Source organism: Homalodisca vitripennis, chromosome 5, assembly GCF_021130785.1.
Source record: "Homalodisca vitripennis isolate AUS2020 chromosome 5, UT_GWSS_2.1, whole genome shotgun sequence".
NCBI lineage: Eukaryota > Metazoa > Arthropoda > Insecta > Hemiptera > Cicadellidae > Homalodisca > Homalodisca vitripennis.
Window position 1 is genome coordinate 33,668,869 of NC_060211.1, and position 72,089 is coordinate 33,740,957.

General features: G+C 32.0%; 1 protein-coding gene across 14 annotated transcripts; it reads left to right on the plus strand.

Annotated features, from left to right (window-relative positions):
* The first annotated feature begins 11,051 nt into the window (after positions 1-11,051).
* LOC124361960 (zinc finger C2HC domain-containing protein 1A-like) lies at positions 11,052-53,478 on the plus strand. 14 transcript variants are annotated; one of them, XM_046816064.1, is made up of 8 exons: positions 11,052-11,274; positions 16,700-16,932; positions 21,449-21,508; positions 26,364-26,609; positions 27,856-27,994; positions 36,472-36,586; positions 46,410-47,264; positions 50,625-50,961. In XM_046816064.1, exons 2-8 carry the CDS (start codon positions 16,807-16,809, stop codon positions 50,854-50,856), a joined length of 1,773 nt encoding a protein of 590 aa, XP_046672020.1. In that variant the 5' UTR covers positions 11,052-11,274; positions 16,700-16,806; the 3' UTR covers positions 50,857-50,961. The 14 variants fall into 14 exon arrangements, with proteins under 14 accessions (XP_046672020.1, XP_046672016.1, XP_046672022.1 ...); XM_046816060.1 differs by lacking the exon at positions 11,052-11,274 and adding an exon at positions 12,303-12,354 and having other exon boundaries at positions 50,625-50,960; XM_046816066.1 differs by lacking the exons at positions 11,052-11,274; positions 50,625-50,961 and adding exons at positions 12,303-12,354; positions 50,515-50,617 and having other exon boundaries at positions 47,181-47,264.
* The last annotated feature ends 18,611 nt before the right edge of the window (positions 53,479-72,089 follow it).

The following is a 72,089-nucleotide window of genomic DNA, read 5'->3' on the forward strand; positions in this document are numbered from 1 at the left end:
AGTTAGACAGTATATAGAATGTCGAGTGCGGAAGAGGTTGTACTTGCTGCGGCAGCGTGTGTTGTTCTAGGTAAATTGAGAAGACGGAGAAGATTCTGGGGTCATTGCAGACAAGAGCAAGGTATAGTGGCAGCGATCTATTGAATGACTTAAATAGAGATGATACAGATCCTTTGACGGGAGAATTGAGATGCGATGGCAGTATAAAACACTTTTTAAGAATGTCGAGCAAAGATTATGAATGTTTAATTGTTGGTATTGGACACATAATTAGCAAAAAGTATACTAACTACAGGAAAGCAATTCCAGTGCGTGAAAGGTTAGCTATAACTTTGCGATTTTTGGCAACTGGCGACTCTTATACAAGCATTGTTTAAAGTTTCAAAAAGTGCGATATCTCTCTTTGTGCCAGATGTTTGTGAGCCTTTGATATGTTTCCTGAAGGATAACATACAGGTGAGTAAATGTTAAATACCTATCGACCACGTGGAGCCGATAGGTGGGAGGGGGAGCGGGGTTAGTTGCAGACTCAAATCGCCGCTCAATTTGGCACTGCAACTCGTATTGCCGACCGAGGTTGGCAACCGCCTTTGATCTTTACCGACTTCAGTCGGAAAACCAAATTTTGGTTGCCAACTCGTAAAATCGGTCTGCAACTACAGTTGGCAATGCGAGTTGCAGTCGTTTTAAGGCGTTCGACTAAAAATTGCTGATAAAAGTCTGCAATAATTCTGTCTGCAACTCCGGTGTAAACGCGGCTTTAGCTGTGCTTGTAAGAAAGACACATCGTCGACCGGCTTGTTTTTTACGAGTTGTCGATGGAATGTACCGAGTAAAGCACGAGAACGGTGCCAAACACGTCACCTGCATGTCAATCAGATGCTGGCGTGCCTCGCATAGGAACTGTTGGTAAATTCGCTGATCCAGCTCTCACCCATGGAGGCTTAGCTGTGCTGGTAACAAAGACACATCGTCGACCGGCTTGTTTTGTATGAGTTGTCGATGGAATGTACCGAGTAAAGCACGAGAACGGTGCCAAACACGTCACCGGCATGTCAATCAGATGCCGGCGTGCCTCGCATAGGAACTGTTGGTAAATTCCGCGAATCCACCTCTTGCCCACGGAAGTGTAGCTGTGCTGGTAACAAAGACACATCGTCGACCGGCTTGTTTTGTATGAGTTGTCGATGGAATGCACCGAGTAAAGCACGAGAACGGTGCCAAACACGTCACCTGCATGTCAATCAGATGCCGGCGTGGTCTGCATAGGAACTGTAGGTAAATCCGCGAATCCACCTCTTGCCCACGGAAGTGTAGCTGTGCTGGTAACAAAGACACATCGTCGACCGGCTTGTTTTGTATGAGTTGTCGATGGAATGCACCGAGTAAAGCACGAGAACGGTGCCAAACACGTCACCTGCATGTCAATCAGATGCCGGCCTGGTCTGCATCACCCATGGAGGCTTAGCTGTGCTGGTAACAAAGACACATCGTCGACCGGCTTGTTTTGTATGAGTTGTCGATGGAATGCACCGAGTAAAGCACGAGAACAGTGCCAAACACGTCACCTGCATGTCAATCATATGCCGGCGTGGTCTGCATACGAACTGTAGGTAAATCCGTGAATCCACCTCTTGCCCGCGGAAGTGTAGCTGTGCTGGTAACAAAGACACAGCGGCGTTTTGAAGAATTTCGGATCGAACTTTTAAGTCAATTAAAACTATTAAGTCTGCGATTCTACTTATATTATTTATTAAATATTTATTAAAATCGTGATTAGATCTAAGATTACTCATCAATATGTCTTAGTTCTGCACACCTAATCAATCTTCCTCAGTCCTAAATCAGGAGTAGTATATCTACGAAATTAAAGCGTACGATTCAGCTGTTATGTAATTGTTTGAGTGTAAGCGAAGCTATCACTCTAGCAAAGTTTCTCTTCTATTCGTGCTTCTAATCTGTCTATCTGTCCGCAGGATACTTGGAGAGGGAATTTAGCTATAATTTTGATATTACGCATTAAATTTTATCTTTTCATGACAAAATCGATATCGATAATATCCCCACGAAAGACTTGGCTGTGCGTTAGTGAAGCTAACTTTCTGCAGGATACATCAAGAACAAATAATTTATCTATAGATTTGAAATTCTGAATATTTTCTATCGTTGAGGGAGTTAGCAAAATTCCTCTTCTACAAATCTGCTTATCTTCATTGTAAAAAAGGTTTAAATATGAAATTGTATTTATATAGCTTTATAGGCCTACACTTAAAACTGATCGTCACACGTATAAATAAGTTTTGTCATCATTAAACATTTATTTATCTATGTCCCTGAAGGTTGGTTTTCAAACATGCCAAGTTAAGAAAATTATGATCCCAAAAATAATCATTTTACATTTTAACCTTCTAGATACCCTTCTATTTCGATCTACTAAACCTAGCGCGGCCCACGATAAATTTCTTTTTTAGGAGGCATTTCTCTATAGAGTTCAAGAAACACCACGTTATGTGTTTGAGCAATGTAGACTGGCTCTAGGCACCTGGACTATCGTTAATACCTTACAGATCTTGGAGCGTTTCAGCTTTTCTAGTGGATACACTCTACATTTATAGACTATAACCTAAAAGGTTATCTTAACCGGAAAAAATGTCATGAACAAGTCAACCCCTTTTGCTTGATTTCCATAGAAGTCCATATTTTAGTGAGTAAATTACAGGAACACGACAAAACGATACAGATATTCTTGTTGGAGCCAAAAACGTAGTTGATTCATTGCCAAAACGCACTCACTATCGCTAATCAATTTCTTATCGAGCTTCTTGATAACACAGTGTCCCAAATAATACTGGAAATAAATATAAGAGGATGAACAAATAGAACTCTTGCCAATTCGACCGTTCACGTCTACACAAATTATGTAACTTCTGTTTTATGTTTCGTTCAAGTTTCTCGTGCTGATAATTCAGTCACGTGACAAGTCGGTTCGAATTACCTCCTGCGGTTAAATATAATATTACATTGAGTCGGACGTATTTTGCGTTATCATTTCAACCCGGTTTGAGAACTAAGATATTGGATTCTGGTAAAGAAAACATTATTTCCCATGATTATATGGATAATTTGTTTTTTTTTCATATTAGTACGCCTTATATGTTTACAGATTTAATCACTGAAAATATTGTACAGTTGGTAGCTTAAAATAATTATAATAAAATATCTAATGTGTTAGAACAATTATTTCACCACATTTATTATTATTAGATCACATTTTGAATATGTTTTATGTTTTACGTTGTATTCAATAAAGTCATTTTTCATTTCATTTCATTTTTTATCCTCAATTTCTTGACTAAATTAGAATCAATTATAATTCACTTGATTTTTAAACTATTAATTAAATTTTAGGGATCGCTTAACATGGAATGTTTTCACTATTGTAGAGAGTCAATGCAAACACTGATGTTTTATTTTAATTAATTTCCCAATTTACAATATTATGAAATCATATACCCTTTACTTGTGCAACTGGAAAACGATATTATGTAAGTTTGTTTACTACAAAGTTTGTCATGTTGTTCTTATGTTGATTATAAATTGTTTTAACAAATCCGATTTAGTTTATTTAGTATTAAATTATTTATATTTATTAGTCTGCTATTAATATGTTTTAATTTATAACAAACAGTGAATTAAATGACAAGTAGTGACAGCAGCATGTTGTTTTTATACTACCAATAATAGCAGTTTGTTGCTTCAGAAATCATACTTCAAACTTAAAGACCATATAATATTTATCTTGTATCACCTAGTACAGATTATTAAAAACAAATTGCATGATTTCGTTTCCTCAATCTTAAAATTCATCTTCAAATTAATTAAATCTGTACTACTCTCGACAACGTATACGTTTACGTCCAAATTTATTATATAAACGCCAATGGTATTGATTGTTTTTGTGACTAATATTTTTTCTGATTTAGAGATTTAGTTAGCCACTAGTTACTTTTAAACAAATTTCTACTTTGTATGATCTCTAGCAAAAACTATATTCCTAGTCATATGCGTTTGAACATAACATATCAGTTCGAATTGTGGATATATTTAGATCTTGTTAAGATTAAGATTATATAAAAACCTATTGAATAAAATTCTGAATACGACAACGATAAAACAAACATTTAGCAATATATTTTACTATTTTTAGGTTCAATTCTGTTTTTTCAAAAACTATGAATTCGAGGGCATATCTTAAAAAATTAAATTAATCGTCAGTTAATATGATATTTTTAATTTTCATTAGAATAGAAACTCACGTCTGGGGAAATGACGACAGCGTCACTAGCGGCGCAAGGAGGCATCCTGTGAGTAACTCGACACAAAACTCGCACAGTGAGAACTGGGGGTGACGACTGTAAGGGATGTGTTGTGTGTGTGGAGGTGCGCGGGCGAATAGCTGTGCAGCGAAGGTGACTGGAGAGTTCAGTCAGACCCCCGCCGCGCCGCCTTCACCTGCCACCCCACCTGGCGGCGCGAGCAACAACTACAGACGGCCGAGTCGAGTGGTCAGGTGCAATGCAAAATAGGACAAATATCTGTATCAGCGCCTGAACACTAGGAATCACAATCAGTAGTAGCGCTGATTCTAAACCAGAAAGCGTGCGGTGAAACGTTCTATGAGTTGGACGATAGAACCATTTACAATACAATACAATATAATGCAGATACTTGATGTGGTTCCTACAATATAAATGCAAAGGAAGAAACATTAACGCTGTTAATATTTTTCGAATAGTGCATAACCTAACGTTAGATATTGAAAACTACAAATATATCAATAATTTTCATTATGTAGAATATGAGAAGTATACAAGATGAGTCGCAACTCATTGACGTTAAGGAAATCTTATTCAGAAAGAGCGTCGTAAATTAATTATAGAAACACAATTAATTAGAAAAGCATTTGAGACTAAAAACACGTAGCTATAGTGGGAAGAATTGACTCAATGTGAATGTTGAGTCTAGCTCCGTATAACCTCCTTCATCTCCCTGATGAGAAAATGAGAATACGTTTTTACCTAGATTACACTACATTATTTTGTTGTCTAGGTGTCTCTGATGTCAAAACGATTACAACGAGTTCATTTTGAGCTTCTTCGTCGCTAATTTTTTTATCTCTCCAGACGAACATGATTTCATATTCCAGGAGTCATGTCTGTGACAGCGTCAGATACCAGACGCTGCACCTAGGGGAAGGTGAACTGAAGCTAAACTCAATATTCACATTTGAGGCAAAAACGAAGCCAGGAAATAATTTGGTTGAGGGGAGGAGTCAGGATGACTGATATTTTTCCGTAGTAAGGAAATTGCTCTTTCTCATTAATTTTGTTTCTTGCAAAGTTCTTGACCCGTTTCAATGTTGAAAACTATCTTTTAGCAGTACATGTCCAAAATAGTGAACGATTTAAATAATAATAATAATTTGTTAAAAACGTAATTGAAGGAAATGAAAATATGGGGGAGGGGTCCGGACCCCTTGGACTCCCTCGCTGGCTACGTCTTTTTTTATTCAAAGCAGTGATGGCTAGTTGGTCGGTATGGTGTTTATAATGATATAATATAATTCAGCCTAAATCTACACGATATGATATTAAAAAGATACTCTATATTTAAAACAAACAACTTGGAATAAGCTATTTTTATTATATTAGAAAAACTAAAATTATAAAATATAAACATATAACTGTAATCATAGTCAACAACGTATACGTTAAATAAATAATACGGCGTTACATTAGTTCTATAAGCACAATGAAACATAGTTGAATAGACGTTAGAAGCTACGACCACTGCAATTAGACAAAGGTTTCAATCCTCACAATAACGAGAAATAACGCGATCTGGTCCTGAAAGGATACTACTTCAGCAATGATTTAGTTACCCAATTATTTCTTCTTGGGGACACTGATAAAGTTCACCTAAGAGATGTGCAGATAAATTCTGAGAAGTTCTTGCTCGGAGTGAAATGTGAAGATCGACCAAGTTGAAAGAAAAAGGCAATCAATAGCATTGTACAGGAAGTAACTACAGATTATTCTTTATGAGAAGATCCTGTCTGGTTGGATGCTATTGCTTAATTCTAGAACTGGTGATTTTCCTATACTGGTACATAACGTTTTCGTCCTGTAATAAAGACTTTGTTTATACAAGAAAAGAAATTGTCTCAAGCAGAAAAACATACTTATTATAATTAGTTATTGTTATGAAATTATATTGTAAAACTGCAAAATTTGAGTTTTCTGGTCCTTAAGAAACATATTTTACGATTTACGAACATATAAAATTAAAATACGCTGTGAAAAAAACTTAAAAAAAACTTAAAATTGACAAAGTACACAATACTTTGTATCGGCTGATAGTAAATTACACATAACTTAGCTATGGTAGGTAGAGTTGATTGATTGAATTTTGAGTTTAGCTCCAGTTCACCTTCCTTTTATTGCAGCGTCTGGTGTTTGACGCTATCTCAGAATTGACTCCTGGAATCAGGAGTCATGTTCGTCTGAAGAGAAAAACTCGGTTGCTCCACCGTGCTTACGGATCGTGTCTGTCACATTGAAGTGCACTCAAATGTGTATCCGATGAGACAACGAGACTACCACTTCACCTATTTATAGTTTTGAGCTTCTTCGTCGTCGACTTTCTTTAGATCTCTTCAGATGAACATGACTCCAGATTCCAGGAGTCAAGTCTGAGACAGCGTCAGACACCAGACGCTGCAATAAAAGGGAGGTGAACTGGAGATAAACTCAAAATTCAACTATAGTAAATTGTTGTAATGTTGTAGATAAATTTGTTGTACACTAAAGTTTGTTACCATGAAAGTATTACGAATTTTACGTATTATTCTATGAATACAATGTTTTATTATGCCTTATAATACAATTTAAAAATGTATTGGCAATAACTTTTATGTTATCTTTTTACTAACATTTTACATTTTATTTCGATTTTAATTATCACTAAAATGTTTAAAATTTTCATTTTTACTAGTTTTAAAGTTGGAATCTATAAGGCGGTCAGCACCAACTACACAATGTGAAGTAATGAAATGATGAAATGAAATAATGAGTTTATTCCTCCACAAAAATACAGTTTAACAACAATCTACATTCTAGGAATATACACTGCCACTTCATCCAGTAGTGTGGCAGCGCAATAATAGGAAAAAAAATGTTTATTAGCTAGAGTCCAAACTCTACTTTATAGACTGCTCACTCCTTGCCGTCTGCTAATCACTTTACTTAATCTTATCAATACAAATTGCCTTATTTGACTAATGTACTTTCGATTGATTAGATATTAAAACTTTGTCTTGTTACTATATTAAAGAAACTAACATTAAACATTTAACAGCAACAAATATAAAAATAAATATAATACACATATACAAATAAATAATATATATTGAGGTAATAAATAAATACACATACTATCTACAGTTTAACAAAATAAATATAACGACGAGAAACCAATAAGTAAGCTGACAAACAATAAATAATTATACAAGAGTATTGTTTAAGAAACTGATATCACTATTTTCAAATAACCATTTTTTCAACTTAATACTAAACAATGTTTATGCTTTATTGAAATTGTGTACCAACATTTCTTAGAAATTAACGGGTTTTGATAATTTAAAATTCATTACAGTAGGGAAACGCAGGTAACATATTTAATGGAGTTAAAATTTAAATTGATAGTAAAATGCGCAGTAAAAACAAACAACATACTCGAGAAGATTGAAGTTGATAGCCCGTAGGAGTCATGCTTATAAACATTCAAAATCAGAAATGTGTTCTACACTGCCTATAGCGTAATAAGGCGATCTACAATTCTATAGAACAGTACTGTATACATAGTAGTAGAAGTGATAGGAACAATACAATAGTCGTAAATGTTGAAACTAGTTGGCCTAAATGTCGTATTTCGTTGGGACATGGTGGAAAAGTTACCCTCTAAGATTGCGTCACAACTCTAAGAATAGTTTCAAATCATCGGTAAAACAATAGACCCGCTTCTATTTTATTGATTACATTATTTACAAAAACTTCGCAAAGAAAACCCCAATTAAAGAATCCTGGAACACACTTAATGTAGTTAGAAATTTTTCGTCGAATAAGCCGGGTTTAATCCTGAAATGAACAAAGATGTCAAAGTACAGCCAAAATGTCTCTTAAAATTACATCTATACTGTATCCTGAACTCAATATCCTGTTTCTGAGCCATGGGAGTACTACTTGAAAAATCTATGTTCAATACATCACTTGTATTTAACATTTTTCTTATTGGTCTGAATCTTCAAAAAAGGTTAAAATAGATTTTGTATTTTTTGTATTAAATTACATGTATTATGTAAAATTAACGATGCATTAGGCTATTAATTGTCTCGATAACTGTTTAAACAGGGAATTAAATTAATTTATTCCCATGACTGTAATGTAGCGTATCTCAAAAATATTTACTGCCCATATAGGCTACATGGAGCTAAAATGTTGATTGAAAGATATGTCATTCATTTTATTCATTTAAACATCTTTAACGATGAAAATCTTATTTTAACTGTAACTTCAGTTGATAAAATGTAAATAATAAACGGTTAAATAATTCCGTAAAATAATTACAAGTTTTCATAATGTCTAAGAAGCCAGGTTTTTTATTTATTTTTTAATGTTTGGCTTCTATTAATAAATTAGTGATTTTTTTTAGCTAAAATGCTAATGATTCACGATCTTATATAACCCGTATACAAAATAGTCCATGTCACTGATTTACACTATTTTATTTGCTGCGCCTTTAAGAAACGAACGCTGGTTATTTACATCTATGTGCCAAACTGTAGCCTGTAGATTTTGAAGGCGCTAAATAGAAAAGGTGTTAAAGCCAAAGGAGAGTCGTAACATTTCTCAACAAAAAAGGGGCAATTAACTAATTATTTTCCAGTTATCAGTATACTTATACATTGACTAACGTAAAGCAGCATTTTTAACTTTATAATATACATATGTTTATTATTATCAATATTTTGAATAAATCTTACTACAAATCTTTACTCAATAACTAGACATTTCCAATTTTACTGGGATGTGTACAAACACACTTAATGCTAAAGAACAAAAGTACATTTGAAGGAATATATTGTTTTTTGATTAGTTAGACAAAAATAAACTAATGTTTCTGTTAAAAACATGTACGATGAATTGCACAATAAGAAAATAAACATTTAAAATAGACCGAAACAAGGAAGTACCAAAATAATTAATTATTCAATAGACGGACTGCCCTATAATATTTTGACACCAAAATCATTACAGTTCTTTCTTGAATCAACAGGATAGTTTCAAATCTCCAGGACTTTTATATTAATAGTTATCGGGCAGGCCTACAGACAATGACACGGTTATTATAAGGTCCTGCCGTGTCATTAATAATTAAGGAATTTGGTAAATAATTATTTGTTAGAAACTGAAAGTTATATCTGACAGAAACATTCTATCTACTGTTCTGCGTTATTTATTTTTTTTATTTTTTTTGTGTAAACTAATTATTTTGATTTATCAATAAATGATTAATTTATAACCTTAAATTATGCTAAATTATGCACAATTATTTTAATATTGAAATTAGTTTACATTATTATCTTAACCCTGGTTACTTTGTTAAGGGTAGTTTGTCTTCCTCATTATTACTCTTTTAATTTTGCTTCTTCTATTCATAAAATTGCAATGACTTGTAAATATAAGAAAATTCATAACTATCTGACTTATCTAATAGAAATCAAGTAGTTTTTAATTTATCGTTGTACTCGAAATTTAACTAAATGTTCCTATATCCCTTGATTTCCTCATTCGATAGTAGAAAATTATTATAAGGGTTAATTAATTTTATGTGCATCGATCTTGGAACTCTCATATTGGAAATTAACGTAGATATAAAACTGTATATTCATGGAGAGTCTGCATTTATGTATAATTCATATACAATGTATTAAAAGAAAATTTCATTTCACATCTTTTTTTAAATCTTCAATTAAATTACTGAGGAAGCTTCGTGACTAACGAGAGTGAGGGCTGTCAGAATAGCCGGTATATATTCTGCCCCACGTTATGGTGAGAGACACAATTGCACAATTTAATATTACACGAAGTGCAATCAGTGGCTAAACTTAGGACTGTCAGCTAAACCCTTGTAAGCTCAATCCACCTTGTAAGTAAAAGTTTAAGAAAAATCTGACAGTGTAGACGTTTTATCATCATTTAACGCAACTCATCTCCAAGGGATATAAATACTAGAAATGTGAATAAAGACAATGCGGAGAAAGTATGTTATAAAATCATTGATATTGAAACATTTGCTCTGCTTTCTTGTTTGTGTCTATGCGTAATATACATTGTTTGAGTCAATTCCAATTAATCTTTTTTATTTATCATCCATGATTTGTTTTATAGATTTTGTATGGATTTCTTATCAATATATTATTTATGTAGTGGTTCAATCCTTCTTCAAGGTTTTCCTTAACTATGTTAGTTTTATCTGATATGCATCCTTCATCGGGCTTTGCTTTTGGATGTTCCAATTTATTTCGCAATTATTGAGTTTCGATTTTGTCGTAAGTTCTTTTTCATTATTAAGTTTACACTTAGTTTTTTTGAAGATTGTATTATTATTTACTTATTTTTAAGTTTGTAAACATGTTATTATTACTGGTTTTATATTTTTTTATGTTTTTACTTTGTATCAATCTCTTGTATTTTTTTAATACTGTGAAATAAAATCTTTTTTAAATTAAATGAATTAATGAATGTTTGATAATGTGACTTGCAGTAAACACTCAGTAAGTAACCATTGACAAAGTGTCATTTTAATATTCATTCAGCTTAAATTAATGAACCAACAATCAAAAAGGTCTAGCACTCCAAATTTGTTGCTTCAATATCACAGTAATGTTAGCCTATAGTTTCTGTTTAATGATTTACGTGTTCATTTGAAAGCAATTGGTAGTGCTGCAGATGTTTGGGTTTATGGAGGGATTGACTGTTTCTGCTTGTATTCATCTGCTTCAGAAATAGAGCACGAGTTGTGAAATGAAGTATGTTTCTATTGAGTACAAATATTCTATTTACTAATTACTACAAACTGATATAAAATGTGTAAAACCACCATAAAAGTGATATGTGTTCTTAAGAAACAAAAGGTAGAGCTATAATACCAGAGGTAAGAACTATTCTAGCCTATTTTATTTTTTAGTTCCAAGATACAACTTTGTTCCTCATATTTGTTGTATTAGCTACTCTATGAATTTGATTTAATTTGCAAAGGGCTAATACCATTTGCTATGCATATGATTTGGCATAAGCCCAATTATTATGATCGTCATTTTTGTTTAACGAATGCAATGATATACAAAGAAAGAACGATTCAAATCAACTATCTGTATGAGATAACAGATACCTATCTTTCGTAGTAAAATTTTCCGATTCCTATCTATTCTTAATTTGACATTCATTCAATTCATACATGTCAATGAAGTAAAAGCTTACAAATATGAATTGGAACGAATGACAAACACACTGTCCTTAATTCCTGGCTTTGGGCCTTACGAATTAAAAGAACCACATTTCATCATGTTAATAAATTAATTATGCTTTAGGATAGTTTGCACTCAATTAATCATATCCTAGAGGGTACCGCCAGAATTTCTGTTGTATGTGACGTCTAGTAATTAAGTGGATTTAAGAAGTGAACCGTTTCTGAAAGCTTCACGCAGTCTTTAGAACTACTCGAACCGCACTCTGCAAATTCATTAAAAATAGAGCAGTATTTACATATTTCATTATATTAACAGTAACGCCATTTTTAAAAGATAATATAATGATGATGGCACTCAATTGGTTTACGGTACCTTTGTTGTTGTAAGGTGATCTACAAAGTGCAGTATTTAGCATATTTTACAATTAGTGAAACATTTTTATGGTTTCTCAAATAGATAATATCGGAAAATCGTAGTACCTGTTTTCAATTAAAAGCATAGCATTGTTTGATTAATGATGATCGAATTCACATTGCAACAAAAATTTAAAAAAAATGTAAATGATTTCTTATTGTGATATTTTTGTTCTATATATTTGTTCATGACTAAAATTGGATGACAGTGAATGACCAACACTATTATAGTATATGATGTGATAATTTCATAAAACTTTCGGATGGGCAAATGTCTAGAGCAAAATTGTGTGCGTAGTTGGCTAACCTGCCGGTTGCTAATAACAACAGAAATGGCTGACATACCAGAAGGTAGGGAGATTTTAACTGGCTAAATCGTGATTTATCAGTAAAACTACTCTAAAAATCTGTGTTAAAAATGAACAATTGTACGTATTATTTACCTATAAATAAGTATATTTTGAATCTTTGTTACTTGCATAAAGTTAGTCTATGTATTAATTCTGTATATTAGCAGTGTGGGTTGCTGGCCTCGATTGCACCAGTTTTTGTTTTTAAATTTAAACATTGATTTAAGTATAATTTAATTAATTGTGTTAAATAATATTTTAAGTATTACCATATAATGAAATTTTTGTTTTTAATATTATGATTGTTAAAAAAAGAAGTAAATGCCTAAACTGTCTGTGGGTGAAATAAAGTGGGAAGATGAAGTTTCCAACCTACTCAAACTGACACATAACATTAACCTCTTAAAAAGGAAACTTGGCTCTAGACCTTTCATAATATCATAGCCTTGTAACAGCAGAAGGCTGAAAACTATGATTGGAATTGTATTTGTTTCATCCTTTGAGCTTTTTAAAAACAGAATTCCTTGGTTTGATTATGTAAAAGTTATTTAAAGCAATACAAATTACTTTAAGAAATAGATAAGCTTAATTTATATTCATTCTTTATTATTGTTAAATATATTGACTATAAATTTTTAATTTCATAACGAACATAAAATAATTTCTGTTCAAAATTTCAAACCATAAGGTTTTTAAAATGTGGAAAAAGTAAGAATAGAACATTTTGTAAGTTGCAGTAGTCCCATGTAATTTATAACATCAAAAATGTAGTAATTTGATATAATGTATGACCATGACCACTGATAAGGCTACTGTACTATAGGCTAATACAGATAAAGACAATTTAACCATCAATATTTTATAGTTACTGTCTGATATTAATATTAATACTGTTGACATATATTGTTTATCAATGTTTTGGATATAAGAATTATACCAATATTCCTGATTGACCGTATATACCTGTGATCTCAACTGAAGTAATGTCTCTCTTAATTTGATTTTTAAAATTATTAAGGATGCTGTATTCTACTCGGCCACCACCACAATCGAATTAGGGTACCAATTTATTAAATACTAAAACATTCTAATTATAGCTATTTATAATTAATTATTGTTATTTATTTTTAAATTAATAACAATATTGTTCAAAATTAAATCAAACAAAGTAAAATCGTTGGTATAGTATTTGAGTAATGGCCGCAAGTACAATGGTGATGTAGCCTACGTGTCATTTGAGTCTCAAGCTGTCAGATCCTTATCCTTCGAAATAGTAAATAGTAACTAAAGTTACACACTGATTTCGTTGTTATATTTTATAAATGTACATAGCATGGATAATCTTTTATTCATCGTTAAATTATTGCTTTTTTAGATATAAAACAGCTGAACTGTGTTGTAATTTGAAAGACCTACCGTATCAAGTAATTTAGTTTTACATTTTTGGTGAATAAACTTTCTTCAGGGTAGCATGGATGGAGGATTTGTTTCTCCAAGAATAGAGAAACTTACAGTATTAGCAATTAGGGGTTGTGGCTAAAGGCCAGTTAGTTGACGCCCAAGCACATACCTCCACATTCACAAGTACATCCGGCTGGGGCCAGCCCAGCACGTGTTGTTTTAGTCCCGGGTAATTACACTAGGTACCTAATAGGGCGGAAACGTGGTCGGTCCTAATCCCGTGCACATGTATGTTTGAAGTTTGCAAGTGTGTGGGCCAATAGAACAAATAATTTAGTTTCTCATTAATCTTTAATAAATGGCAAGTTTTTTTAAACTTGCAATTTGTTTTCTCTGAAGGCCAAAATTTTCATGAAATTGGCCGAATTCATTCTTTGGCCATTTTTTAAAAAATTTTTGGATTTCCAATGCAAGCATACGGTATATATTGTTTGTTTAACACTGTAGTTAAGGAAATAAGTAAATTTCAGTATATTCAAACTTAAACAGATTATAATTATAGTTTTGTTTCAAGGAATGAACACAGCAAAATTCTTGTTTTATTTTAAGTTTCAGGTCATTCTTCTGCCAATCCATATTTTCTTTACTTACAATTTTGACAGCAGTTGGTTTTACAGTACCGATGATAATTTATAATGTCTATTTTACAAGAAATAACATTTAAATATGCCAGAGCATAAGATGTTACCACTGAGATGGGTTTTTTTTTTTTTGTACACCAGTTATCTTGTACAGAAAGATGTGGTGGAAATGATCTAAACAATATTATTATCATAATTATTATAATGCATATTGTTGTTTGTCTGAATCATCGAACACTGTGCGATTTGTTCAAACCATTTTTTGAAAGTGCTGGTATTTCACTGTGCGATGTTTGTTTTTGTGAAGTTTAGACCGAACAGATTTAATTCATTTATAATAAGTTTACAAATAATTAGAAAAGATCATTCTCTTCCCTGACAAAACTGGACAAATAATTAGAAAAGATCATTCTCTTCCCTGACAAAACTGGACAAATAATTAAAAAAGATCATTCTCTTCCCTGTCAAACTGGACAAAAAAATTAGAAAAGATCATTCTCTTCCCTGACAAAACTGGACAAATAATTAGAAAAGATCATTCTCTTCCCTGACAAAACTGGAAGTACTACTTTGAAAGTTCTGTTAAGGTGCAGAAATAACAGTCAGCTGTCAGCGCCCTGTATTTTGTTTTACTGTACATTATGCATTGTTTTATTAAATATTTTCTTATTGTAATATACATTTAGTCTCAGTTTGCCCAAATTTGTAACCAAGAATGTTTGGAAATAGTATATTTTGAAGTAATGATGACTGCCTAAATAAATAAAGCTCCTCGTTGAGACAGTCTACATTATTACCTTTTTTTTCTTTTTTAATGGGACATGGTTATTAATTTTTCCCATTAGTCGTTTGAGTTTGTTCTACACGCAATAGCATGTATATAATAATGGGACATTTTTGCTATTCAAAATTATATGAAGCAGTTTTTATATTTTGTAATTTTTATTAATTTATTTAAAAATTGCATATCACAACTCTTAGATATTGTTTATCTTCAGTCAGAAATCAAATTTTTAACACAAAAAGATTTATTTATCTCTACATGAATATATTGCATACTGTAATATATTTGCAGTATTCTGCAAAGTATTTTTATAATACTTAATAATAGAACTTCACTATTTTTATTTTTAATAATAATATTTTGTATAGTAGAGCATAGTTTTTAAGAAAATATTGTTCTATAATGCATAATATTATAACAAATTAATATATAAAAAGCTACATTTAAAGAAGCCAAGTATTATGTTAAAAACATCTATCACTTATAACTAGGAGAGTTCATTTATAAAAAATTGTACTTTGCTTTATAGTTTGTAACTGTTGTATTCTAATTTAATTTTAGATCATGTATTGTTATTGTTTTGTATGTATTGTTATTAATTATTTATTTATCTTGTTACTAGTAACTTAAAGATGTTAAAATAAGAAGGCTTGCATGTTTTAGTACCATCATAAGTATATTAACCCTTGATCTGGCTGTCAAAAGACCAGTGACTAGTGATCTTAAAGTGTTTTATTATTATCCAGATGTCATTAAAATGTTTCTCCAGTAGCAAGTGACTAGTCATTAGTCTTTTTTCAGTCATCTTCTCAATCAAACTATTTATTACTAGAAAATCACACATTTTAAATAGGCCATATTGTACATATCAATATAGTGTTCATTTGTGGGGTGTTTTACAGTTTAATGTTATTTATAGTTTATTGAAAAATAATGCTTAGTATATACGCTCCAAAAATATAAAATTGCAAAAGGCCTACAAATATTGGTAATTAACAATTAATCATAAAATGGAAAAAAGTGAATATATAGTTTTTCATTCCTTTGCACAAAGAATGAATGTTTTTGTAAACAGTTATATTTTGCAAAACATTTTGTGTTTGTATTTTTTATAAAGCTTTACTATGGAAGGGAAGATTTTGTTGTACCTTTTTTAATTTTTATTCTTATAAATATTTTTAACAAGAAATATGTTTTAACAAGAAAATGTGAAATAATTTTCATTTGTAACAACAATCTGTAAACTACAACTATATAAAAATGTTACCGAATAAGAAAATGTATTAAATTGCGTAAACTTTATTTCAATAATTTACAAGTAGTGTTTGTTATTATAAGTGTTCAACAGCTAGATCCAGGGTTCAGTTTACTGTAAAAATGGTTTTACCATTGGCACTAATATTCCAAACATGGTTTGCTTTGTTTTTCTGAAATTAGTAGTTTGTTTAGAATATGTTTAAATACAGTCGTCTATAAATTGCATTTTTGAGCGAGTAACTGTATGGCTGTGCTTGTTCCAGATGACAATGGTGATGTTCCATCTATACTGCTGCCTTGTGTTTCCTGTAATCGAACCTTCCGTCCTGAGGCTCTTGCCAAACACTCCAAAGTATGTGAGAAAACTCTCATGAAGAAACGGAAAAAATTTGATTCTTCCAAGCAACGTATTCAAGGCACTGATTTAGCAGAGTTCCTTCCTGTTCTTCCAACATTTACTAAAAAAGTTGATAAATCGCCAGTGAGAAAAATCCAGGTATTTATTGGTTTATTAGGCTGTCTTTAATATAATTTCATAATGCACCTATAACATCTTAGATCGGCCAAATGTTTGCAAGCTGTGTAGATGCAAAATTATGTTGATTCCTTGTGAATAGATAAAATAAATAAATTAATTAGTGGAATGAGATTCAGTGACAAAATGTTTGAATTACTGAAGTTAGATATTCTTGTTATTTAAAAATTGAAACGAAGAAGAAACTTTTAAGCATTTGTCATGTACATGGAAGATAGCTTTCATTGTGTGAAATGATTTAAAATGTTTCATATTATTAGTTCAAACATAAAAATTTTGAATAAAGAATATTTGTTTTTTTTTTTAAGAATAGAATTATTTGGTCTGTAGTTAAAGTAAAAATTACTAACATTTGCTTAGGCTACATACTATATTTATTTGCTGAGCATTAACGAATTGATAACTCGAGGGGCTGGAAAAATTTAATTTCTGTATGTCTATCCATACAATATCTCGAAAACAATCTGTTCTATAATAGACGAAATTTTGCATGAATCTTCATTTCTATACAATCAAAACTGAATTCGATGATGGTACATGTCACTCTAAGGGATTCGCAGGATATTTGTCTGCAGATAATTCTGTAGAATGAATTATGTTACATTTGAACTTTATCATTTAACCTCAGAGAAGACTGTTACGCAACATTTGTGGTGTCAAGTTAGGTACTCCTACCTTCTTTATAATTAATTACGATTTATAATCTGTATTGATATAAGTCTGGTAACATTGGAAGCACATTAATATTACATGAATTGGAACTATAATATTATACATTATTTGACAATAGGTGCAGATTAATAAATTTCCAAAAAATACAACAAAAAGATATTTATTCACTTGTAAACAAGTCTATCCAGAAGAAGTACACTATTGAATGTAAGCAAAGTGACTACGCAAGGTTTATTGTTTTCTTTTAATATCCATTACATTAACAATGAAGCTTGACGTTGACAATTAGGTTTTTGTCTGCTTAATTTGTCTTGAATATTCATTTCTTACTGAATACAATACATGTTATGTAATACCACAAAGAAAAGTTACAGCTATTATACATAAACTGTAAAACACACCTTACTTGTGGTTTATTTAAAACATTTAATTGAAAAAAAAAACTATACATATTTTGGAAATTGATAGATCGTTTAATTTATGTTCCGTTAGTTTTAGGTATTTTATGCATATCCTTCATAGATAAATATTTGATTTTTTTTTTAGCTGAATACAAATTTAAATTTGGAAATAATTTTGATGTGCTTATAAAGCTGCCAAACTTCAATCTGACTATTACTCAATACTCGTGATACAACCGTACTATGTAGCATGTTTAAGCTTAAACAAGCCTCTTACTCTAAGTTAGTAAACACATAGAGACGTTTACTCAGCATGTGCTTTATCTGTGTTAGCATTGTTAACAACAAGTCAAAACTCCACTAGATAAATGGTTTACATGCACTTGCACTTTACTAAGTAGAAATTTTCATTAGGATCTACTAGATCACTATTATAGTTACTACTTGTGTAACCTGATTGAAGAATTACTTCTCTGATTCTACAGAAAAAATCACAACTTCACCATTTTCTAGTGTTGTATCATTTTCCATTCACAGTGTAATGGATATTTGATACCATTATTTAGTTGATCAGCAATATCTTTTTTTTATGTACTAAATTGTCTGCATTTAGAAGATTAATTTTGTAACAATTAAATAAAATCAACTCTTTTGGTTATATATTTTCATCAGAATACAATATGTAGGCCTACACAAGGTATAAGCAAAGGTTTATTTCAGACATTTTAAAAGGTATTAGATGGATTGTTTAAATATTCATACAGCTTGTAGAAAGTTTTTAGCTTGGTTATTTTTACATAATGCAAGTAAAAGCTGCACTAAAACTTTTTTCTTATTTTTACTAACCCTTCCATCACAGACATAGTGATAGATAAACAGGGTGTAACAAAATGTTGAGCTGACTACGTTTTCAAATTCTGTGTTTGATTCTAAGCTAAAAATGAAGAATAACTTTTTTCCAATTTCGTTTTAGCCGCTAGCCGCTATTTTGAATTTTTTATCAACAAATTATTATCTTTAAAACTAGTAAAGCTAAAGAAACCAAATTTTGCATATAGGTTTGAATAGGTAAAAGGAAAATTAAAAAAAAATATATATAATTGCTTGCCTATCAGAAGACAAAATGTTTGCTTCTTCTGGCTTTTGTAAGCATACCTTTCAAGTGGTTGTGCTTGTTATGCATTGACGTATTACATTGAAACTATGCCGTTGGAATTAAAATAAAATTCTCCAAATAGTTGGTGTATATTTTTTTATAACTACTGGTTTTTTGTTATTTGACTTTAAAAAAATTTTAAGACTCCATTTTGGTAATATTAAAGAAAAATCAACAATTTTCATATTTTCCTCGAATCATTTCAAACCTATGTGCCAAATTTGGTTTCTTTAGCTTTACTAGTTTTAGAAATATCAATTTGTTAATAAAATATACAAAATGGCGGCCAGCTGCTAAACAAAGTGGGAATTGGAAAAAAAGTTATTCTTCATTTTTAGCTTAAAATCACACATAAAATCTGAAAACGCATAGCCAGTCCAACCTTTTTGTTACACACCCTGTTTAGTTAAATGACAACATCCAATTAAAGTAAATTTAAAGATAAAATATAAGTGAGAGGATCTAAAATACTGCAATAAAAATAATTTATTTTTGTAGGATTTCTTATAGTTCAATATAATTGTCCTTGGTTTAGAGTTGATCACTAAACTGATAATCCAAGGAAGTTTTGGAACCAAAAGTGTGGAGAAGTGCAGAGCCATTCAGTCCTCATAAAAATAGACATTCTGAAATTAGAGCCCAATGGAGGAGGATTTCCTGCTGTCTTTGTCCTAAATAAAGAATGGACAGTTTCATTCATAACCATTAGCTTGCTACTAATTCCCTACAAATACAAATCCCCTTAGTTCTGTTCTCTAATGGATATTTACCTAAGATTCAATTGTATACTTCCCATTAATAGTATAAAATAACAATTTTACTTGTGAGTATAGTATTTTATTTCAATTAAATGTCTGTTAATTCATTTAATTAAGGCTGTAGAATGTAGAAGGTACAGGAGCCATTTTAGGTATTAAACATGGCTGTTCCATACTATAAATTTTCTTCAGTAATAAGGGAAATAATCTTATAGTCAGAAGCATTTTAACATATTCATTACAGTATTTAAAATATATTTTTTACTGTTTTTATTTACCCAGTATTATATATGTATATATATATATATATATATATATATATATATATATATATATATATATATTTATATGTGTGTGTTTTAAATATATTTTTTTATTGTTTTGTTATGGTCTCAAGATCTTAACATCTATTTTGAAGATTTTTGCCCTGTTTCACTGAAGAATGGAGTGAGCAGTAACTCATAATTTTAAATTTTTTAACCTTGCCATCAGATAACACAAACCATTAAAACGTAACCTGTCATGGCTTATAACAATAATTAAGATGTTTTTATTAAAATGTGTTGGATGATTACACTTTTAAAATTCCTTGTTTTGTTTTTTGAATATAGTAAATAAATGGAATGTCCATTAATTGTGAATTTCGAACACATGTTTGCTCTCAGTATATATGAATTTGTGTGAATCAAAAACTCAAAATGAGAAGGACAAGGTCTGATAATATAAGAAAATTATTTAAGGAAACCTTGCTGTTGACCTATTGTTCTTAAATTCTCACAACCAACAACTCATTTTTTCTTAATCTTTTGCAAAACTGAAAAATGCAATTTATGCTATTCAAGCTTATCAAAAACATAATTTTGCATGAATTCAGAATACTTTTTTATTTATCAAAACCTTTAATATATTGTCATGTCCACATTTAAGGTTCTTGTTACTCCTCTTACACATGGCTGTGGCAAGGAATGATTATATTAATATGTATAATTAGATTAAAAGTGAGTTGATTCAATTTTTGTTTAGACATTAAAAACTATTAAGGTGATAGTCCTTTAATTTCTGACATATTTTTATAAATGTCTTCTCTAAATTTACCCTGGAACCGGTTTTGAGCTAGTTTTGTGAATTCTGTTGTAAAAGGATTACTTTAAAATATTTTTATAGAACCTAACAAAACAATTTTTATTTTAATTGTTGCTTTAAATAGGTCTCTAAAAAGGTATTTTTTAGTAAACTCTCAAAGCTTTGTCGCTTGAAGCAAACCCTCCATTTTTACAATATTGGAGAATTTGTGTTGCTTTCACAGCTTTTAGGATTTTTAGCACTCTTAAGCTTTATTTTCACTATTATTTTTTAATGAGCAAAACTATTCCAATAAATTAACTGATTAATTTACTAGCTTTTCACAATTAATTTTCTGAAATGAAGCATGCCGAGTAGCCTAGGATAGTCTATGCTGTAGCTATTGCATGATGATGTCACTGTTGTAGCCGCCAACCAGCTGTGCGACACTCTCCTCCTCCAGCAAGACTTCCCTCACCTCCCCCAAGGTAGATACGAGTAGATTCACAACGTTGTTCTTAGTTTTGAAACAATAGATTACCTGGTCACTCGAGTGATGACGAAATCGTCACAGCTGTTGATGACCAAATTAGCATTATAGTTTTGTTTTTTACCCATATCTGCTGATACTGTTGGGCCTGTGTGAAAATAAAGCTTTGCTTTTTCGTGCAAATTATTGGTTTACTTGAGATAAAAACTTGAGGTAAGATTTAATTTAAATTTCTATATGTATAACTGCAAATTATTGATTCAACTTATTAAATATTTTAGATTTTAACATGTGAATTTTGATAGAATAGGAAGAGAGCAGGTTTTCCTTTATTAGATTGTAAAGATATTCCTCTTCTTCGTAAGATAGTCATTGTAAAGAACACATAAATGGGGTATTTCCGTACCCACTGGGTACTTTTTCATTCCCTTATTAGTCACAGAATGTTATGTGTGTGTTGAAATTTTTCCAAAAAGAGCACAAGAATATAGCTAGGAAAAAAGTTTTGGGGGATTTTCCTGTAGTGGACTGAGAGTAAGGCCCGATTTTGTTCCTTAAAAAGTTCTTGACCTGTTTCTTTGTTGAGAACGATCTTTCAGCAGTACTAGTCAGTAATACTGAATTACTTAAATAATAATAATCGTTAAGTATTAATAGCAATTTTAAAAAAGTTGAAAATTTGATGGGGTCCGGATAAGACAGATTAGTTTTTTTTTTTTTACTTAAGACAGATTTATCATTAATACTTCTAGACATAATATATTTTGTTCAAAATTTAGAATTCTAACACCCTGGTATAATAAGCCTTACATCCCGCATTATCTGTATGAATATCCCAGCATCAGTTTAAACCGATGCTCACAAACTAATTAATTGTTTTACAATGTAAAATGCAGCAAGACTTTCACTTGTGCTATATCACAATAATTATATTGAATAGATCTTTATAATACAGTTGTGAGCTTTATACAGTTTTTTACTAACAATACAGCATGCATTGTGGCATTGCAACTTGCTTTGCTTCACTGTGCCAGTCAGCTGTGAGTAATAACTAATTATGCAGTCATTATTGTCCAGTGAGTATTGTGTTTGATTTTATTACTTGTAGTTCTCGGTTTTCTTTCTTTATTTCTTACTTGGTTATATTTCTCATCAGTGTTTTTTTTAATGTTAAGCTTATTTAGTTTTACTTTTTCTAGTAATGTTGATTGAACTTGCAATTTCTGAAAAATGTATCAATTTATACAAAGAACATTATTATATATATTTTCTACTAGGTGAGGAAATGTAGTATGGTTGTTTCTAAGCATATATTTATATAAAGTGATGTGAGAAATGCCAATCGTTTTTATATGTAAAAATGTTATTTTGTATTACTTTTATTAGAAAGTTATTTTTTAAATCTTTTTTAGTTTTATTACATCGATAAATATTTTTTCTACATTTACTATAATTGAGTATACATTATGATAAATAAAACAAAATAAATCTTGAAAATTGGTTAAAAAAAGTAAAAAATAATTTTAGCAAAGTTCTGCAACATGGGCAAAATAACACTAGATTTTAAATACATGTTCAAAGTATTTGCTAAGATTGTTTGGAGGTATTCAAAGAAATGGTAGGATATTTAATATTTTAGTCTAATAATAAATTTCAAATCAATAAATACCTGTTACATCCAGCCTCCTAATAAAGAAGGTTAGTTATTTAAACAGATTCACTACCGGTGTTGCAGTTTACTTTTTGAAAGCACTATGGAATTATTATTTTTGAAAAGTGAATGCTGGTGCGCAAAATTTTTTTCCTTTGAAATTTTCTAAATTCACGACACAGCAAACGTTTATTGTATTTGAAACTTTAAAACTAAACTGATGCACTGCGTATTTATCGTTATTTTTGTGGTTACATTTGTAAAATGAAACAATTCAAAAGGGTATAAATACTAATTTATTTCAGAAAAGAAATTTACATTTAATAGTGTACAATATTTACAATTCATATATTAATTTATTAAAAGTAAAAAGTATCCTATCACAGCATATCATATTCAAAAGCCGACAGTAACACATATATCAAAGTTTTGGGAAGGTCATTGTTTATGAAAATGAGAAATGTAGTCGTAATAAGGGGAAATCAAGCCCATATTCCTCCCTCACATCACAGCAGAAAAAAGTAATTAATGTGTTGCATTCTTTACTTGTAAAGCTTTACGGTTACAAAACGTTTTGTCGTTTGTCACCAGGCCTGATAGCCCAAGAGCATAGTACAGAGTTTACTCTACTTTTAATTGGTGGATAACAAAATGGCAGTTATTACGGTAGAAAATAATACTGTCCCCCAATATAGCTGGCCTAGTTTAGTAAAAAGAGCAAAATAAAAACTAAGGTTTCTTCAAAATTAATTCAAGTAGTGAGATTTATATTCTTCTAAAATGTTTTTTTTTTTATTACAGCAGAAATTGACATAAGGGGTGTACTTTTTTCCCATATATTTTGAAGATTATCACAGGGTCGTCTTGTTATTGGTTCACAATAAAGTTTATTTTCGTTATCTTTAAGTGTGAAATCCCCTTACTAAGTTTTTTTATTGACAAAAGATCTCCAAATATATAACATTTATTGTAGCATAACTTCTTTTTATAGACAGGTTGTAATTTGTGCAAAAATTAAGTAGATCATTCCACTGCTACTCACAGTTCTTAGAAATTGAGATAATTTATGCAGGTATGGCAGATTCCGAAAAGTTACACCTATGTGACAATACTCTGTTAAATTATGTCAGATGGCTCAACGCCAGGTCCATTGTTTGTACAAAGCTGTGTGGCGCCCAGTTGAATAACCAAAAGAAGGCTGTCTTCTGAACATACTATGGTCAGCTATTAAAATTGTTGTTTTCTGTAGAGCATAACTCAACTTCTGTCACAAAGTCTTTACCACAAAGTTCAATCAACCTCATTGTATGTTTTACTTTTATATTTAATATTTAGGATTAATAAGTTAATTGATTTAATACAGACCTAAGACACTTGTTGATAAAATTATAACTAGTTGTTAATCTTTAAATTACTAAATAATTCATAAGATTGCCTGAAAATAATGAGTTCAAAATTGAACAAACACGACCATTAGGAACTAAATGTTATTGAGGCTCTTTGCATTTGAAAACCACATTCAAGCAACATTTCTCTGCGGTTTTCAAGCACATTAAGAAATAGTATGGCTATAGGACCGAATTAACTTTTCAAGCCCATTGTCATAGAACATTGCATCTTGTGAATACAGCCAACTGTTCACACAAACCTATCAAAGAGATGCTGTCCTCAAAGTGTTGTATTGCCAGTTAGGTCTCCATATGGGGAAATAAACACTAGTTAGTCACTTGTAATAGAGTACAGGCAATAAGAGGATTGATTTAATATGCCCTACTCGAAACCATGCAGCAGCTTTAGAATCCAATTTGACATAAATGGTTGGATATTGTTTTACAGGAACAAAACTTTTGAACACATTCCCCATTGGACTGTTTTGGATTGCTCAGAATCATGTTTGAAATAAACCATCACAGACAGAATGAATCCAATTCTAAAAGTCAATGTTCATGCAATATTTTATGGGTGTACAACTCCATGAGAATTTCCAAAAGACTCAATGTGTGCCTTAATTTAATCCTAGCAGAATCAGATGGAAGCTGAAACACTTAAACAATACTTTGACTGTGCTGCATGATACTGAAAGTCTAGTAGAATCTCAGAGACAATAACATTCTGCTCAACACAATATTGCATCTTGTTGTTTCCAATAAAATTATTGCACAAGGGAGATATTCAAAAGCATTGTTTTATGAACGTATATTGTAACTCTTATCAGAAAGATGAGCTGAATCATTGGTTAAGGGAAAATGCTGCAGGATATTTTGAATTTTACCAACACCCAACCATTCCCTACAAGTACTTTTAAAATATTAGTATCATTGAAAGTCACAAACAAAAATCACTTTTAAATCTAAGTACATTACAGTGCAGAACATTGCATTATATACTCAGATTTTGGATAAAACACTGCATCACAAACACCAATGGACAAAAACAAAAACCTTCAATCCGTAAAGGTTGTTACTTTATCTAGAATTATGAAAATGTTCTCTTTCCATAAATTTAAACAACAAAGAATATATCATAATAACTGTAAAGTCCTACAGAAAAATTGGCAAATCAGTACAGAACAATAGGCTCTGTTTAGCCAGTATTGTGTTTAGCATTATAGGAAATGTTTACTTATTATAATGTTTGATTGTTTGATTTTTTTTGTACTGACTTCAATTGTCTTATTTCTTTTGGTAAATTGATTTTATGAAAAAAATTAGTTTTTTAACATGTGTTTAATAATACTGTAATTGAAACTTAAGTCTGTACAGTAGCAACAATGTAATATAAAATGAAGTATAACTATGATGTAATTTATTTTGTTCTAAATATATTACACAAAATAAAAAATTGCTTCCTGAAAAATTTAGATTTTGTAATTTTGACAGGAGTCAATCAATTTTAACTTGACATACAAGTAGAATGTAAGCTGGGAGTGCTAAACCTTGGTTGGCAATCACACTTTGCTGTTAACTCACACTGTGTTGTCCATAGCAATCTATTACACGTTACATAACCTGTCACACCTTCTTGTTCTGTACCTTGTTTACGCAAAGCGATCTTACTAAGATTTTGCTTATTTGTAATTTCTCTATATTAGCCATACATGTTCAAGATTTTTTTTATTAATAGTGTAATTACTTTATAGCCCAAATCACTTTCTCTGACTGAGACCTGTAATGTTTGAGACTCACACTTCTGCAATTGACAGAGTAAGTGGAGAGAGAAGCACAATGAGCTGGTACAGACGATAGCAGCGGCTCGGCTGCCCCCTGGTCAGGCCCCCTCACCCCCAGTCAAGCTGACGGGCCATGAGCCTTGTCCGTACTGCGAGAGAACCTTTGGGCCCAAGGCTTACGACAGGCACCTGGAGTGGTGTCGGGAGAAGAGGACCAGGATACAACCCAAGTCCCCTGCTAGTCAGCGAGCCAAGGAGAGACTAGAGGCTAGGACGAAGGTGAGAGTACGAGTACGGGAGTAGTTTACATGTACTTTGTATGTTATCCGGGAAAGGACACTGAGTGTAGCATTGCAATTTTTAAGACTAAACGTATCGGGGTTCGTTTCAAACTGAACCACCACAGAACAGTATCAAAATGAAGTAAATTTATTTTTTTGTTTTTCCCCTTAATTTTATACTGATTTTAATTGTGAAAACTGATTTGTAAAGTAGATAATTGTACAATCTGATTTATAGAAGGAGAAAAATTATTTTCTGTATAATAAATAATTTACTGTACAGAACTTTAAAAAAATTTTAAATTGAAAATTTGCAGATAGTCATTTTGTAAGCACTTCAGTCAGGTCTATTAGATCAACTTGGGTGAGTTTGTACTATATATTGTATATATTCGTATTTACATGTAGCCCGTCTTAAATAATACAATTTTACAAGATGGCGGCTATTCAAATTTCTGTCAAAATTATAACTCAACTAGTTTTCAATATAGATCCAAAACAAGATGTTTAAAACTATTAGATAATTTTAAACAATTTTGATTCTTACACATTTTTCAATATCACAAGGCATAAACTAGTTATTCAAACTTGGGAAAAGGAATTAATATAGCTCAGTTATTATGTATCGTAGAGGTAAACAAAAAGTGTTTTTGAATTTCTTAGTAATTTTCAATAATGTTTGTTTTCTGTTCTTACATAGTTTTTTTATATCTCTTAAGGGTTTTCAGAATGTGGCCGCACAAGTTTTGAAAATAGTAGGCTATAAAGTAACATTACGGAAATAATGGTGTAATCTCTATCCAATTCAAACTAAACTTGGTACTAAGTTACTTTTACATTGCTTGAATAAGTTCATAAGCTAGTCTCAAGCAATAAAAGGTTTCAAGATAGTGGTCATTTGCGTTTGTGAAAAATCTCTCTTTATCTTTTAGATCTTCAGTATTAAGGTTTTTGTATGTTTTTTATAGCTTTAGAAGAGCTTATAGCAAGTAAAAAACTACTATTCTCTATGTTTAATAGTTTGTTGCTTATTACCCTTAAACTTATTTTTATATTTATCTAGTGACAAAAATGTCTCAACAAATGTTATTTTTACTCTTAAAAATTAATATGAGAATTGCTATGACATTTCAATGTTTGGTAGGTTTAGTAGGTTTATGTATTTTTGCCAAATCAAAAAGGAATATGATTATGTAAAGTTGTAAATATACAATAATAAAAGTGTACGGTTTCTTTATGTGCAGTATCAAGCTCCACTGACTAACAAGATCAAGCAGAGATCAGCATCCAGGGACAAGCAGCCAGGGGGGAGGGAGACGTCCCCCCAGCCACAACACACTAGTCACACCCCTGCATCTCTCAGGAGAAAACCTACCAAAACAAGTTAGCACAAATTTCTTTGTAATATTTTAGTCACGGAATAAAATATCTCAATGCTATATTGAAATATGTATTAACCCATTGCGGATCACTGACAAAATATCCCATCATGCAGTAGCTGGGTCTTGTGCAGTACGGGTTGCAAAAGCAATCTGTTTTTAATTTTACCCCGTTATAATTCTAATGTCTTATAGACTGCATGAGCGTGAGCGTAATCACTAGTCTGTTGAATGTTTTTAACAACAGTACTTTGATTTTCTCATACACGTTTGTAAATAAATATTCCGTAGATTTCACTTGTAGGGGAGAGTCCGCTGGTATCGGCCACCTTAGCGTTTTTCAAAATTAATAACTTTTAATATTATATGTTATCTACTTTTTTTTAATGTTTTATAAAACTTTTTACTTGTTACTTAAATAACACATAACGGGATTTTTACCAAGACAATAAATATAAAACTGGCAATTCATTTTCATAGATCTTGTATTTCCTATGATTTAAAATGCGTCTGGTGGTATCGGACATTGGTTGTCTGGTGGTATCGGACGAGGATTCTTTAAGAATGCACACATGAAATAATTTTTTTAAACACATTTTATTACATAATCTGTATCTTGTATGAAAATTAAGAAAAATTACCAGAAATTAGACTGCCTAATTTTGGCTAACAAAAGAGTAAACAGAATAATGAATGTTCATTTCTTATTCTTACATGTGTCACATATGTAAAATAGGTCACTTCCCTCAAGATCAGCGCAGTTTTCGTGAGCCCATCCTTTGCAAGTACTGCACTGAATCCAGTCTTCATTGAAATTTTCACCACAAATAATGCAGTTTGTGTCACTGTTTCTGTTGTCGTTCCTAGAGACCCCATCAAAATTTAAAGTTCACTTGGTTGACACAACTTTTGGCGTTTCTTCAAGAACTCTACCTTTCTTTACAATATTTCTTCCGATCAGTAGTTCGTTTTCCTTTTTTTGTTTTTATCGTTTAAAATAATTTTTTCTTCCCTTTTCCTTTTTCCTCTCTTCTGCTTGCATCTTTTTTTCTTCGACTAATGCTCGCGTGTTTCAATTTGAGATTTATAAGGTGATGAGGTAAGAATTTCACTTTTTTCGGCTCTTCCTTTTCTAATCTTAAACTTTGAATTTGAGCTGCTGGGGAGAGGTGAGATAGCTTCCAAGACATTGGGTGACTTGGCTGATGTGCCAGGAACACTTAAATCTAGAAAACTAGACTGTTCGGGTTGGCACAAGGATTTTGATGTTTCTGGTCCGGAAGCATTCTCTGGTTGGCTATCCGTATCCATCTGAGAGAACAATGAAGCCTGAAAATCCAGATCGGTAAATATGTTAGGGTTTAATGGACTTATTCCTGTACAGGCAAACCCTGATTTTGCCAGTTCCATTCGGCATATTTTCAAGAACGCTTCATTTACTAAGCCAGCAATGTCTTTGAGAGCTATTTTCATCAAAAGGATACCTTCTCATCCACAAAGAACATGCTTCGTTATATGCATTTTTGAAAGGCTTCATGATGGCCCTGTCTAACGGTTGCAGTTTTGTGTGATGTGTGTGGGAGAAGGCCTAATCATGTGAATATGATGTTCTTTAGCAAATACAATGACATCTAAATCTTTGTGGCTACCATGGCCCATCTACAATTAACAGGACAGGACTTTTCTCATCTGATTTGACTCGTTCCTGAAATAAGGTTAACCATTTCAAGAACCCATCCTTAGTTATCCAGCCATTTGGTTGTCCATCAAAAATACTACCTAGTGGAGCATCCTTCTTAAGCTCAACATCAATTCTTTGTCTTGGCAATACAAATAATGGGGGAATAAATTGATCGCCAGCTGCATTGATACACAGTAAGATTGTGACATTCCGACCTCTTTCCGCAGTTGTCAATTTACCTACTTGTTTTTTTTCCTTTAGACGAAATAACTTTAAAGCCTGTTTGTATGTACAACAGAAACGCCAGTTTCGTTGGCGTTAAATATTCTGGATGGTGGGAAAGTATATTTAGTCATCAATTCAGTTAGCTTGTCAAAAAATCTTGACACTTGTTCCTTGTTAAAACCTACAGCACGTTGTAAGCTTGTAGATTGAGCTGTTCTTAAGCTTAAATCTTCATATTTAGTCATAAAATCGTAATAAAATGCTTTCCCCTGCCATTTTTTGTAGATTTGTTGAAACGATGCTGACTTTTTAAAACTTCGGCAAACTGATACGCAAGTTTCATAAATTCAGTTCTGTTAAGTGCATGAGCTGGGCATCTAATTTTTTACAATGTTCATACAACATACGCTCTTGTTCTTCATTAAAAGTACGCTGAAAAGTACCTTTATTATCTGTATTAGGTTTTAGTACGGCTTCCTGTCCACATTTTAAGTTTTTGAGTCTATCTGACAAAGAACTTTTTGGGAACACAGTATCTTTGACTAGACTCTCTAATTGATTTTTCTCCCTTTAACACGCTCTGCACAGGCAGCTTTCATGCTTTCTTCTGTCCACTTACCCCGTATCTTCCCCATTGCACCTGTGCACCTGTGAAATGATACATAAGAATGTATTGGCATTATCAAGAAAAAACGTTTTAGTGTCCGATACCACCGGAATATAGTGTGTCCGATACCACCACCAGAATGGCATGGTTACAAAAAACGACGATATACCTAACCTTGCTTAAAATAGATCTTTAAGCTACTTGTAGTTTGAATAAGTAATAGACAATAGTTGTAATTAATATATGTGATAGAAGATATACTTACATTCGTAAGTGGTACAGATGTGTAAAGTTAACTCGATACACAGCGCCCACTGACCTCACTTACACTTAAAATGAAATAACTCACAGACACCGAACAGAAACCATCCAAGATGGCGAGCAGACTGGTTCCTCCTCTAGAGGAATGCACAACACTATTGACAAGTGCTGAACTCACGCGGCAATTATGAGAATCACAAACTGTCCGATACCACCGTATGTCCGATACCACCGTATGTCCGATACCACCGTATGTCCGATACCACCGTATGTCCGATACCACCGTATGTCCGATACCACCGTATGTCCGATACCAGCGGACTCTCCCCTATGCAGAAGTTAAAATAACGCTACAAATTGTTCTTTCCCAGCTGTTTTTACAATATTGACATTTTTTCACAATTTCAATATAGCATCAGTTGAGTGTATATTGTTAACAACGGAAAGTTTACGATCATCCACATTGGATCAATATTTTTTACAGATTTTGATATGATGTATTACAATAGTTCATCAAAAAAGATATTATACATATTTTTTATGTATATAGATGAGGATATGTCCAACTTACTTAAAATAATCCAGTTCAACATACAATTAAGTTGAGTATAAATACGACATGGTTCCATGAGATGAGGCTTCGCATTATTGCCCATGCCCAACTCAATTTGTGCCCGCTGAAACTCGTGCAACAAAACAAAATGATCTGCGATGGGTCAAGAGAAATATTATTTATGTTTTTGTTAATTTGTTTAACCCTTTCAGTGCCAACGTCCGACTACACGGACGTACATAAAACGTGCAAGAAGAGCCAGCGTCCGACTACACGGACGTACATAAAATGTGCAAGAAGAGCCAGCGTCCGACTACACGGACGTGTTTTAAAATATTCGTAAAAAATATCTAAACAATCCTAATTTTGTTATAATTGTATTTATAAAGATATAAACTAATAAAAAACATTCAGTTGAATGTATTTCCATTACATTATTGTTATAAATAAAACAAAATACTGTGGACTAGCTGTGGACGTCGCTAGTCTGAGTCAGCTGTCGTCTGTTGTTTACTAACCAACTACGCAGTTTCGCCGCTTGCGCCAAGCTAACTTGTTGTTGTTTCGTTTATTGTTGTAAAATGTTTACAAAATGAAGCGTAGTGCATCACCTCTTAGTGAAAACACTTTATGGAGAGTGTTAGAAGACGATAGTGATGTTGTTGTGAGTGATAGTGAAACGGAGAGTGAAGAGTCTTCTAGTTTAGGTTATGAGAACACAGACAGTGACCCGGATTATCACCCTGAGTTGCCTTCAACTTCAAATACCAGTAGGCCTAGACTAGATAACTTGTTATTTAGAGCAAATGTTCATAATGATCTTTCGTCATCTGAGGATGATGCCCCAGACATAGAACTTGACTTTGAAAGTCCCCCTAGACCTAGGCCTAACCTACAAACAAGGCCAAGAGGTCGACCAAGTAATGTAGGCCTATATCAATTGTCTGAAACCTCCTCTTCATATTCTGAGGATGGTATGGGATGGGATGAGGTGGAAATGGATGGAAATATTGGTTTTTGCCATCAGTTTTCATTTGATGAGCTAACGGGTCCAAAACATGCTCCTCCTCGTAACTCCTCCCCGTCAAATTATTTCAAACTTTTTTTTACAACAGCCCTCCTAGAAACATTTGTAAAATATACCAATAAGTATGCCACAGAATATATAAATAAAAGTCAATTGAAACCACACAGCCGGGCAAACTCCTGGAAACCTGTGTCTCTCTTAGAGATGCAGGCCTTTTTAGCAGTGCTAATAAATATGGGTATAAAAAAACAGCCAACTATTTACAGCTACTGGTGGACCAGTTCTAGTCAATTCATTCCCTGGTTCCCAAGAATGTTTACCAGTAATAGATTTCAAGCAATATTGAGATTTTTGCATATGGTCGACACAGTTCCACTTGCAAAACCAGGTGAGCCAGATTATGATGTGTGCGCTCGGTTCAAACCACTGATTGACCATGTAAATAGGGTTTTTAAATTTCATTTTTCCCCCGGTCAGAACCTTGCTATTGACGAGAGTATTATAAGTTCCAAATCGCACAGTCAGCTGAGGCAGTACTTACCAAAGAAGCGACATCGGTGGGGAATAAAGCTTTGGATGCTATGTGACTCGGTCACCCACTACTGCTTGAATTTCTTTGTCTATAAAGGGGCGAATGGCAGTGACAAAGATGAAATTAAATCTAATGGATTGGGCTATTTTGTTGTGAAAAGGCTTTTGGAGATGGCTGGCCTATTAAATAAAGGCTATCACATTTTCTGTGATAATTTCTTTACTTCTCTAAAGCTTGCTAAATATCTTTACAGTAAATGTACATTTTGACGGGTACCATGCATATAAACCGCAAAGGACTTCCTGATTCAGTAAAACCTAAGTTCAAAGTGGGAGAAAAGAAGTACTTAAAAAAAAATGAGATGACTTTATTAGCATTCAGAGAAAAGCAGTCACAGACAAAACAAGTATTAGTTTTAACTACAGATGGCACAGTTGAAGATGAAAAAAGGAGCAAAAAATTTGGAAATCACATCAAAATTACTAATAAGCCAAAAGTCATAAGGAGATATAATGATTTTATGGGAGGGGTTGATGGAGGGGACCAAATGTTAAATTCATACCTCGATGAGAGGAAAGCACTCCGGATTTGGAGGAAAGTTACTTTTAATATCTTTGGGCGCATGGTACTCAATTCTTATATAATTTATAAGAAAAATACTGACAAACCCCTTCCTAGGCTAGAGTACACTGTGGCACTAGTAGAAGAACTTTCCACTGAATGGCTGGCCCTCCAAGAAAGGAGGCCTATGTTGTATACTTCACCTGGAAACAGCAGGGAGGGTAATGCGGCTAATAACGGCAGTGGTGATCCCGATTGGACAATGTTCTTGAACAAATTGGCAAATAAAAAAGAACTTAATTGCTCTGTATGTAGTAAGAAAAGTACTCAGGCTGGAGGAAAAAGGAAAAAGGCCACATTTGCTTGCAAAACATGCAAAAGGGGACTCCACCCATATTGTTTACCATTTCATAAGTGTTAATTTTTTTCTCATTCAAATAAAAAAAAACTTTTAAGTAGGCTATAAGTGTGTATTAATTGTGTAATTTTAAACTTGAAATAGGCTTTTTTTTCTCAATATTTACCTAATACATAATTTTATAAAGTGAAAAACAGTGTTTAGCAAGATGTGCGAAAAATCCAAATACGCGTTATTTTTGAAAAACAATGATAAAACCTTTATTTTTGAAGATAGATGTAAAATTTTTTGTCTGTATGTGTTCAAAAGTATGTGCAGGTTCAAACACATACTCAATTTATGGAACAAGTATTTTTTTACTGGCCTTATATTTACACCAAATTGAAAAATTCATCATAAACTTTTATGTAAGTAAAAGTTTTTTTGGTTTTATATTTGTAATGCATGTTGTAGTAAATTTATTTATTCAGTATTAATTTAAAGCACATTGTTTAGAGTAAAACAAAACAAAAAGTAACAATTTTCATCCATAAATAACAAAACAAAAAGTAACAATTTTCATCCATAAATAACAAAACTGTGACAGTTTTTGCAAACTGCTGAAAAATTGGCAATTATAGCCTGGCTCTTCTTGCATGAGCATATGGCACTATGCCTGGCATTTCATGCACACGCACTAGGGAGAATGTCTGGCACTGAAAGGGTTAAAATGGTTTTCGATTGTTATTTTTTAATATATTGAGAGGAGTTATAATTTTAATCTGGCTATATTCATACCACCCGTGCCTAAATAAAAATCAACCCAGTCTTGTTTTTTTTGGTCAAATTGCTTTAATGTGTGAGTTCTGTTTATAACTGTAGTTTACAAATTATTCTTCACTTGTTACGCCCACTGTGTTGAATAATTTATTTCATAAATTTTGATGTATTTTGTATGTACCCAGTGTAATGATGTAAAATGAATACATCAAATCAATGTTGAATACTAGGTTTAACGTTAGTATTATCTTGTAATAACTTAAATGTGATAGACTTGGATGCTAAACCCAATAAAAATGGAACACAGTTTTCACTAATTGGATAAAGCAATGTAACTGGTTTACGAGTCCATACATCATTTACTATAAATGGTCTTATAAGTGGTATCACAGCATTTGTTGTAGGCTTTTACTGTGTATTGTAGCATTTAGTGAAGTATTTTTTAAAACGTTTCAGTTAGTGTCAATAAACAAATCAAAGTTCTGTATTGTGGTAGTTTCTAGTGGCTGGGTTTATTTAATTTAATTTAGTGAGAGTTAGGTTTATTATTACTTTTTAACCTTTTTATGTATATACATGGTGTGTCACAAAAGGTTGCCACATAAACAAGCAGAACAGTTTATATGAATATAGGTCCTATTTCGCTTCTTTTAATCTCTGTCCATACATGTTTTTTACTACTTTAAAATTTCAAAACTGTAAATCTGAATAAATTAAGAATTGTGTTACAACTATCATTATATTACATTTTTTAAACATAATGTTTTGTGGTAAATTGAGTGACAAATCTAACATAATCCTATTTGTTTAAAGTTTAAAAAGATTATTTGCTATTTTAGTTAGGAATATGTAAAAAATAAATTTCTCTGTGGAAAGAAATAATTTTCTATTTGAATAAAAAACAGCTGTTACTGATAGTAAAATTAATAATTACAAAACCAACACTTGGGTTTAAGAATTCCTTTCCAATTTATAAAGAAGAATAACATCCTTCAACTATTGTTAATAAACAACACAATTGCTCAACAGGTTGTTAGCAGGTTATGTGAGTAACAACTGGGGTTCAGCTTGCACTGCAGGGATGCAGCTGCAACAATTACAAAACAAAATATACTACCTGAAAAAGTAATTTATTATAAACAAAACAATGCCAAAGAAGGAGGGATTATGAAGGGGGAATTTCCAAGACATTTGCCTTTGTTCAGTGATAGAAACAATCAGTAACACTACATTTCGAGATCTGCAATCTGATCTTTTCTTCAGGTGAATAATTAACCTAGGCTTGAAACTATAACCCAAACCGATCTTGTACTTAAAAATCGTGGTCCGGACCGAAACGTATATTTCATCTTAGTCCACTATAGTGTAGTCAGTTATGCAGCTTATTAAATTTTGTTTTACTAATATGGACGTGTTGGCAGATGTTTTGGAGAGTATTAGCACGCCCAACATCAACCATAACTTTGTGAAAGGTGGGACTCTGGGGAGCAGTATGTTCATTATTACAGCTCATTAAATCTTGTACTAACATGGATATCCTTACAGATGTTTTGGAGAGTATGAGCACACCCAACATCAACCAGAACTTTGTGAAAGGTGGGACTCTGGGGAGCAGTATGTTCATTATTACAGCTCATTAAATCTTGTACTAACATGGATATCCTTACAGATGTTTTGGAGAGTATGAGCACACCCAACATCAACCAGAACTTTGTGAAAGGTGGGACTCTGGGGAGCAGTATGTTCATTATTACAGCTCATTAAATCTTGTACTAACATGGATATCCTTACAGATGTTTTGGAGAGTATGAGCACACCCAACATCAACCAGAACTTTGTGAAAGGTGGGACTCTGGGGAGCAGTATGTTCATTATTACAACTCATTAAATCTTGTACTAACATGGATATCCTTACAGATGTTTTGGAGAGTATGAGCACACCCAACATCAACCAGAACTTTGTGAAAGGTGGGACTCTGAGGAGCAGTACAAGGAGTGTCAGCTCTGTCAAAAGACCTCAGCAATTGGCCAGGTTGGTTTAGAATTTAATATTCGGATAATGTTGAAATAATATAAAAATTGAATGCATTATATTTGGTAATTAATTCAAGTGAGTTTTGGACAGTTAAGTTATGAACACAATCTTTGTAATAATTTAGTCCAACTGAAAAATTCAGTACGCAACAATCCAGTTTGTATTTACTAGTAAGTAAGTCTGAAATACAGTATTGTTGTAAGTATTAAGTAAGTAGTGACTAACGAAAATAGTGGTGGTGTTCCCAGGGTGCCTCGCCTCCCCAGTCCCAAATCCGCTCCCAACCCTGAGACCAAGCCACAGTTAGAGGAGATGAGAGTCACCGGCTATGTGGCCCTGGGAACACCACCAGAGCTGGACTTTTGTCGGCTGATAAGTACTTACGAGATCGATATCCCACCCGATATTGTAGCTACCAGCACGCCTCATCTGTCCGACAGTGGTGACCTTCACTTGACCTTTGATATTACAGAAGTGTCTAACTGCCCTACGGACACTGAGCTATCAGAGTTGAACAAAACGTACACGAAACATGACCTAAGCAATCTTCTACAGTGTAGTACTGTAAAGCATCGTTCCAAGCAGCAAAGAGTAAACAAGAGGAAGTGTGCAAGCGTCAGTTTTGTTGAGAAGCCTCCAAATAACCGTCAGTGTAAAGGTGTGGCGGAAAAGACCGTAGTGGAATTTGGTCTTGAAATGTTAAATACGACCAGGGATGAACACGTTTTACACAAAATTAATAATTTATTCTGTCAAGATAGATTTAAATTACCTATGATTAGTGATATTCAAGAAGAAAAACTCAGTTTGTTAGGGAATTGTGAAGACCATTACTTTCAAGATATGAATAGAATTCATGAAAACAGTGATAAATCTGCTAACTCGCCATTTCCATTAATTAAAATATGTTGTACATTTCCTTTGCGGTTTTTAAAACTGGACAAATGCGATGCAGTAATAAGACAGTTCCTAGACAATGTAATAGGTAGGAATAGACAGATAAGAATGGTAAATCTTCAAGGTAACAATATGGATCAAAATACATACTTTGCTAAACCGGAAAATAGTAAATATTTGTTAGATAAAATTATGCTGAATGATTATTTAGACTCTGAATTGGAGGAGGTTCACATTTATTCTGACTTAAAGATAACAGGAGTTTGTAATATCTATTGTGATTTATTAGTTTGGAAAGTTGACAATACGTGTTCTAATTTCATATCAGCCGAATTTGATAATAAAAAATTACCTTTGGAAAGAACTGGAGATGAAAATGCTTGTTTTAATTTTGAACCAGTTTGTGAAACTGAAGTAACTTTCAAAGGTATAGAGACTGGCATTGCATCTGATTTTGATTTGGAAACAAATAACGACAGTACTTCTTTTGAAATAATTCAAACAGAAGATGATCTAACTGGTCCTTATCGAAAAGCAGAAACTGTCATTGCTTGTAATGATTTGGATACTCAACAACTTAATAATAATGGATTTACTTTAAACTCTCAAGTAGGTGAAACATTTGTAAATTGTTCGATAGATAACAATACCTCTTGTTTAAGCTTGGAAACACCAAAAGTTAACAATAATATATCTCTTTTAGAAGAACCAATATTTAACAACACTACTTTAAAATTGGAAAATGCAGATGAAGAAAGCTGTTTTAATTTGGACACAGAAAATGTTGAAAACTCCTGTTTCAAGTTCACAGGATTGTCAGTAAATGAAAGTGTAATGGACAGTATTAATCCCCGTGATAAAAACAATATAAATGATGCTTGTGACGAAACTATGGTTTGCAATTCTCAAATCATTCAAGATATATATTCATGGAAACCAACGCCTCCTAAAAAAATGAAATATGCATTAGCCCCACAGCTTAATACAGCAGAGAAAACAGTGTTATCTGACAATGAATCTGACGTTTATTGGGATTATTATGAAACAGGTTTGATGAATACAGATCATTTTCCATCATTGGATCATTCAATTTGTTACAGTTCTTGTGACAAAAAAAGTATTAGTAATGATGATTATTTTCAGTGCAAGTTGCAAGATGATCGTATTGGTGAAAAAGGAAATAATGATGATAATAGTTGGGGTTCAGAAGAAGAGAAACATGAAAGTGGTAGAGTTTTACTAGACTATGATGAGTGTTATGGTTGTTCTAACAGTGATATGACTTGGGATTCTCTCAACTCTCGAGCTGTAGATAACGATAGCTTATCAACTGATAGCTCTGATATAGGAGGGGACAATTATTTCAGTGTTGCTGATTTTGACAATGGTTTAGGCCACTGCCTCACAACTTGGGACCCAAACCTGTGGTCTCAGGAACAGGATCGTAAAGATGTCTCAAACTGTGTAGATTCAGTGTTGTTAAGACCTCCTACCACTAAAACACAACATACAACTGTGAGGTTGGTAGCTTTGGTTCTATTGGTTGATCTGTGGAGTATAGGGTTATCAATTGCTATTTTTAATATTCTCATTAATACTTTACCAAAAGGTCTTTTAAAACTCGAAAGTTTTATCTAAAAATATATGTAATAATTCAATATTATTCTGCTGCTATATAATATTAACTACAATTTTTTTGTAATAAAATAACAATTAGATTGATTTAATGCTAAAATTGGAAATATTTTATTATGAACATAAATATATTTATCTTAACGTACCTGAACTTACCAATACACTGTAGTACACAAGTTTAAAAAACGTTAGTTACTAATAATTAGTACGTTTTTTATTTTGAATTATTTTTTATGAAATAAATTAGGCCTGTCACGCATTAGTTATTCTAAACATCCAAAAAATAAGTTTACTTTTACTTGGTTTGTTTAAAAACATTTCCCTAACCCTTCAATATGTGATTTATTTAATGCTAATTGGATCAACCAGTGTCCTTTAGACAATAAATTAACCCTTTAAGTGCTGATTTTTAAAAACATTTCCCTAAGCCTTTGATATGGGATTTATTTAATGCCACCTCTACCAACCAGTGTCCTTTAGACAATAAATTAACCCTTTAAGTGCTGATTTTTAAAAACATTTCCCTAAGCCTTTGATATGGGATTTATTTAATGCCACCTCGACCAACCAGTGTCCTTTAGACAATAAATTAACCCTTTAAGTGCTAATTTTTAAACAGTGTTGTTACAAGCTACTGAATGGTTTATTTGCCATGCTCAGAGCTGCCCCACAGTCAGTGCAAAAGTAGCGTGTTTCTCACCCACCATCTTTATTATATACCTTATAAGGTATATCTTTAACGATATCTTCATTTACCAAATTGCCATCAGAGTCTCTTGTATCATCACGTCAGGTCATGGTTGATAAATTGAGTTCACATCCCGATCGTTAAGATTCTCAGAAAAGTTACATTGCTGAGAGCCTAATTCATAACAACGCATCCGAACACATCTAAAATTGATAAAATGTCCTCATCTTTATCACAACTAATTTCTGCTATGCCGCCTGAACCACGAACAAAATAGAGAATAAAACAAACGTGCAGTAGCAACTGCAAGTATGCAATTTAAAAACTAGAAAACAACAACGTTTTGTTTCTACCGTCCAGGTCAAACTTTACCAATGTGGTTCTGTGATAGTTTCTTAGTTGGCAATCCAAGTGTAGTAGCAATTAAACAACACAATTGTGGATTTGTTTTAGTTCAAATAAACACTACTAGAGGCCAATATGTATCATTTTACAGCTGTCAGGCATGGTTTAGTGAAGCAGCTGTTTAAAATGGCCGTGGCAGTTGTACACAAACGTGGGACCACTCGTGTTAACACGGATTTGGTAGTTAAGTGGTTAACATAATTCTATTACTAAATTGGTAAAAAATAACTACGCTACAAAAAATACTTAACAGCCTGGAACTTCTTAATCACAGCAACGTATTGGTTATAGTACATTCTTTATAATGTAAATTCCAACTCCAACTAGAAATTTCAGTTACGATCTTAACTTCAAAAACTTACTATTTACAAAAAATGTGGCAAATTGTATTGCTTAGTAACAGTAAGTACGGGGACAAATAATAAACAAACTGAGCCAAAGTCAATGACACTCAATTTTATTTTGATGGCAGAGCTGTAAAAGAATAACCATCTTATAAACAACATATATTCCATACAGTTCTAATTAATGTTGGCAGGTTTCAACACATGACGGAATGTCCGTGCAGCCGATGAAATCCAACAAAACATCTTGAAGATTTAATAGACTTTTTATTAGCTGTATACATGAAATAATACAAGCGTTTACCCCTGTTGTACAGTTTTATGGCAACTTCAGAGTAAAACACCATTTCATTTTAATAACATTCTCACACTAGTCTTGTATACAATAAACAATAAAATCTAAAAAATATTGGTAGTTTGACTCAGATCCTAAGTTCATTAGATCGCAGTCATATTAGGCCTATCCTTATGTATTCTTGCATCACTGTGTTGCTAGCACTGAAATTACATGTCAATAACTGCTTAATATTTCTACCTTCTTCTTCTCATGGCAAAAAACAAAGGCTATTAAAATATAATATTTATTTGCAACTGTAGTAATGTACAGTATTAATTAGTATTACAGAAATGAATAAAATAAACCCAGTAGATGATACCTCTCATTACACAGTTTGTTGGGAATGTATGCATTAGTTTAAATCAAGTATAACAGTTTTCAAAATAAAGAAATTATATACATATATTATATATATATATATATATATATATATACATATTATATATATAATATATGTATATATATATATATATATATACATATTATATATATATATAATATATGTATATATATTTATATATATATATATTATATATATATTTATATATAAATATATATATATACATATATTTTATATATATATATATATATATATATATATATATTTGTGTAATACACATTAAATATTTATCCTTTAAAGCTTTAAAAAATTAATAACCATCTCGTTTTGACATATGATCACGAGCTTATCAACGTAACTTCTAGAAAAATGCAGATTGTATTTATTTATTATAACGTGATGAAATCAGTTATTACAATTTTATATTTAATTTGTTTAACATGCATATGAATGTAAAAATGTTATTTATTTAACTTTTTATGTTTAATCTTTTATAAAAGTATTATTTTGTTTAAGTTCATCAAATAATTAAATACTTCAAAACATTATTTTGGCTTTTGGTTCTTGTGTAATTTCTAAGTAAATTAAAACTAAATACAAATATTTTATGTGGTTGGTTTTTTAACAGTTTCATGTTTTCCACAATAATGTCCAACAAAATAAGTCAGAAATATTGTGTTAAATGGATTTTATTCCAATGAATTGTTTTGTTTTTTTTTTACCTATTGTACATTTTTCTCCAAGTCTGCTATCCAGTGATTTTTTTTATGTTTCTAACATGACAATAAACAAGAAAAAATTATTGAACTGTTTTTCCTTACTGTCTTTAATCTCATGCTTAGATTATTTACCTGAAGATAATAGTAAGTTTCAAATTATATTATTCCAAATTGTTTAGTAAGATACCATAATTTTATATCCTTAAGAATGATTAAATGATCCAGTCATTTAATATGTGAGAATCCATAACACTCAATAGTAATTGATTACTTTATTTTATTTATTAATTTATTAATATATTATGGTTTACATAATATATTAACAAATCTCATATATGTTGTTTTTAATTTGGTAGCAGACATTTAGATGGGATGGGACATTGAAACAATTTAAGATATTGTATGTTGTGTTTTACTGGTAGTAGGGAATAAAGTCAGAATTCTTATAGGTCTTATGAGTGTGAAGAAACAAGAGTTTTTAAAGTAAATAATTTCTCAACAAATGTGAAATCTGCCTGTTGTGAAGAGAGTTTCAAATCAACATTCATCAGGAAGTCGTGTTATAACTCTCAAAGTAGTACTAATATTTTGAGATTAGTTGGAATGCAGACGGAGGACACCGAGGAGGAAATGGAAAACATGTCTAGTTCATGTTCTGTGTCATTTACGAAAAAGAACAACCCTTCAAAACTTCCACGAATATACAAGAAGACAATCAACTTGGAGAAAAAGCCCTCCAGTATAAATTTGATACAGAATAAAACTACTGCCAAAAGCGGCAATTTGAAGGACTCAAATAATTTTAGAGAAAGCCACATTAAACCTACAGCAAAGTGTCGGAATGCTGGGTCTAAACTTCCTGTGTTGAATTCGAAGACTTTAGAAACTGGGAAGTTGGGCACTTCTCACTGGTCTGAGAAGTATATTTCGTCCAAACAAAAACCAAAAAAAGAAGGTAGTGGAAAAGTAAACATTAAGAATCCGAACGTACAATTGCGCAAGTCGATAAGACATCTGAAACTTCCACCAATCCATTCTGTCCCAACGTCAGTGACATGTTCAGATTCAAGTGGTTCGGATCATTATCATGATAACGATAACATGACTCAGTTGGGAACATCACAAGATGACCCTTCCAAATCGCACTGTCACACAGCACCTAATGAGACGACCCCAAGAAAAGTGTGCAGATCACTCTCCGACAGTGTGACTCTTAACACGTGCCGAGCAAAGGAGCTCTCACGTCAGTTGGAAGTGGATGATGTCCACCCAACAGATACCACCCCCTATCGGGCTGAGAACTATATTAAACCCATTGATCCATGGAGGGTCCACACTCACTCTGGAAGGGCAAGAACTCAAAGGTATTTGGTTTTAATCTGTAACAATATGTAAGCTTATTTAATTACTCGTACGAGGAAGGCCATTCAATTGAATTTGGAAATAAAGTAAAGAATTATTAAGGCTATCTATCACATGGAACTTTACTTTATAATTGTTGTATATTATATAAGTATGTTTGTTATAAGTTGTTTTTCTGTCTATTTTAATGTAATGACAAATTTGATATAATGTTTATGTAATCTTTTTTAGCAATTCACTTTCAGTTTTTAATCAAGTTTTCATCATCACTGAGAGCATTTTTGTAAACAAATTATTTATTTAGTTATACAGTTGTTTGAATATTTTTGTCCTCTGAAGGATGGAAATTCATAACGATCTACACCAAAATAAGGTTCGTCATTTCTCTAATTACCAAATTATTCACCCATAGCGAAAAGTTCTAAAGAGAATACAGAAAACTTTATTCACAAACATCAAGTTTAGAGCAGGTGTCGCGTGATGATCATAATGTGTTAACTTATGTGTTGGAGATATATGCTGGTTTGGAGTGTTTCCAGTGTTCTATTTTATTCTCTTAAGTCCATGTTATTTGTTTTTGCCAAGTCTTGTCTGAGAAATAATTTATTATATTTTCTGTTTTATGTAATAAGGTATTTTCTGGAGGAAGTCATATGTAAATTTTCATTCCTTTAAGCTTGTTGAGTTTATTAGTGTACTCTTCACAGGATTGTGTGTCCTTTTGAATAAAATTGGTACAGAAGTTTCAAGACTGTCACATAATTATTACTTAAATAAAATGCACCATCCACTGATTCCCATGTTGGATGTGATAAAGTCAATTTTCGCACCTCCTTCAACAATAGTCTCTTGTCTTCAATGCCAGTGGCGGGGATATTTATCAGCACAGATTATAAAACTGAAGGTTATTTCTTGCATTTTACAGAATGAGGTTTCCACGTGCAGTCAAAAAAGTTGTTACTCAGATATCTAAGAAACTTTCTCAGTAAGTTTGTCATCTAAAAAGCCAAGCACAACGTAGAAATCATCTGCACATTAAATATCATTGTTATTTAGCACTATTTCTGGATTTTTGCAATTATTTTACTATCACTAATTTTATGTTTTCATCATAATTTTGTCAGTAATAATTTTCAAAAATCTAATAAAGGGAGAAACACAGAGAAATAATACAGTCACACATAAATACTGATATTTCGCCTTTAACCCTCCAAGTGCTATTTATAACATTTTAAAGAGCTTGCCAATTTTTAAGCGCATGTCATGGATTTTTTAAAAGTTACGTTTTAAGTACAAAATTCATTTCAAATATCAAGTATTGTTGTAATTTTTTTTAGAAAAACGTCCTTATAAGGTAAAGAAAAACCAAGTACTTACAATTTTCATTTAGAAAGATGGTCTTGTTGACTGGTAGAGTAAAATATTGTTAAATCGATATAATACTTATTTTATATACTAATAAAAGTTGCAAAATATACCAATTATTTCATAATTTATTTTGAATAAGGTAATTGTTGCAAGAAAGCTTTTTGAACAAAAAATAAAATTGACCATCAGGTGACGCACACGCCACACTTGTATTTCTCATACTTCTCACAATTTTCTGAATTATTACTTTCATACTACGTATGTATAGGAATCTTTCCTATGTTTTCCTTTATAAAAAATGCAAATATTCAGTAAACCCTTTGTTTGTAACATAACAAAACTACAAAATATCACAGTGTGCCGTGGTTCAAGTACATCGCACATTGCAACTATAGCACTTTGAGGGTTAATAATGAATGATTTCCTTACAAAACTAGATTACAAATTTAGCATTTGATACAGCCCAAATTCGGGACAATCACACAAATAATTTAGTACTGATTTTTGCAATAGTTGGCATCAATGTCAGACTTGCTTATGTTATCACTATCACCTAAGCTTTCTAGTTCACTCTGCATTTAAACGTTGCTGAAACAACATAAAAATCTTGAGACATTCCTTAGTTTTCCAGTCTGTATTGAGGAAACATCTCATCTGCATGAGTTCATGAACACATTTGGTACACAAAACCAAACATGCAATAGAGTTCAACAAAACAAAAGTATTTGCAAAAATCCATACTACTAAATTAATAATAGGAAGTATAAAAATAACAAAGAGAAAATATTTTGAAAAAGGCAGCAGAAGTCATATTGACCACTGATTAGTGGGTTTGAGTTTCAGTCAATCACGATACAGCTCCAATCCCGTTCATTCATCTTTATAAGCAGATAGCATTACTGGCTCTGCCAGTTTTGTTTTAATGTCTGTTGACTGCTGGTATACCCTAGCTAAGATCTTGAGGCTGATATATCTCAAGGTTTTAATAGTATTCACAGTGATTCATAAACCTTTTAGAAGATAGTGAGTCTAAATAGCTAAGCTTGCTTCTGTTATGGCACTGCTAGTGAATCATGAAATTAAGTATGTGGCATAGTAAGACATGTAGCCTCACTATCCGTAAAATATCTTTAGAACGAACTGACATGTCCACATGATATTTTGCATGAAATTTCATTTCTATATAGACAAGAGTGAGTTCTATGATAGTGCATGTCCAACTATAGAATTTGGTAGAGTGCCACTAAAGCCTATTAGTCAATAGGCTGACACAATATTAGATGTTGTTTTTTTTAGTGTAGACTGAAAAACTTAGGAATATCTTGAGATTTTAATTTTGATTTATCGCCCACATACATTTTGCTATTATTAAATCAATAATATAATATTTTTTATTACCAAAATATTAAGTATTTTTTTCTTCTGCCATCAGTAAATTTGGAAGTTTTAACAATGTACTGATGTGATAAGAAATCTCTTTCATGAAAAAAATGTATTGTGCAGGATATTTATGACATCTTTTTTCATTGTATTTTTCTCTTGTGGGATTGAAATTGTTCTTATATCATTGTTGCTGAAAATAATCGTATTTATTTTTTACTGTCAATTATATTAAATTAAGAGGATGTATGCAATATTCAATCTGTAAGAGATTTAGATGGCTTGTAGTGTCTATTGTGCATGGTTGTCTTATTTATAACCGTTAAGGTTTGTTTGATGATTTAGTGAGCCAGAAAGTTATGACCCGTACAAGTCTGCTGAGCGTCAAATGTTGGAGCTGCTGGAACCGGAGAAGAATGCTCCAAAACTGGCTCCGATATCTCCTGTACCAAAATCACCAGCTATCCTCTCCTCCCCCACATCAGCCTTTACAAAGTTCTCACCTATCCAGTCCCCTAGCCCTCTCTTTATATCGGAGGATGACAACAGCAACCTCACTTCCAAGTCATCTAAATCCAGTGAGAATTCGGACTCTCCCTTGACAGTGACCTCACCGTACGATAATTTTGTGTCTTCTAAAGACTCCAACCAGAATCCCATCAGCCTGAGTACCCTTAGTCTGTGCTCCACCATCAGTATTGAGTCCGTGGACAGTATCAAGAATGGCAATAGAATGGGTCTGAGCAGTAGTGCCAGAGTTCCAGAGAAGAAGACACCGGTCCCTCTCAGAAGGACTGCCTCTGCGTTTGAATCCCGTAGGACTAGGGATCCCCTTAAGGGTAAATTGAAAATGGAAGATATGCTGTACGGGACAACCAATAACGAAAAGGAAAGGTATTTCGGTTCACCGATTATCACAGGTGAACTGGAAAAAGGAAACGATAATCATAGCTCATCTGGATCACTGTATAAAACAGTTTCTGATGCAGAAACTTTAAACGCGGAGCAGGAACTCTTAAAATCGATGTCCGAGTTTGAAAAGTTGTTGTCATCTTCCTCATCTTCTCCCTCTCCTTCCTCTCCACCTTTAAAACTGTTTCCTTCCTTGGTTTCCAGTTTCCCTCTGGATGACATGGACAAGCTGGAGTCAGATCTACACATAAGCAGCCATGTTGGTGGTCCAGACTCTGCATACAGCAGGTAACTAAAAGCTCCATTATTTTCTGATTTTTAATATTTTTCAGTGTCAATTTTTAGTCTAATGTTAAAACTTCTGATACCTACAAATCTTTTGAATATTATCTTTATGAAGGAAATATTAAAAATATAGCAGAATATAAAATTCATTTAATTTTATTGTATTATATAATTATTTTCATGGATCAATCTGAGCTAATTATTTTTAATACCAGATTAAGTAAACATCTTTCGTGTTTATTTTAACGTTTTTGGATTAAATAGCTGTCTTGATAAGATTGTTTCATTTTTGCTTATAAGGATAACTATTATACAGTACAACCCCGATAAGTTGGCCCCCGTTAATCCGGAAGTCCGGCTAACCCGGACCGATTTTCAATTAAAAAATGAAAAATCAGACAAACATTTCAATAATAAAAACGTAATATTTTTGAGTGGTATAGTATCCATGAATCGATGTTGCATCAGTATTTGATGGGACTGTACGACAGTGAGTGTGTGACTCATGGCACACGGCGGCCGAGTGGCGGTCATTGTCCCGGATTCTCGGAAACAATAACAGACGCGTATTTCCCCAAATCCTCTCTGAAGTAGATGAAAATTACATTAATCTGTGGTTAGGGGCAGACAATAACGGAGGCTATGAGCCACTTACTGACGAGGAAGTGATCGCGTCGTTTTTACCTGATGCTAATGAATCAGACGCTGAGGAGGCAGACGGGGACATTGAAGATCCAGTGATGAGTCATGGAGATGCAGTGACCAAACTAAACGAACTAATGGTTTATTTCGAGCGGCAGCGGCAGGCAGAAACATCGCCGGCTGAATTGCTCATGTTGAAGAGACTGCGGGATCGCACAGCACGCAAGCGGCAGACGACATTGGCACAACCAAAGCTGACTGAGTTTTTTACCAGGAAATGAACAGTTATAAATGTACTGTAAGGATTAATAATAATTAAATGTGCATATGTTTGATGTTTTTACAATTATAATGGAGTTTATCTGTAAGTATACCGTATTTTATTAATTTTTACCTAATTCTTCAGCTAACCCGGATTTTCGTTAACCCGGATCGGCTGCGGTCCCGATTAATCCGACTTATCGAGGTTCCACTGTATAAATATAGTAAATTGTCATGATATTCAAATTGCAAAAGTAAATTTATAGTGAACATTAGATTGAAGTTTAAGTAAGTATAATTGCCGAACATTTGCTCTTTGACTGCCCTTCAATAGTAAGGGAGCGGTATGCCATCTTTCGTATTTTAGACAGGGGTGGTGAATTTCCCCAGGAGGACCTGATAGGTTGTTTTCGGCGGTTTGTGGAACTGCTGAAATCATAAATTGACAGGCCTCATTGACAGAAAGTTCCCAAAAAAATCTCCAAGTAAAATACTTCCCTTTACTTAACTCCACTGCTGATGAGCATGCTAGCTGGTGACCTTGAATGTTGACCACGAAATCGTTAACATCAGAGCTGCCTAAAACAACCCCAAATTTATGAGCTTTAAGCCGAGACATTACTTAATAAAATAAAAACTGCTTCATGAGAAGAGTGAAGTATATGCAACTTTGTAACTGGCTTTATTAATGAAAAACAAAAAGGTAAGAGCTCAATTACTTTTATTATTTACTGTATACTTAATAATATTAAATAATGCAAAATTAATACTTACGGACATAGCTATTGGGAATTTGGATTTAGGTATGTCCCACGCATGGTCAGACAAAAAGGCGCACTGATTATGATTCTTACTCGTCACAACATGCATTCGGTTGCTTTACATCCCTCACTAATCAATACATGTACACATTTCCCAATATTCGTAACACTTTCATTAATTAATTGTAATGTACACAACAAACTAAAAAAGACAATAAGAGTATTTACATAAGTCCCGATTACAGTGATTCCAATGGCATAGATGGATCTGTATACTGTTTTAAGAATTAACCATTATATTGTTGAAAACATTTATCTTATTATATTGTTGAAAACATTTATCTTATTATATTGTTGAAAACATTTATCTGTGTCTACAATGCTACTTTGTGTCTTTCATATAAAAAAAAAAAACAAGTATAAATTGATTTAAAAATGCTTTACTGGATTAATACATAAAGTTTTGTTAATCAGCAATGATTTAAAAAAAAGTCGTTTTATATGACTATGTAAATTTATTTACATAGTTTACCCTTTTAATAGAGATTTCCAAATAAAAATTCTAGGTTATAACATTAAGTTTATAACAGTTAATTTTGTCTCAAAAAATTATTAATTAGGTAATTTTGGAAATTAACTAATCATGTTTTTGATTTCGTTTAAAGCAACTATAGGGAGAAGTATGCTAAGCAACGCAACATACACTCCACCAGATGTCACTAAAGTTTTCCCTCACCTGAACTTTTGATCAAAAGTAAAATTTGAACTCCAAAGTTACGCTGTACTGGATGAAGTCAACTTAGAGACCTCCAGTTTTCATCATTATTCTTCTATTATCAAAACCTTTATTAAGCTTTCAAAAACACCAATAAACAATGTTAATAGTTCTTAATTTCAATACAGATGTGTTGAATAAGTTTAAAGTATTATCAGAAGTTAGGTGTTTATTTGAGTTGTATGGTTTCATTTTGAAGTTATGGAACTCTACCAGAATTACTGATAAAAGGCAGCCCTGTATTGCTAATATAGCAGCAAATAAGGTTTATGGAACAGCTAATAGTGACAACGTAGGTTCTGGTCTTTCTGACCTCAATGGTCCGCTTTAGCACAGTCTTCTTCTATATGACTAAAAGATTGAGAAAAAAAGGATTAGCAGAGGAAATATGTTTTCAAAACACATACACAACATTAGTAGTGCCCTTGAATATTCTTTACAGTAATTAAGTAACTAATTAAATCTGAAAGAAACATTTATTTTAGCACAGTCAGCAAGAACATACTGTTCTGTGTTTAACTGATTTTAGCATCTTTATTCTATTTACTATATTAATAAGACATACATTTATTTTCTTGTAATGAGAAAGCAGTTTAATTTAGCTCATCATTGTATGTATTCTTGTCTGTTTAAAAAATTTTCAAATTTGATTTCTCACTTTATTTCTGGTATATTTTTTAGACCAGATCAATAAATCTGTTTCCATTAATTCCTTATTTTAACAAGAATGTTATAGCCTATTATAGAATAGTAATCTTTTAATAGAAAATTCTCAATAGATTGTGTTGTTATCACTGGTAAGTGTTGTTGCAAGCCTTAACCGCAAGTCCCCGGTGGGTGGCGAGCAGGAGAGAGACTCCTCAATGTCCGAGGCAGTTCCTAGGTTCTGAGATTATGTTATCAATGATTTCTGTGATGTTGCAGCCTTAACCGCAAGTCCCCGGTGGATGGCAAGCAGGAGAGACACTCCTCAATGTCCGAGGCGGTCGCTAGGTTCTCATATTGTGTTGTTATCAATGATTCCTGTGATGTTGCAGCCTTAACCGCAAGTCCCCGGTGGATGGCAAGCAGGAGAGAGACTTCTCAATGTCCGAGGCGGTCGCTAGGTTCTCATATTGTGTTGTTATCAATGATTCCTGTGATGTTGCAGCCTTAACCGCAAGTCCCCGGTGGATGGCAAGCAGGAGAGACACTTCTCAATGTCCGAGGCGGTCGCTAGGTTCTCATATTGTGTTGTTATCAATGATTCCTGTGATGTTGCAGCCTTAACCGCAAGTCCCCGGTGGGATGGCAAGCAGGAGAGACACTTCTCAATGTCCGAGGCGGTCGCTAGGTTCTCATATTGTGTTGTTATCAATGATTCCTGTGATGTTGCAGCCTTAACCGCAAGTCCCCAGTGGATGGCAAGCAGGAGAGACACTTCTCAATGTCCGAGGCGGTCGCTAGGTTCTCATATTGTGTTGTTATCAATGATTCCTGTGATGTTGCAGCCTTAACCGCAAGTCCCCGGTGGATGGCAAGCAGGAGAGACACTTCTCAATGTCCGAGGCGGTCGCTAGGTTCTCATATTGTGTTGTTATCAATGATTCCTGTGATGTTGCAGCCTTAACCGCAAGTCCCCGGTGGATGGCAAGCAGGAGAGACACTTCTCAATGTCCGAGGCGGTCGCTAGGTTCTCATATTGTGTTGTTATCAATGATTCCTGTGATGTTGCAGCCTTAACCGCAAGTCCCCAGTGGATGGCAAGCAGGAGAGACACTTCTCAATGTCCGAGGCGGTCGCTAGGTTCTCATATTGTGTTGTTATCAATGATTCCTGTGATGTTGCAGCCTTAACCGCAAGTCCCCGGTGGATGGCAAGCAGGAGAGACACTTCTCAATGTCCGAGGCGGTCGCTAGGTTCTCATATTGTGTTGTTATCAATGATTCCTGTGATGTTGCAGCCTTAACCGCAAGTCCCCGGTGGATGGCAAGCAGGAGAGACACTTCTCAATGTCCGAGGCGGTCGCTAGGTTCTCATATTGTGTTGTTATCAATGATTCCTGTGATGTTGCAGCCTTAACCGCAAGTCCCCGGTGGATGGCAAGCAGGAGAGACACTCCTCAATGTCCGAGGCGGTTCCTAGGTTCTGAGATTGTGTTGTTATCAATGATTTCTGTGATGTTGCAGCCTTAACCGCAAGTCCCCGGTAGGATGGCAAGCAGGAGAGAGACTTCTCAATGTCCGAGGCGGTCGCTAGGTTCTCATATTGTGTTGTTATCAATGATTCCTGTGATGTTGCAGCCTTAACCGCAAGTCCCCGGTGGATGGCAAGCAGGAGAGACACTTCTCAATGTCCGAGGCGGTCGCTAGGTTCTCATATTGTGTTGTTATCAATGATTTCCTGTGATGTTGCAGCCTTAACCGCAAGTCCCCGGTGGGTGGATGGCAAGCAGGAGAGACACTTCTCAATGTCCGAGGCGGTCGCTAGGTTCTCATATTGTGTTGTTATCAATGATTTCTGTGATGTTGCAGCCTTAACCGCAAGTCCCCGGTAGGTGGCGAGCAGGAGAGAGACTCCTCGATGTCTGAGGCGGTCGCTAGGTTCTGCCACGAGTGTGGTGCCAAATATCCCGTCATAGCAGCCAAGTTCTGCTGTCAGTGTGGCGTCCGTAGGTTAATTATTTAACCAATCATTCCAGACTACCTTCTTTTTTTTAAATAATTTTACATGTTTATTTCCTATTAAAAGAAGTGTATTATTTCCATTTTTATTATTCCATATTTTTATTGTCGCTGTAAAGAATTTGTCTTGTGGTAATTCTCTCCGAAAATGGAGGGTGTTTTGTTTTAAACGTTGCAATGAACTTAACCGTTACACCATGTAGATTTTGTTTTTTCATAGGAATTGCCGATTAGCATTTTAAAGTGCCTTTGTTACCTTTTTATATGATTTTGTCTTCAAATGTTAAAACATGCAGTAAGATATAATAAGTTAACTTTCTTACATTTTTATTCGTAGAAACAATGTCATTTCTGGGATGGGTCCATTTTTGTAAATGTATATTATAAATCTTTTGATGATGCGTATTTTTAGTTTGTATTTTACACAAATTAAACTAACTTTTTTAATTTATATAAAACTGGGATGTTTTCTTTTTAACTAGATCTTTTACCATTGAGTGAGTAAATAATTGAAGCTTTGAATATTTCTATATCTTATCTTATCATTACTTCATATCAGTTGTTATGTCTGTCAAGGGATTACTTTGGAAATATCAAACAAAACTGATGTGTTAATCAAGTTTTTTTTTTATTTTTTAGTATGGCCAGCAGACAATGTTTATATAGAGTGGAAAATATTAACTTTGAACTTATGTGCAATGATATTTTATAGATAGGTGCTAATAGTTTTTTTTTATATTAACTGTCTTAAATTAATAAAATAGTATATAGATTAATAGTTTATAATAATGTATTAGAATATTCATTCCTTTATACTATTTGCAGTTTTTTTTATCATTTACTTTATCTTATTGAAATGAGCATTTACTGTTTCCAAAATAGAATGTGCTTTTCAAAATATAATCCATCTGTGCATAATTAAATTAATCCATTATATTACTATAAACTTTATCTCGCTAAGAAGTTTGTAAAAATATTAAAATTTACATTCTCTATAGTGTTGTAGTAATATTCACTACAAAGTTATATGTAATATTATAACTAAGTGAAAGTAATTATTGTAGTTACTGACCTGATTCGATCATTATTAAATAGTTGGCATGAGGCATAAAAAACCAAACCGACTTTTGATATATAATGTATTGCATAATTGTATTTCTTGTACGTTATTATTATTTAGCCATGATGTTTAGTAATATTACTCAAAAAATTTCCTTAATTTTTCTTGCCCTATAAAACAGTTCCAATCCGCTATTGCGGACCACACCTAATGTTTTAACATTCAGATCTCTGTCGCACATTCCGTTATTATAAGATAAAGACAAACTTTGGTTTTAGTTAAATATAAAACCGGGTTCTCTGCACGAATAAAAGTCAATGTAATCGTAACAAACCCCAAAGAAAATCTTCAAATCAGAGATAACCATAGTTTACTATAGACCAGTTTAAACTTAGTTTTGTTTATGTCATGTAATATATAAAAGCAAGTATTTTCTTAATTTATACATTCAATACTTCTAGTCTATGACATGCAAACAACAGCCCAAGTTTAAGCCACTTAGATTGAAAATAAGAGATGCTAAGCATAATAATATCATCATTATAATCACGTTCGGCAAAGTGAATAAAAAGTAGTATTTTCTATTACAGTATTACTTGTTTTTTTCCAAGTAATCACTGGATTTTTTGTGAACAAAAAACATTATTGATAAATAACGAAGTCTGGTTGTTTTTAGCATTTGTTTAGAGCTTATAGTTTTTACTTGAAAATTTGTCAAATATAAAGTAAAATGTGTTGAGATTAGGAAGTAACAAATTAATGGTATAAGTCAGATAAGTGCATCCAAATTTTTGTTTAGTTTAGTTATGGCGCTGTTTATTTTAATTAGGAATTGTAAAATGTATTATTAAAGAGGTGGGATTGGGCGAATAAGCACACGTAACTTAAAAGTACAGAATAATAAGAGTACAGAGTATTTAGTTTACTAGTTTTTTCCTGGTGGGAAAATCATTATTTGTTATTTTTTTCACCTTTGAGAACAATTTTTTTTATTTATAATAATTATTAAATATTGTCTGAAATATCTGATTTGTAAAATTTAAAATAGTTCAGCTTAGAAATTACTATTCCTTATAATTACTAAAAGTGTTTTCAGATATACTTCAAATGCTTTAATGGCTGCAGTATAATAAGCTGCCACCAGGTCAATAAAATCATCGATACTTATGATTATCTATAACTACTGAAATCAACTTGTCGAACCAAATTATGTTACAGTTATTTCAAATTACAATATAGTAAAATATTGCTATTATATTTTTCAAGTAATAACTATAACGTTATGTAAGATAACACATTTCGTTTAACCCATTTAGTCCCAATGTCCAAAAAATCAGATATCAGTTGTTTAGGCACAACTGCTAGTGTCCAATTGTTTGCTCGCTTTAAAAAATATAAATTTTGAAATGAACATATTAGTAGTCCCATGGTATCATAATAGAAACAATCTGTTTTTATAACTAATTCATAGTGTGAGATAAACTAGATATCCGGCTTGGATATCTAAGGTAAGTCATTTTGCTGATATTCCACAACATTGCCGATAATAGATCTAAAATAGGTAATATTGAGGATATGTAGAGGCCGTGGTTTATTTTTCTTTTATTTCCGATCAACTTTTAATACATTCTAATATTTGGAAGACTTACTAAAACACTTTAATATTTTGAAAGTCTCATTCCTTACTTTATTGTTTTTATATTCTTTTAAATGTTATATTCTAGTCTTGTGGGCGGTTTTATTCAGTTCATGAACATTAAAGCCTACTGATATATTAAAATATTTTTTAACATTGACACTCTAGGTTTTTTAACCTACATCAAAACAATTAGTTCTTTATTTGACAAAATGAAACATTTTTCCAGGTCAGTGATTATTTTTTATCTTCACCATAATTAAGTTATTACTTTGAAATAAGTAATGTAATTACATTTTTCTCTTGTGTATCTGTGTCATAAGTTAAGTAAAAAAAAATAATAGAAGAAGTAACAATAAATATTTAGAAAATTTAACACGTTTTATTAAAATAAACTACACTTTAAGTAAATAAAACTATGTAAGAATAATTCTTTTTTAGAAATAGTAATTTATTTCAAAAAATAATACAGTATAAATGCAGAATAGTTTGTTTTACTCTGAAAGGTTTAAGTTTACATTTTTTTTTTTTAGGGAGAGGCAGGAAAATGCCTCTAATTATAAAAACTGCTATAATTTTAAAAGAATTTTCTATCCAAATTTTGAGTATAATGTAGATTTATGTGTACTGTAAAATGTCCAGTGTTGTTTTATGTGTACTACTAGCATTTGTGTTAAAACACCCGCAAAACTGTAAAACGTAAGAATCCTCTTTGATTCTCAATAATGATTTCATACGCAAGGTCTGCAGAGCTGTACAAATTTATCTGGTATGTTCCATTATTAGGGTCCATCTAAATATATACAATTATGTATAGCGATTTAGTTTATTTTTGTATTTTTTATTTTACCAGTACAGTAGAGTCCCGTTAATCCGACCTAATTGGGACCGAGCCCTATTCGGATTATGTGATTGTTCGGATTAGCCAGAATTACAGAAAAATACGGTTTTAAAACTTGAGAATGGGTCTATTTTGTTATAGAATTATCAACATTGTTTATTAAAACATGTTTTCTGACTGTTGCATTGTATTTCTTGACAAATAAACGTGTTTGCGAATACTAAGCACCTTTACCGTATTTAGTGTGAGAGTTCTATTGTTAAGCAATGTGAGTCATCCAATAAACTCTCTTCAATGCGACAGAAGACAATAACTGAACTTATGTCTTTTAACAATTAATATTGTACTCAATAATAATATCAGTAGCCTACTGTACGTCCATTTTTTTTTTTTATTTCACTTCTTAATACAGTAATTTAACTCATACTTAACCTATAAGTTTCAATTTGGTATGTACTGTATTTAACTTCATTATTTATGTACTGTACCGTACACAATTTGTCTTAATAAAATACTGTATGTCTATTTAATTAAAGTTTTCTTTGTTTATGTACGAAAATGATGCACCCATTTTCATTTTTTAAGTAATTAGTTTCTATAACTGTTCATTATCGTTATAAATAATTCCTCCTGGACCTGTTCGGATTAACCGACGTTCGGATTACACGTGTTCGGATTAGCGGGACTCCACTGTACAATTAAAATTGTGTGCATACAAGAATATTGAAGCTCAAAATAATATATTATATATTTTGTGGTATTATAGTACAGTTTTTAGTCTCTTACCACATTTTATTTATTTATTCTCGGTTTCAATACTTTTCACATATTAAAAAAGTAAAAAAATACAACCATAAAACTATTTCACTAAAAAAGTAAAAAAAAATACAACCATAAAACTATTTCACTAAGCTGAAAAACTCACTCACTCTTGATATAAAATGGACACAAACTATTAATACAAATGAATTTATAGATAATAAGATTATTTTCTTGTTTAAGTACAATGTTACTTACTTAATTTTTACTTAGTTGGTGGTTATTTAAAAATATAATTACTATGGCATACCAAAGTTTTTTTCAATAAAAATTAACATTACTAGTCAAGTACAGTATTATGTACCAACAAAATGTTATTCTAACAAAATTGTGCCAGTAGAACAAATTCCTTTAACAATTTGGTAGAGTATAATATTTTATTGTCTGGGGTGTCATGTAGTTTATCACAGGTCATATTAAAGGTATTCGTGTGAATCTTATAATTCACAATGTTTTTTTACTCCAATGGATGCATATACTCGGTTCGAGCACGTAGTTGGGTATATTTTCCAACCCAATGCCTCATTTTTTTGTTAAAGTTCGTTATTAACAACATAAGGTTTGAAAGGATAACAGGATTTCAGACATTTGCCATCGTTCTATAACAATGGCAAACGATCGTGGCAGAACGATCTCTTATATAAAAGGTATAACACAATATTTTGAGGATTTGAATCTATCCTCTTCGTTAGGTGGGGGAGGTATTAATACAAAAATAAAGAACAGAAAGAAGTAAAGAAGGGAAAGAAAAGGGTTTAAACGTACCCTCTTCAATCCTCGAAACGTTGTGTTATACCTTTTATAACCTATAACAATAGCTAATTTTTCACTTTCCACAAATTTGTTATCCATATATGATTCTATTACATGAAAGATGAGATGAAGTGAGTGAACCAAAAGTAACAGTTATAGAAAATGTGAACATAGTAATCAAAATTTGGTTGCATTATATTGAAAGATGGCTTGTGTATTTTTAATTTAGGGAAACACTTGCTAAGTCCTAGAAAAAATACAAACTGAATACATTAACTATAGTAAATAATAAGTCAATAATATAAATTGTAATAACAGTAAATAGCAAAACGTCTGTTTTTTACAGTACGTAATTAAAACAAAGCTATAATGCTATACTAAAATTAATATTTTCAATAAAACACAGTGGGAAAATGTTTTAACACTCCAATGCTGACCTCACACTATGCGATGTCTGCGAACTGTTTAGTAGTGGTTAGGTAGGTATTTACAGCAAATGATAATAGCATCCATAAATGAGGATTCTTTGCAATGTATTTTATATAGTAATAAACTATTAAATTGCCACTAGTACATTATCCCCATCCAATTCTAGTTCAGACCATTGATGGGTTTAATATAGATGGTCAAAATTTTGAAAAAGTCAATCCTGTCACAATTTCAACTAATTTTCTATTTAAATTTTCTCTGAAGATCAGTATAAAATATAAAAACAGACACTTCGGAAAAACAGAACAAAGGAGGATAATCGGTTCAAGCATTTTGTCGACTTTCAAAGATTGTCTAAACACCAAAAATGAAAAATGATTGATAAAACAATTTTGTTGTGTAGAATAATATCAAAGTACTAGTGTTTAAATAATAGAATGTTTTAAAGAATTATTCAGATTGAGTGCCCGTACGTAAAAGTTTTAAATAAAAAATTAGGGTACATTTTTAAAATTTCAATATATACACATGGATGAGTTAATGAAGAAATCAGAAATTGCTGGTTAGTAGAAAAATGTATTAGCAACAGTCTTTTGCTCAAAGGCCATTTTGCTTCAAGGACAAATTAAAATTTGAGTTAGATACGCATAGTGTTATCAGTGATAGAAGTAAACGGAATTTTTAAAAGTTGGAAGATATCTTAACATCCTAATACAGATCAGATCTTCTGGGTACCTAAGATAGAAGTGGGAAATATTTCCCTACTAAGGAAAAGTAGATTGTTCTGTGTACAAAATGGCTATAGATAACTCCCATTCTCTCTTTGGAATGAATGCGTTTAAAAAACTTTTAATTTGATGAAACATTTTTGTGTTTATTGATTTCTTTTTGAGTATATTCTGATTTATTGTGGTTATATTTCAGAATTATTCTAAAACTAACTATATTTTGATCTTTCCTTGTATATGCAATTTCTGTTTTTCGCATATTATGTAACATGAGGAACCTGGAAATATCCACAGCAGTTTTAGATATTTGATTACAGTATGCTAATTTACACATTAGAAATGTAATCATGTCAATTTCAATAATTCAGTACAAGCTGTTAACATTTAATGATAATCTCTTTTGCATTGTTTACACCTTAATGTTAATTTTTGAAATACCATGTTACAAAACTGAGATGGGTGTCTCGTCACTCTCTTATGTTCAGTAAAGGATGCTACAAAAGCCAGTTGCATGCAATAAAAAGTTTAAATAAGGACTCATAAGACTGATAAACTTAAATTATGTAAGTACTTAATTTCCAAAAATGACTGATAAAACAAACCTTTCAAACTATGTCAATTTTGAAGACAGAACTACACTTACAAAATAAATACTTGAGCAACTTTTTATGCTTTAATATTCCCTTGTTTTCAGAGTAAAATATGATCTGATAATCACTAAGAGTGTGTACGCACATTTTTATTGAAGTCCTTTTGTATTACACAATATACAATATTATTATTGTAGGTAGTTTTTATTGTAATAAAAATAAAATATGTGCTGATTGTAGTAATGTTGGTGCAATCTCCATCAATGATAGATCAATGTATTCTATTTTATAATATTTTTAGAATACCAGACATTAGCTATTGTTGAGTGAATACTATTTACATAATTCATGGTGCAAATACACATACACAGAAAATACACACTTGCTAGTGTTATTACTGACACTATTTTGAGGCAAAATATCTACAAGCATTTGTCATTATATAAATGTTGATGTCTCCATTTATAATATAACAAAATTAAAATTATACCGAAGTTTAGATTTATTCAAATTTACTGTAGTATTATTAGCTGTTATCTGAATACATTATATATAACAGCTCATACTTAAGCATGCAATACATATATTGTGCTTTAAAAATAGTTTAGTAGTAAAAAATCCTATAATTAAGAGTTTTATTAATAATGGTCCACTGCATATAATGAGACTAATACTTAAATATTGTGTTTATATGAATAGTTTTTGATGGGTTGAAGCAAAATTGAGATATTATCAATTTATTGTAAAACTGTCTTGTATGAGATTTAATGTAATTATAAAATAAGTTCTTCACAAACTAGAGGTAATTGGTTATAAGTTCACAATTCGTTTCAGGAGTCATTTTAAGTTTTGATAATGTTAAAATATTTTTAATGACGTTTTTGTTTTGTAAAGTTCTCTTGCAGTAAATAACAGTATATCCTTATCTAAATGTCTCCAAAGATTGCACATATAATGTCTTGTATACATTATTTAAAGTGGTTGTTGCCTCTAAGGCATATTATCTTTGAAAACATAGTTCATATATTATGTTAATCTTTGAAATTGTGTTAAAAGTCTTGAGAAAAAGCAAATTTTAAGAAAACTTCTAGTGTTTTTTAGGAAACAATATTTTTTAAACAATTTCCTGAGGAGTATTTTTAGTAGATAGTGTTTTCTTAGAACAGCAATGGTATAATCTGATTAACCATTATTTCTCAAGTGTCATGATAATATTGTATATCATGCTGTTGGCAGCTGTACTTTCATGTCTGTTTTCCCCCTATGCATTTATTTTACACTGTAGGCTGAATGAAAAGAAATATTGAATCACAATTTATGTTGAATTCTTCTATAATTATTTTGTCATATTGAGAACTGAGGATATTGCAAGGGTGTTCAAGCTAAAGATATTTCTGTGTAACTCTTTTCAAGCATTAATCGGTTTTAATAGTTAAGAAAAGGTGCCTTATGTCGAAAATGTGATGGTTGTGTACATTGAATTCAGTTTCTCTGTAAAATACTTTGCTTTCTTGACTTGAGGATGTATTTTAAATGTTTTAATTAATAAAAATATTAATTTTCAAAAAATAGCAATATTTTAATTAAAAAATACATTTTGAATAGTAAAACAATTGTGGCCAGATGGTTGGTAACATAGAGTAATAACATTATTTACATTATACAAAAACAATTTACATTTTTGTGATAAACGGTTTTACGTTCTGTATTTATTAAAACAGATCAATTCACCATAACCTACCTCCTTGTTTAACCTAACTTATGCCTAACTTAATATAACTCATCTTTTTCCTAAGTAACATTTTCTTGTGTTTCATCACAATAGAACTGTTAAGATTTCCTCTAGACGAGTGCTATCTGTGAGACTACATTTTTATAACGCTTCACAATTTTTGTATGTTGTGTAGATTTCTTTGCACAAACTATGTACTCAATTAATTTAACTTTTGTTGTGTACTGTAGGCCGTATAGTGAGTGTTTTGTAGTGAGTTTTGGCCATATCTTAACGTGGTATTTAAATCCAGTTTATTATTACTAATATAGCATAATTTTTATAGAACTTTTATAAATTGTGTGCATACTTCAAAACTTACACTAATTTATACTTATTTAGATTTATTTTATAAAATATAGCCTAATTTTAATGAAATCTTTGTATTAATAATTATAATGAATTGAAAGTATTAATTTGTTACCATGTTGTGCAACTAACCGTAGTTAACTATTACACTTATCTAATTCTTCTTTGTGCTTTTAAAATATTTCGAACAAGAAGTTTTTATTTCTTTACTAATTTTAATGGTTGCTAATTTATGGTTGTGAAGCACATTTATAATGTGTATTGGAGCTCAAAAATTGACTTGCCAATTTGATTTATCGGCTTTGTTACTATTTTAGTATTATTTAAGAAATGATTCTTACATATTTAAAAATGAAATATTAAATATTTCTGGTTGCAGCTAAAGATAGGATTTGTCAATTTATTTTATATCTATCAGTTGAAATTACGTGACATGAATACCAAGGGTTTTAAGTTTATGAGTTGTGCCATAAATTGCTTCATTAAGTCATTTTACAAGTATTTGTCAGTCTCATTTAATTCATTTAGTTCGTTCATACTCTCTTAAAGCAATTCATTTCCAATATGGCATGTAACTAGTATTAGTGCAAAATCAAACCCGTCCATTTTGTTTGTGCCTTAAAAGTTGAAAGTAAACTATAAAATATTTAATATGAAGCAAAAATCAACGATCATTGTTTCAATAAAATACTATTTATTTATAAGGTAAATAACAAATTTGTTGTGTTGTTAAACTTTTGCAGTATTGACAGTGCTACAACGCAATAAAAGTACTAACAACGAAAATAGTATTTATACTGTATTTACTTTATAGTTATAAGGTTAGGCAATTGGTTCTGATTAAATTATATTAAGGTAAATTAAATACATATAAACATGTTATTTATAGAAGTGGGAATTTGTAAATTATTTTGAGCCATAACCAAGTAAAATAATTTGACATATGTGAAATATTTTGAGTGATTTGTTTGATTAATCTTTAATTTTTGAGAATATGTTGTTATCACTGAAGAAGAAACTGGATATTTTATAAGTGTACTGTCTAGTCAAACTAAACCATTAGTTTAGCAGTTTTATGTTGATGTTTCAACATTATTACTATTGTTGAAAACTTAATTAATTTTTGTTATATTAACATTCAAGTTTTTAGTTATAATTTTACTAATTAAGTATCAGTGAACTGATGCTCTCAATAAACAATTTTAATAACAGTGTTCTCAGTCGAATTTAATACACCTGGTTCTCTGATTACTAAAGCAACTCATTTTTGAATCATTTTTTTGTGTGTGTACCTATTATACCATATATAATTTATTTGTCATTGTTGTGAGTCTTAAATTTTGAATTTTACCTAAAACAACAACTTTTTTTTAAATATTTCAATTATTGTTATTACCCAGAATTAGTGGGTAAATAACAAAAGCACGTAAATATATACATTTACATTATTTACATGTTTTCTAAATAATAATTTATTTTATTTGAAGTTCATTTATTATTTTATAGCCTACCTACGTTCATACATTGGCAAGCATTTGTTGCGTCTACACAAAGATATCAGCTGCTCAGCAATAAACAAACAGATGTATTTACTTGGAATTTTGCATGAAGCTTAATTTCTATACAAGGAACATTGATTTTGATGATTATGGATATTATTCCATGGAATTTGGTTGAGAGTTAGTGACCATAATGGCAACGAAAAAATCGTAGAATAAATAAATTTGTAAACAAATGAGTACAACTATATGACATTTTAACATATGAAATTGTAACAAATGTAGCCAATCTATCAAGAAATGTGCCATCTGTAAACTTTAAATTTTGTATGAACTTCATTTTTACTTAGACAGGGATGAGTTCTACGATGATGCATGTCCGTCTATTGGATTTTGCTAAGCCTAATATTGAAGCCTAATACTTAGTAGCTAAGTGTAATTTCTCTTTTGTCTGTCGGAGGGATGAAACATCTGTGTGGTTGTCTATGTGTACGTAGGACATCTTGAAAATGAAATGAGGTATAAATTTTAAACTTTGCATGCAGCCTCAGCTTCTGTTACAAGCAAGAAATAAGCCCTCTTACTTAACACATGGTGTGGCGTACACCTACTTTGTTTATATAGTGATATCTCTACCCTATAGTGCAGTGACTCAGTACTGTAAAATCAAAGACACCTTAAAAGCCAACTGTAGTGAACCAGCATCTTAAGTTTTTTTACTTTATAAGCAGAATTATGGGAACTTTCTAATTTTAAAGATATTATTAATATGCATAAAAATGCTTTATAGTTTTTCTCAAGTTTATAGGGAGGACCTGACATATTTGACTCAAGGGGAATTCACCAGTTTTATGGGGAAATATGTGAGGTTGGCAGTAGCATCACTTCTTGGGTTGTAACTTACATGGCTTTATGGAGGAAACTGAACTGTACTTTTGTATTTGGAGTATAAAGTTAAAACTTTTGATAGTCAAAAAGTAAATTTTTAGTGTCTTAATGTATGTGCATATATATATATATATATAGATAAAACAAATAAAGTAAGCCATTTCCTGTATTCAGTGTTATAGGAATTTATTAAGCTATAATATAATCTAGTAGAAGTATCTACATCACGAGGAAATAGACAAGTTTTAGTCTATCAGATCTTCTTAGCCAGGAAAGTTTTAGTAGAAAATTTTAATCTCCTGCACTGGCTAGGATGGTACTCTTGAAGCCAGGCAAACACTTCTTTTATGGATCTTATAATCGCAAAAGTAACAACTTCTTTGAATAGTAGCAATAAATTCACCTGATGTACTTCTGCTTTGGGAACGTAGTGAATTAGACTTGTGATTAGTACAACTGTGGGCTGAAGGCAGCGAACTGAATGGGTTACTGGAATACTTATTACTTTTTGCCTTTACTGCAGTTTGTACGTGGTACTGTGAAGACTGTTCTATTGCAGATTGTAAAGCACTTGCTTGAGTTGAAGGAATTCGAAGTACCCAGAAGTTTTTGTTAAATATTTGAATTTAGCAGCAATAAAAATTTAGGATTTAATCATTTCAAAAATTATAAAATCACTTTGTCACATCACCATTTTGATGTCATTGGGTTTCTAAATTATGTTGTGGAAACGCCTTCATTGAGTGGTTTTCTAAACATTTCTTTTAATATATATTCATGGCATTATTATGGGCTTAGCATCTGTCATTGCAGCATTTAGCTTCTTGCTGCCCTTAGGCCATCCTAGGATTTGCCGGCTTTCCCTCACCATCCGTAATACATACAATATACAAATAAACGTTGCTAAGAAGGCACTTTGGCCGACCGTCGCTGATGTCGGGGGAGGAGAAGTAAATATTGAAAACATAAAAGTTCAAGACAAATAAAACTAACAAATGATTTCATTATATTTTTCTGTGAACTTAGAGGCACCCTCCTTGTATTTGTTATATCTTGTACATGAATGCCAAACAAATTAAAAATATCTAAACAAACGATTCCACTAGTTTTCAATGTATTCTGGTTAGTGGTATGCACCACTCGTTAATGAGATAGTGGCATGCATTTTGTTTTTGTTACATCTTGAATATAAAAGTCAAAGAAAGCACATACGCTAAAGAAATTATTGCCATATGGTATAAGTATGTTTTGAAATTGGTATCATCAGCTTTATATAGATGCATAAGCAGTAAGCTTTAGGTGATTGGAAAATGATTTTGAACAAGGTAAAACAGTAACACAGTGCTCTAATTTTAAAAATTGGTTGACACTGCAGAAGGTATCTGTGACATGAGCCATATCATAATTAATAATCAGGGGCGACCAAGTGGACAACTGAGCAAATATTTTACACTAATGAGGTAGCACGAATGTCGATGGAGACTTCTTTAAAAGGAGTCCAAACAAGATTTATGGTTTTAAAAATGTTTAGTTGTGTATTATTATTTCAAACCTCCCCCTTTTTATGAGGTGTATGTTTTTTCTATCTTTACTAAAACTACCCATACAATTTTTGTTTGGAAGTGCTGCATCTAGTTTTTATTCGAAAGAAGACGGAACATGGTGTTTATACAACCAAAATTTGTTTCAACTGCCTACGGTCATAACCAACATTTCCATATACCCAAGGAAGTGATGCTTGAAATAAAGCCAATAAATATTTAGAGATTTGGTGCATCCTCAGCTTCTGGAAAAATGTGTGCAAGGGAAGATTTAAAATCTTGATGAGTCACTCAATATAGTTTGGTCTTTTATACTAATAAATAATCCAAAGAAGTCAATATCATAAACTTTTTGGTAAGTGAAAATAAAATGAGCGAGGAGATCAGGACTGTCCAAGACATTTTGTGTAGGAGCAGAAGATCAGCCATCTTTCTTGTTGTCGCCAAAAGTGGAAGTCCATAAATTTACCAAGAGGTGGAATAAAAACAGATTAAATGTGATCTGTAAAGGAATCAAAGAAATGCACTGGAGTATCAGCCGGTAAACTTCACTTACAAGGCTTAGTTGTCAAGATAGCTTGAGAGCCACTCTATTAGAGAACCAGTTATTACATACAGAGTTTCACAGCAAGGAGGTTGATCCTGTCAAAAGATTTGGAAAAATGTTGGAAAATGCAATCAATTTGGTATGATTCTTGATAAGGCATAAGTCATGTAGGTTTGTAGTAAGATGAGATTTGTTGAGATGGATCTTCCTCTACGAAACCCATGTTGTTCGTCAAAAATTGAATGTTTAAGGCTAAAACGTAAGTTTGTCCCATATAAAGCTCTGAAATATCTTTGCAAAGACAGTTGAATGGCTATGGGTGTGCAGTTTGTAACTTCAGATATTAAGCCGGATTTGGAAATAGGTATAACGTGACTAAGTTTTAGGTTTGATGGAAAAATATCACTTCTAAGTAAAAATTTTGATAAATGTAGAAAGATGAGATGCTAAAACAGGAGTATTTCATAATTGCAGGTGGTATATGAGTAGGTCCCATGTCTTTGTTGCAGCACTAAGCTTCACTTCAACTTTTTGAAGAGTTACGGTAAGACTACGTACATAAAATTTCGTGCCAAAGTCAAAGGTACCATAGTAGAGTAACATATCAGTATAAACAGATTTGAAGAAATCTGCAAACTCTTCACACTGGGATCCTGAATCCTCTGCTTCATTACCGGTGCAAGTCAAGTGGGATGGGATGGTTGTGGTCTTAAGGTTATTGATATACGACAAAAATACCGTGATTATGTTAGTCATAGTAGACCTCAGAATGTCTGAATATCTATAACAATGATTTTCCAACCGTTAGCATTAACTCATGATCTAAACGAAAGAGATGCTTAAACTCATAAAAGCAAGTTTCAACAGTTGTCCTAAACTGTTTTTGGGTGGTTTCTTTGTGATTACTAGTAAGTTGCTTAAGTAGGTTAAGCTTTGTATCCAGGTAAAAGCAGCATGTGTGCCACACTTATAGTCAATTTTAAAGTCAATAAAAAATAGAGAGAATGATTCACATCTTGTGGAATCATCTCCTCATCCACACTGTATTAATGCACTCTCGAGTCATAAAAGGGAGTAAATGTGAGGTCGAGATTCGTGATTTTGTTGTGCTGATGCTGTCCAACAGCTTTGTTTAGTTGATAATGCTTTCGGAGCACCAGCAAGCATAACAAAGACACTTTTCATCCCAGGTAGTATATGTTTGATTAAAGACCCTAAGAATGAGGAAGATTGTGTTTGTTTAATTAAACGAAGTCACTTCAACTACATCATTGCAAAACCTTTCATACTTTCATTCATTTCCTAATGATATTGAATGGTTTTGTACGTCTGAAAAATTTTTAAAATAATCTTGGTAGGCCTGTTTTTGTTAGAAACGTTTAATGCCGAACGTAAATTAAATGGAGTCACTTAATTTTTGTAGTGTCGCTTATATGCTGATATTCAGTCTTTGGAATTAGCAGGCATTCCTGATGAATATATTACGTGTACGAGTAAACAAAGGTTAATTGAAAGTTGCACTTGTGCCAGCTTCATATATGTTATTTCAACGTTAGCTTAATATAAAAGGCAGTGGCAACTTCAAGCTAAAATCAATCGCTCAGCTGATGTTGGCAGACATTTACAGCTGACAAAAAGCGTCTGCTAGAGTACTTTTCGTCTGCATTGCCGATTGCATGCATCGCAATCCTGGGAAAGGTTTATTTTAGTCGTGTAGGTCAAGTTGTTAGTGTTGTGTGTTGTTCAGTTGTAACGATTGGAAAAGTCAGTTGGACATTGCTATAAGTGATAATGCCCCAGATCTGCATTGCCTAGAACATCAGTTTTATGTTGACAGGTATGTTTTATTTATAAATAAAATCCATTAGAACAAAATCACTATTAATACACAATCAAGTTATTACAATATGACACGATTATTTGGATTTTCATTCAGAAAATTAGCAACAATAATATAATAGTATTATGTTTTGTTCATCATAATACAAAGCTTCAAGTGATATAAAGTTAAGGAATTGTCATTAGTTATTTTTAAAATATGTGTATTGCTAACTGTTCGTAATTTAAGAATATAATTAATCCATTGTAAAACGTCTTTTTATGATAAGAAGATGAATTAAATTTTAATTGTAAATAAATAAACATTTTTGTGCGTACTGTATACATAACTTTAAAAATAGGGTTAGAAGTAAGAAAAGTACATGCAATAGGCTGGACTACATTTTAAGCACCTAAACAAATTCTACTACTATAAGAATTACTAGATCTAAACTTCCTTCACTTAATAATCATATCTAAATATTGCTTATTTTAAATGTTCGTGTTTCTGACCAATGTGACACCTAAAGAAGTCTGGTGTATATCGTAGTTAGCTATCAAATGCTTTTCAAGTCTCGATGATTGTAAGAGTTACAAGATTAGTATAGTCAGTTAGCTAATACAAAAAGACCATTACCTATATACTGTAGTTTGAGCCTATTTTAACACGTTGACTGCAGCAGACCGCTTACGAAGCACTATCATAATTAGAGTACTTTGTTTCGGAAAGAAAGCCCCGTTGCAGGTGTATAAAAACGCGGAAGTCAACTGAAGTTATAAACATGTAAAAATTACACATAATAAAACATAAATTAAATAATTAAGACATATACACGATAAGTAATATATGGTACACATAGATGCCGAAGCGGCCTCTCAGGAGTCAAACATTCATTGTAAATTATGTATCGTGTATATGTAATTTATTGAATTGTGTATTTTATTATGAGTTATTTTGTACATGTTTTATTATGTGTTATTTTACATGTTTTAACTTCTGCATTTTTATACACCTGACGATGGGACTTTCGTCATGAAAGATCTAGTGACAATTCTACAAAGACGAATTTTGGAACTGTGGACAAGGTAAAATACCATATATTTATCTAATAAGTAGGTTTAGTTTGTAAAACACAGATTCATTTTCTATAACCATTTGAAGTAAGTTATTGTTGAGGTAATAAATGTGGCCGTGTCGCAAACATTATCTATAAACAGCCTAGTGATATTTTGCTGTTGCTACTTTGTTAAGTTGCTTGCATTCTTAATATTACTTAATCTAATTTATAAGACACTAATTCAAAGATTAGAGACAGACAGACAAAAATACAGAAAATAAATTTTTACAGCCCCCAAACAGACAGAGAATTTGCGTCACCTCACTTTATAGGCTCCAATGGTGTTCAACCAAAACCAATGGATAGACATGCACCATTATCAAAATTATTGTTATATATGTAAAAATGAAGTTTCATGTAAAATTAAACATTTTCAGATGAAATTGTTCTAGAGATATCCTGTGGATAATTAATCTAATCCACTAATTAATCCAAAGAGCTAATGCTCAGCCAAATCTCTTAAATGGTCTGACATCATCATCAAACACGATTTTGACATTGTTACTGCAAAATGTCATGTCAATAGCTCATTTTATTCTCTAGATATCCTGTAAGAACAGACAGTTAGAAGACTAAGTTTGCCAACTCTCTGAGTAAATAGGAAAATATACAAAATTTCAAGTCTGTAGCTCAATTTTTTCATGAGATACTCCTTTTTCTTATAAATTTTGCTAACTTTCATCCAAATGGTATAGACGAACATGCATCATAAAAAAATTCTATTTCATGTAGAAATAAAATTTAAAGTGTACAAGTTAAATCATCCTCAAGCACACTGCAGATAGTTAGGCTAGGCTATTCCCAGCCAAATCCTGATGGACATTATCCTAATCAACTTTGATGTTGCCTATGTAGAAATAAAGTCACATGCGAAATTTCAAGTCCAAAGCTCAATTAATTCTCAAGATATTCTGCGAAACACACACTTATACACAGATACTGAAGAGAAAATGCTGTCAGCCCTCTTATTGGTAGCAAAATATAAAAAATTCTGAGTCTATACCTCAATTTGTTCTCGGGATATCCTATGGAAAGTTAAGCTTCGCTACATCTCTTAAATGTCAGGGAATTTTTATGCGCTATCATCAAACCCAATGTTACCTACATAGAATTGAAGTTTCATGTAAAATTTCAAGTCCACGGGCCAATTTGATCAAAGATATCACGTGGATAGACAAACAGACAGAAGAGAAATGCTACAATACAACAACACATTGTCATAGTAGAATGATGCTTGGTGACAAGCACAGCGATCTGTTTAGATTACACAGTAGATAAACCAAAATGTATAACAAGCTATGCTACTAAGTTTCTCATATGTGGTAAATCGCTAACACATGACTTATTATGGAGTTTTTGGTATAAACGGATTTGTTGTAGAATATTGTATGTTTTTACTCTTGAGAAATTTAATTGAATTTTATTTTTGAGATGGTTTTTTTCAGTTTACAAACTTGAACAGGTCACCATTTTGAAATCATTATGCTTACATACAACATATAAATTTACAGTCATACGCTTACAATAGCAAATTTCATAATGTGATTGCTATGTTGGTTCAGAAATAATAATTATGTTTAAACCAAAAAAGTGAAATTTTTATGTTGAAAAATTTGTTACTAAACTAAGTGGAGTTTCAGAATTATTATAAAACATTTTTTTAAATCCAAATTTGGTGTAACATCTGAAAATGTACGGGTTCTCAACATTTTTCTACATCCTCTATAATTTGTAATAGTATTTGTAGAAAAAACATCTTTGAACTTCTATAAATAAAAATGAAATGTGAAAAAATTAGGTGTAGGATAGAAGTTAATGTATTCCAAATTGAATGTGGATAAATAATGGTAAAAAAGATTGCTTTACTGCATTTGGAGGATAGAGCGGAGGTCTGTTTGTTGGCGGAGCTGTTAATATTATGCATATTACCATACTGTTTTTACAATTCTAAGTGACTACATAGATTATACAGTGTTGCATTTCAAAATAAAACTGTTGTGTTCACTGTGTAAAGTTAATTGACAAATATTGATAGGATAACATGACAGGGATGGGGAGGAGTTGGTGGTGGAAGTAAAGGGGAGGTAGAGTATGTTACACAGGCTTATTCAGTCAAACTTTTCTATATTTCATTTGAGCTCATATTTCTAAATTCCACATATATAGTAAATAAAACTAACCCTCATCTGTCAACTTTAAACCTACAAAATGTTTTCATTTCTCAAGAAGTATTATTTAAAATAAACTCATTTTACGGTATTCATTTGTTATACCGGTAATCACGGTTTTGTTTTGTATTTTAGAGATACCTCTAGGTTTGATAATTTCACCGTAATGAATAAAAATCAATGAAAAAATATCTTTTAGAAACTGTATGTAGTTTAAAACAACTGTTACTGTTACACATTTAAAAAAAATCTCTTAAGAGGTTAAAAAATCTCTTAAGGGGTTAAAATAGCGTCTTTTCAAGTTATAAAGGTATATCTCAGTTGCTAGTCATTGTGCAGCAAAACTGGAATGGGTTTTAGAATATTCAGGTCATTTAACACAATGACTGCGGCAGCTGCCTTAGGGCATGCTGGATCTTTACACAACTCAAGATCACTCAATGTACAGACCAGCAGTGAATGTGTTAATTATATGTATCATGGCTAGGCAGTTACTGTATACTAGTTTAACACATTGGTTATGTCGTATGCCCGAGGGATCTTCAGACAATGAAGGTCACTTATTATTGTTAAATTTATTATTATTAGTCTTTTTTAATATCACGTAAATATTTAAGTCCAGAACTGTACAAGGATTTGAGACATAGTCGAAGCTATAGTAACATAGTACTCAGTGACTAATATAAGTGAACATGATAATAAGTATAGTATTTAATGGACTCCAACCAGACTTGGTGTTAAAGTTGCACTTAAACTTGCTTTTGATAAATTTTTTAACCAACCACAATTAATAGAATTTCAAGATAATGGCCACTGGCATAAATGTATAAAACATTTATAATTTCACACAATATGGATCATAAGTTAAACATTTTAGTGCAACAAGTTCTTGTTACATTTCAATTAATATTCAAAATAACGACTTATCAAAGTTTTAAAAGGGAATAGTTTTATAAACAATATTTAACATCATAGAGCAAAATTGAAGAGGGTTTTAGAAATATCAAGTCTTTTACAAAAACTTTTGTTCTCATACTTTCGCTAACTGTTGGTAATTCTCTTATGAACAAAGTTTTGAGAAATGTGCAATAACAGAGGAAATACCAGTGAACACAATTAAAACTGTAATTTCAGACAGTAACTGAAATGAAGTGATTATAAATATGTTTCAATCAAAGCCAATCATAAATTTCAATATGGTGGCAATTTAT

Coding starts and splice junctions, on each gene's coding strand:
- LOC124361960 (XM_046816053.1), top strand. CDS start 36,902: ATGAGAGTCACCGGCTATGTGGCCCTGGGAACACCACCAGAGCTGGAC. Junction 39,007..42,403: donor ACACAACATACAACTGTGAG/GTTGGTAGCTTT, acceptor GAATTCTTATAG/GTCTTATGAGTGTGAAGAAA. Junction 47,265..50,624: donor CCAGACTCTGCATACAGCAG/GTAACTAAAAGC, acceptor GTGATGTTGCAG/CCTTAACCGCAAGTCCCCGG.